General features: G+C 36.8%; 4 protein-coding genes across 9 annotated transcripts in view; 1 reads left to right on the forward strand and 3 right to left on the reverse strand.

The window, feature by feature from the left end:
• Positions 1 to 10,277: 10,277 nt before the first annotated feature.
• On the reverse strand, positions 10,278 to 27,739 carry apip (APAF1 interacting protein). Of its 3 annotated transcripts, none has more exons than XM_017458299.3 (8): positions 27,576 to 27,722; positions 25,765 to 25,867; positions 25,345 to 25,445; positions 25,193 to 25,241; positions 24,146 to 24,263; positions 23,925 to 24,060; positions 18,980 to 19,147; positions 10,278 to 16,861 (listed from the first exon to the last, which is right to left on the reverse strand). In XM_017458299.3, exons 2-8 carry the CDS (start codon positions 25,819 to 25,821, stop codon positions 16,774 to 16,776), a joined length of 717 nt encoding a protein of 238 aa, XP_017313788.1. In that variant the 5' UTR covers positions 25,822 to 25,867; positions 27,576 to 27,722; the 3' UTR covers positions 10,278 to 16,773.
• Positions 27,740 to 32,185: 4,446 nt separating this feature from the next.
• cd44a (CD44 molecule (Indian blood group) a) lies at positions 32,186 to 37,379 on the forward strand. Its single transcript, XM_017458726.3, has 5 exons — positions 32,186 to 32,335; positions 34,870 to 35,553; positions 35,728 to 35,787; positions 35,887 to 35,965; positions 36,310 to 37,379. Exons 1-5 carry the CDS (start codon positions 32,275 to 32,277, stop codon positions 36,503 to 36,505), a joined length of 1,080 nt encoding a protein of 359 aa, XP_017314215.1. The 5' UTR covers positions 32,186 to 32,274; the 3' UTR covers positions 36,506 to 37,379.
• A 181-nt stretch (positions 37,380 to 37,560) lies between these two features.
• On the reverse strand, positions 37,561 to 46,803 carry slc1a2a (solute carrier family 1 member 2a). Of its 2 annotated transcripts, XM_053676675.1 has the most exons (11): positions 46,644 to 46,777; positions 44,667 to 44,819; positions 43,583 to 43,833; positions 42,977 to 43,028; positions 42,863 to 42,916; positions 42,477 to 42,603; positions 42,050 to 42,283; positions 41,752 to 41,946; positions 41,353 to 41,487; positions 40,169 to 40,388; positions 37,561 to 39,585 (listed from the first exon to the last, which is right to left on the reverse strand). In XM_053676675.1, exons 1-11 carry the CDS (start codon positions 46,771 to 46,773, stop codon positions 39,514 to 39,516), a joined length of 1,623 nt encoding a protein of 540 aa, XP_053532650.1. In that variant the 5' UTR covers positions 46,774 to 46,777; the 3' UTR covers positions 37,561 to 39,513. The 2 variants fall into 2 exon arrangements, with proteins under 2 accessions (XP_053532650.1, XP_047007619.2); XM_047151663.2 differs by having other exon boundaries at positions 42,863 to 43,028; positions 46,644 to 46,803.
• An 8,638-nt stretch (positions 46,804 to 55,441) lies between these two features.
• Positions 55,442 to 72,089, reverse strand: part of pamr1a (peptidase domain containing associated with muscle regeneration 1a) — an 18,010-nt gene continuing 1,362 nt past the window's right edge. For 2 of the 3 annotated variants that reach the window (XM_017458717.3, XM_017458714.3), the window contains exons 2-10: positions 70,211 to 70,387; positions 65,635 to 66,309; positions 65,421 to 65,528; positions 63,059 to 63,241; positions 61,464 to 61,661; positions 61,312 to 61,378; positions 60,923 to 61,146; positions 60,334 to 60,665; positions 55,442 to 58,225 (exon numbers count right to left, since the gene is read on the reverse strand). In XM_017458717.3, the coding sequence (XP_017314206.2) occupies positions 57,683 to 58,225; positions 60,334 to 60,665; positions 60,923 to 61,146; positions 61,312 to 61,378; positions 61,464 to 61,661; positions 63,059 to 63,241; positions 65,421 to 65,528; positions 65,635 to 66,309; positions 70,211 to 70,340 (2,460 nt within the window). In that variant the 5' untranslated portion in view covers positions 70,341 to 70,387 and the 3' untranslated portion in view covers positions 55,442 to 57,682. The remainder of the gene's footprint in view (positions 58,226 to 60,333; positions 60,666 to 60,922; positions 61,147 to 61,311; positions 61,379 to 61,463; positions 61,662 to 63,058; positions 63,242 to 65,420; positions 65,529 to 65,634; positions 66,310 to 70,210; positions 70,388 to 72,089) is intronic. The other variant, XM_017458716.3, reaches the window with a different exon arrangement.

A 72,089-nucleotide genomic window follows, 5' to 3' on the forward strand; every position in this document is an offset into this window, starting at 1 on the left:
CATTATCCACGTTTGATACACATTATGCTTAAAAGCACATCGACTTATTACATGTGCAACATACATATACATGAAATATACAGTCCCCTCAAAAAGTATTGGAAATACAAGGGCAATTCTTTTGGGGTTTTTTTGGGTTTGAGATCAAAAGATGAATATGAGAAGACAGATCAGAATTTCAGATGTGTTAAACAACTTAAAACATGGTGCCTTTGTTGGCAGACCACCCAATTTTTAGGTGAGTGACAGTATTGGAAAGTATAGTCTTTTAGAAATTTTAGAAATTAAAGTAAATAACACATAATAATTTGGTTGCATATCCCTTGCTTGCAATAACTGCATCAGGCCAGAAACCCACTAGCATCACTAAACTCTTGCATTCTTCTTTTGTGATGCTTTTCCAGGCTTGTACAGTACCACAGCTTTCAATTATTTGTTTCGGTGGTTTCTCTCTTCAGTTTCCTCTTCAGTAGGTGAAATGCACGCTCAATTGCGTTAAGGTCTGGTGAGTCACTTGGTCAGTCTAAAACCTTCCACTTTGTTCCCCTGATGCAGTCCTTTGTTTTGTTGGCAGTGTGTTTTGGGTTCTTGTCTTGCTGCATGATGACGTTCCTCCAAATTAGATTGGATGCATTTCTCTGTAAATTGGCAGACAAAATGTTTCTGTAGACTGAATTAATTCTGTGACTACCATCAGTACCATCAGTAAAGAGTAGTGAGCCCATTCCAGAAGCAGCCATGCATGCCAATGCCATAACACTACCTCCACCATGCATGAATGATGAGCTTGTATTTTTTTGGATCATGAACAGATCTTTTCTTTCTCCACAGTTTGGCCCTTCGATCACTTTGGTAGAGGTTAATCTTAGTTCCAGAACTTTTAAGGCTCATTTCTGTATTTCTTCATTCAAATCTGATTTTCCCATTCTTACTGCTGATGAGTGATTTGTATCTTGTGGTATGGTTTCTATATGTCTGCACTTCAAACAATGTATGAATGTATGGGTTCAAACAAAAGGTGCCATGATATCTAGATATCATGAAAGCTGAAGTTCTGATCTATTGTCTCATATTCATCTTTTGATCTCAAAACCAAATGTTTTCAGTATATAACAAAAACAAAAGAAATGGCCTTGCTGTTCCAGTACTTTCAAATGGTAATATACATACATTTTAATACATTTCAACTGACCAAATGAACACATAATCTTATCACAATACTATATAAAGTGGTTTTCAAAGATGCTGAACCCTCTGTATCTTAGTACACTGTGCTGTGGAAAAACAACCATAGTGCACACACTGGCCGGCAAAATAAAAGCTCATAGTGGCTTTTAAGTTAATGTGCAGCAACATGGTCAAAGGCTAATCACAGTCAGAGTACATCAATGCCCATGCGACAACTGCTCTGTGGACTGGTTAATTTATAGAGCTGAATAGAAGAGCTCCCTGCAGGAGCGCCCATGTAGCCATTTTGTTATGACCTTTCAAACAATAGAAGGGTAATGACTTCCCTAGGCCTTTCTATTTAGTCTGATTAAGTGGCACACACATAAGACAAACTTGGCGATGTGCAACATCTAGGACAATCCATTGTCTTGCTCTGTGTGGAGACTGGCCAAGAGAGAGAGAAGTCATAGAGAATCAGAGGCAGGTCTGTGTCCGTCGATGCTTTCTTGGCGAGAAGAATCAATTTATCTTTGGTTAGTCTTGCCAGACACTGTGTTGCAAAAAAAAGAAAGAACAACAAGATATAGGAGTCTAATGTTTAGCCATTTTAAATCTCAATGAGTGGAATCCACAAACCAATGGTGCTCACGGAGTACTAAACAAAGTTACTCTATCCCTTGTGCCTTGTCTGTCACTAAAATAAACCACCTTATGTTAACACTTAAACATGGTCTTAGGCTGCTTTTAAATATTTTAATAGTAAGTTGTTTTCTTTTCTTAAAAAACAAAAACAAATATACAGTAGTAACATGCAACTGTATTTTATGCATGTTTTGCACTTTGTTTTCTCCTATGTCCCCAGATAGTAGTGGTACTTTTTTTTTTATTGGAACTCTGCTTACAATAATGAATAAATAAATAGATAAATAAAAATTAGCACTTCTACTCCTTCCTAGGACATCTTCAATGAATTCACTTTATGAATATTGAATTATATTCAGCTGTATTTAAATTATGATATTCAGTTATGTAAAATATAAACTGTTATGTTCCACCTAGCCAACCTAGCCCTTCTTAGCAAGATGGAGGAAACACACACACACACATATATATATATATATATATATATATATATATATATATATATATATATATATATATATATATATATATATACACATACATACATATTTTATACATTTTATCTGCTCTCGTGGATATGAAATAATTGCAAACAGAACACGGGTTTATCAAAAAAATATCTTTGTTAAATATAGGTGTGCAACAATTATTGTCAGCCTTTTAGTCAATACTTTGTGCTACCTCCCTCTGTCAAGATGACAGCTCTGAGTCTTTTCCTGTAATTCCTGATGAGGTTGGAGAATACATGGCATAGGATCTGAGACCATTCCTCCATACTGAATCTCTCCATATTATTCAAATTTCAAGGTCCATGCTGGTGGACTCTCCTCTTCAGTTCACCCCACAGGCTTTCTATGGGTTTCAAGTCAGGGGACTGGGATGGCCATGGGAGGACCCTGACTTTGTGGTCAGTAAACCATGTTTGTGTTGATTTTGATGTATGTTTTGGATCATTGTCCTGCTGGAAGATCCAACCACGGCCCATTTTAAGCTTTCTGGCAGAGACAGTCAGGTTTTCATTTAATATCTGTTGATATTTGATAGTCCATGGTGCCATGTATCCTAACAAAATGTCCAGGTCCTCTGGCAGAAAAACAGCCCCAAAACATTAAAGAGCCACCACGACATTTAACCGTGGGCATAAGGTACTTTGCCAGATGGCTACCTCTGTGTGTGTGCCAAAACCACCTCTGGTGTTTACTGCCAAAAAGCTCTATTTTGGTTTCACCTGACCGTAGAACCTGATCTTAAGTTCCAGTAGTATCTTGCAAACTGAAGATGCTTGAGTTTGTTTTTGGATGAGAGTAGAGGCTTTTTTCTTGAAACCCTTCCAAACAACTTGTGGTGATGTAGGTGACTTTGGATTGTAGTTTTGGAGACTTTCTGACCCCAAGATGCAACTAACTTCTGTAATTCTCCTGCTGTGATCCTAGGAGTTTTTTTGGCCAATCGGACCATCCTTTTCACAGTTCATCCAATTCCAGGTTGATTCATAACATTTCCAGTTGACTGGAACTTCTTAAATATTTCCCTGATGGTGAAAGGGGCATTTTCAGTGCTTGTGCTATTTTCTTATAGACACTTCCCATTTGGAGCACTTAGATATTGGTACATATACATATAGTGGCATTATGTTACCATGTTTCCCTCTTAATATTTAGGTTATTATATATATATATATATATATATATATATATATATATATATATATATATATATATATATATATATATATATATATGTGTGTGTATATATATATATATATATATAGGTATCTAAAAAGTCATGAACAGTTCCCAGTGGGATCAGACATTGACGTCACTCTCCCAGCTCTGAATGAACTCCCCAGCTCCACATCCTGCTGCCACAGTATGCCTCAGGCATCGTCTATACTTGGCAAACACTGCCACTACCTGCAATGTCAGAACACTTTCATCTCATTCATTACAGACTTCCACTTCTGGGGTGATTTGTCTGAATATGGAAACCTTTTTTTCAGACTTTTCTTTTGGTTGCACAGTTAGTCGATGAAGAGCTCCTGAAGTTTATGGAATTCAAAGCAACAGGAGTCGCTCTCCAGATCAATAATGACTTATTACCAGACCTCTAAAGTCTCTTGAGTGCACAGTGAAAAAAATAAACTTTTTGAAATTTATATAGTGAGCTCAAATATGATATTTCCTATGTAGAATCCCAAGAATGGCGCCATGAATTCTCCCCGTTGCTCGCACACTGCATGCATAAATCCTTCTTTTCTGGTCTCGTGAACCATACAGACAACTCCAGCAGAAAGTCCTGGAGGAAAAGAATATCTTTTTCCTTTTATTTGTGCTGCTGTGTACAATACAATGCCAAGACTGACACATCTTAATGGATTGTACAACATTAGCTCAATAAAAAAGGTCCCCCTTATAGCATTAATTTTATATTTAATCCTTTTGTCTGTGTGTTGTTGAGGGATTCTATTCATCAGTGGCATACAATTGAATTGTGGTAAAGGCACCTGCATCCTTGTTAAGAAATGAAAAGATAAACTCACAGTACATCATGAACAACAAATTGGGAGTGTGAGGCAGGAAGCAAGGAGAGGGAGAGAGAAAACCGCAGGAGTTATTTGTGTGATGTTATGCAACACAGGGTTTATTGCAATCCCGGTTTATTTTTTGCATCTGGGGGAAAAAAATGAGAGTGGCGTATCTGAAGAGCCCGGGCGCCTTTTGTTACACACCGGAAAATGTTAACAAGTTATGACTCCCTGTGGCTTTGCATGGCAGCTTTTTAGCTCTGACTTTTAAACTACCTTGGTTCCTCATTTTTTTTTTTACTTTATATGACATTTGGAAATGAAAAAAAAAATTGGCTGCGAACTTATTCATCCATTAAATCATCTTTTTTTTTAATCCATCAGTGCAAATCAGCAGGGCTACTAATTAATCATATAAGTTGAATTTAAAAGGAAACAATTACTACAAGAAAGGTAATATGAAAGAAAGATAGATAGAAAGAAAGAAAGAAAGAAAGAAAAAGGAGGTAAGGATTCTCCTTGTGTAATCACACATCAAATAAAGGCATTTTATGCACGTTAAAATGTTAATCAGCATGTATACATCAGAGCTTCTTGAGCTCCATTCCTTTCTCTCTCTCTGATCGAGTAACCTTTCTAGATGGCCTTTAATAAGAGCTGCACCATCAAAAGAACAATAGCAGCGCTGACACGCTGAAGAAAGCATGGCAAGACAATTTCTGAGGAGTCTTTCAATAAGTTAATATTAGAGTCGGATCCAAGGCCTCATTGTCATTCCAGACACACCCTGAGTCTCTACTCTGCTCAAAACCTGTTCTGAAAGGAATCTCCCACCAATAGACAGCAATTTCAGAGAAATACAAAGAGAGGGGATGCATGACGAGTTGACAAGAAACACACAGAGGGGACAGAGAGAGAGAGAGAGAGAGAGAGAGAGAGAGAGAGAGAGAGAGAGAGAGAGAGAGAGAGAGAGTACTCCTACTTTTGACTGACACAATTGAAGTGAGAGCCACAGCACTGAACCTTATAGCAATCTAGCACAAAGGCTCTGAAATCTCAATCTACACATACCCCTTTAGAGTGACTGTGTTTGAGTGCACCGGGCTGACGGTGTAACAAAATGTTAGTCTACCATGCTGAACGAATAGTGAATGTCATGCTAGAGACAAAGCCAGAATTTTTGGCATCCTTTAAAATAACTGTCAAAAAAGATTTTATATAATTACATATAGTGATTTAAATTTTCCCCTCAAAGAATTGAATAAATGACATGCATTTACACTAACAAAACATACAAAAAACATTTTTAAAGTAGTAATTTCCCTCAAATACATATGTGCCAAAAATTTACACCATTTAAAGAAAATTTTACTAAAAGAAAGCTGCCACTTAAAAAAATAAATAAATAAATAAATAAATAAAAAGAAATTGTCCTTAGTTTCCATGTAAAATTTATTTGGCATCCATCTGTAGAGATCTCCTGGTGCTATTGAAAATCTGCTAGGAATCTGATCCATACTTCACCAGTTAATTAACTGTGAAAAATTCGGTTCATCTCTATTTTCTCCCACCTTTTACTTACCTATTTTTATGTACTACATTTAAAAATATTTGTATTTTCTACTCATTAAGGTTCCAAATATTACTACATTTTTCTGTAACCGTATTTGAAAAGTCTTCAAGCAACAGCCAACTTCAAGGAGTTGATCAAAATTCTTAATAAATCAAAAAATTTGACAAATGTAACCACAGGAATGAGAGTTAACATCCATCACTGTAATCTTACGTAAAGTACTTGTTCCCATTGAAGTATAAACTATAAATGTCTAACTCTGCATGTTATATAGCACTCATACATTTCAAGTGACTAGGTTTCAAAATACTTCATCCTCTTATGTTCAAAATGATATAGCACAAGTATGTGTATTACACAGCTGTATTTGGTCGCAGAAAATTGGGATAGGCTCCAGGCTCCAGTGGTACTGAAGATGGATGGATGGATGGATGGATGGATTTAGGCATATGTTCTGACTTTTGTGAAACTTTTATACTTTAAGTAGATTTCAGAGTTTATACTTCTCTGCTTTAATGTGAGTGAAAGATCTGAAGCTTTACCATTGGATTCATTTAGAAGCATAATTGCACTTTACTTGAGTAAAGAATTATTTTTTACCTCCTCTGCACAAGTAATATGTCCCTTCAATGTTAAAATTGATATGTATTACTTACATTACGGGGACTTTTGGCCCATTAACAAACACACACACACACACACACACACACACACACACACACACACACACACACACACACACACACACACACAAGCCTATTAAACAACTCTTTTTGCAAGACTACTTTTCTCTACTCTGAAAATACAGTTTGCACTCGAGAGACCGGCTGCTATTTGCAAAGCATAAAATAATAATAAGATCATTCAGTTGTCACTATTTGTTGTTGTGTGTCTCTTCAACCTGCAAGAATGTTATTTTCTCCCTACAGCACACACTCCATTAGACAGGTTCCCCAACACAAAGCGGTCTGATTGGACTATTATAAAACTATTTTTGTGGGTCCACAGAGGCGAGTCTACTTCATATCGCCCCTTTTGTATGGTTACAGGGTTGAACATCAATCCCTGATTATGTTCCAAGTCTTTGTCATTATGTTTGTCTCTGATGGAGAGCAGTCAAAACACAATTCTATTGTATTATAAAGTAAGGTCTGACATGATCGGGCATACCAGATATTCATTATGGCTTGTATTTGAAATTCACTGATTCCTTTTTTCGCATAGTTTAACATCATAAGCATAGTTATATATTCTAGCCTTTTAGACATTTCTTACATCTTGCATTATTGCTTTGCTGTTTCCAGAAGTTAACATCTATAAAACAAAGGATAATACTCTGACTCCTTTGAAGCAATAGGGAACGAATAGATTTTTCTATTATTAAAGACACACAGAGATCCCAGTGTGCTTTGGATCTTTTCTACACCCAGATTAGTAATTTTAGTTTAACCCTTTGCTAGAAGGGAAATTTTTTTCTCAGGCTGTACTATAAAAATAGATAGTTACAATGCCTTACATAAGTATTCACCTCCTTGAAGTTCTTCACATTTTGTAGTGTTTCAACCTGGTACTGAAATGGACTTAATTGAGATTATATATCATGAATCTTAATTAGTTCTGTTTTATTTATAGTTCTGGTTATAAAAAATATCTCAAATTCCTGTGGAGCATCATTAAATATAATCCCAATTAAATCCATTTTAGTTCCAGGTTGTACAAAATGTTCAAGTTCAAGGGGGTGGATGTTTATGCAACACACTGTAAATATTCTTTTTGATAAAAATTCAGACTTCACATTTTGAAATTAATCCAAATTAAGACACCATACCCGATGACTACTGATCAGTGTTTTTGCATGTCAGGGACATCACTAGAGATTTCGCTGACCAACAGAACGGCTTGATTAAAGTGTATACATGCTGGACGAAGTCGAGCAACAAGTTTTTATGCCATTGTGTGCGTAGTGCACATAGCAGCCTCCCCCAGGTCCTTGTGCTCACCCAGGAACAGGTTTAAAATGCAATCGAGTCGAACCGTTGAGGAAAAAAAGGAAATCAAAAAGAAAATATATTGACTGATATATTTATTTCCTTGGGGGCGGGGGGACGAGGGGGTAATGAATTTTTTCATATAATAGGCCTAGCGACGTCCAAGCATACAAGATGTCACACTTGTAATTGCATGGACATAGCTGGTTGGTTCAAGGCTTTAAATTGATGGAGCACAAATCAATCTGCAAATGAGCATGTGTGCAAAACAAGAAAACTATGCACAAGCCGACAGATGATTGATGTCTCTGGAGACACAGAGCCAGGCGAGGCCAGAATACTCTGATTTTCCAGTGCTCAGTATTGATGAAGTAGTGGCGGAAAAGTACCTTGATTACCTCCCTCTCTCTCCCATTGCAATGTGTCGTGCTTCATTCCACCAAATCAAATAGTCCAGCAAGATATTAACTTAATTACCTTTATTTAAAAAATAAAGAACATTCAAAGTTAATTTAATTTCTGTTTCTATACAGCCTCCCTTCTGACCTGCTCTTTGACTCAGATATCCGATTAATTTTTTTTCATTTTGGCCAGTCTGAACGTGTTGAGCATTTTAACACAATTTTAAACAAGATTTTGATCAAAATCCAAATTAGGAATTAATTATGAACTCATCATCTCTATCACTGATTGATTAATGTTACGCTCTGTGCTTGCAGAACATGGATAATCTCTCCTTTATCACTCTACTATCAGTGCCATTAATATCTCTGCTTTCAAGCAGCTGTCTCCATCCAACCATAACTTGTCTTAGCATATGACAGGGCAGGGCACATGATGCATCATTGCAAAGTGTTATTTGCAAGCCTGGAGCATCCCATTCCAAAGCTCTTCCAGCTGTCAGGGCCATTAATGTTCCTGGGATCGATGTTGTTGAAACACTGCACCTGCACACACTTCCTGAATAAGCAAATGCAGAGATGCAAGGTGTGGCCTCAGGTCATCTCCTCCCCATCCACAGAGATCTCAATGCTGAATTCTAGGCTTTCACGGAGAGTGCAGGTGATAATGAATACATATCCAGCATTTTGATGAACGGGTTAGGTGGTCTCTAACCTCCCTGCAAGCATATTCAGGCCATTAGCCACATTCCTCTTGCTGAGATCCATTCAGCACTGCAATTTTCCCCAGCAGACAAGCGACGGAGCAAGGAAGGGAGGCAGGCAGATGTGAATTACTCCTCCACCCCAATGTGTGATGCAAGGACAAAAGCACAAACATGACCTTGGCCCAAATTTCCTTCAACACAACCCTGGTGTGTTCAACAAGTGCCTACATTATCAGTGGCGACAACACTTAGCCCCCATGCAGCCTTCAGATCATGCTGCACAAAGTATACACATACCGTGGCTTGCATAAGTATCTCCCCCCTTCCCCCCCTGAACTTTTTGACATTTTGTAATGTTACAACTGAAACATTACTGAAATTTACTTAATTATACAGTCCCCTCTGAAAGTATTGGAGCAGCAAGGGAAATTCTATTATTTTCACAAAAAAGATATTTGGATTTGAGATCAAAATATGAATATGAGATGATAGAAGACAGATTGTTTTTGTAGACTTCTGAATTCATTCTGCTGATGATGATTCATAAGTTACATCATCAATAAAGATTAATGAGCTTGTTCCAGAAGCAGCCATGCAAGCCCAAACCATGACAATACCTCCGCCATTCTTGACTGATGAGATTCCTTGTTTTGGATCATGAGCAGATCCTTTCTTTCTCCACACTTTGGCCTTTCCATCACTTTGGTAGAGGTTAATCTTAGTTCCAGAACTTTTGTGGCTCATCTCTCTATTTTGTTGTGAATTCCAATCTGGCTTTCTGATTCTTACTGCTGATGAGTGGTTTGCATCTTGTGGTATGGCCTCTGCATTTCTGCCCTTGAAATCTTCTTGGAATGGTGGATTGTGATACCTTCACCCCTGCCCTGGGAAGGTTTGTATTGATGTCACTAACTGTTGTTTTGGGTTTTTTTCTTCATAGCTCTCACAATGATTCTCTCACCAACAGCTACTGTTTTCCTTGGCTGACCTGTTCCTTGTCTGGTTGTTAGTGCACCACTGGTTTCTTTCTTTTTCAGCACATTCCAAATTATTTTATTGGCTATGTACAATGCTTGTACAGTGGTTCTGATTTTTCTCAGCTTCAAAATGTTTTACTTTTCTCCCATATACAGCTCTCTGGTTTTCATGTTGGTCCATCCTTTTTAACAACAAATGCAGTCTTCACAGGTGAAACCTACTGCTCAAACCAATGGCAGACATTCTGAGCTATTAATTAATTAAACAATCAATTTAACAGGGCACACCTGGGCAGCAAGGAACACATTTACATTTATTAATTTAGCAGATGTTTTTATCCAAAGCTACTTACAAATGAGGAAATACAAGCAAAGTGATATATCAAGTGAAGAACAATACAAGTAGTGCTACCATGAAAGATTTATAATTGAGTTCTAGAGAAGCAAAGTGCGCAGAGTAGAGGTGTAAGAGCCAGGGAAACTTTTTATTATTTTTTATTTTTAAATAATGTGGGGTTCGCATTTTAGCAGTTAGTTAAATGCTCACGGAAGAGGTGGGTCTTTAGCTGTTTTTTGAAAATAGTGACAGATTCTGTGGTCTGGATTGAGGTTGGAAGTTCATTCCACCACTGAGGAACAGTTAGTTTGAAGGCTCTGGAAAGGGACCTTGAGCCACGCTGAGTAGGTACTACTAAGCGTTGGTCATTAACCGATCGCAGATTGCGTGAGGGAATGTAAGCCTCAAGGAGAATGTTGAGGTACGGGGTACTGTAAAGACATGGTCTTGTACGTGAGCATGAAGGCCTTGAATTTGATACGGCCAGCTACAGGAAGCCAGTGGACGGAGATGTTCCAACACCTGTCAGTCATGTCAGTCAGTCATGTTCCAATATTTTTTTATCACTTGAAAAATAGGGTGGTTTCAAACAAAAGGTGCCATGTTTAACACAACTAGATAAATATGAGGTAAATATGAGGAAATGAAAGCTGAAAATCTGATCTGTCATCTCATCTCAGTTAAACAAACATCATCATGAAGAATAAAATAAGTTATGTTATGTTAATATCTGCAGTAGCAATCTACCTAGCTATCACTCAATAGGTGCAGGAATCATCATAGTGGAACAGACTTCTAGAACCAGGACCACTAGATATAGCAGTTAAAGGCCCTGGAGTAACACATTTTAAGAGGTGGGAAGGTCTGCATCAAAACTACATTTAAATGTAATATTTGGGAAAGGGAGGGGAGGAGAGAAGAAAAAAGGTGATGTTCAGCAGACATGTTTGGTAGACGTGTTCAGCAGAAATGTTCAGCAGAAATGTTTAGTTCAGCAGAAATGTCCAACAGAAATGTCCAGCAGAAATGTCCAGCAGAAATGTTTAGCATAAATGTTTAGTTCAGCAGAAATATTCCGCAGAAATGTTCCGTAGAAATGTTTAGTTCAGCAGAAATATTCAGCAGAAATGTTTAGTTCATCAGAAATATTCAGCAGAAATGTTTAGTTCATCAGAAATGTCCAACAGAAATGTCCAGCAGAAATGTTCAGCAGAAATGTCCAGCAGAAATGTCCAACAGAAATGTCCAGCAGAAATGTTCAGCAGAAATGTCCAACAGAAATGTCCAGCAGAAATGTCCAGCAGAAATGTTCAGCAGAAATGTTCAGCAGAAATGTCCAGCAGAAATGTCCAGCAGAAATGTCCAACAGAAATGTCCAGCAGAAATGTTCAGCAGAAATGTTCAGCAGAAATGTCCAGCAGAAATGTCCAGCAGAAATGTCCAACAGAAATGTCCAGCAGAAATGTTCAGCAGAAATGTCCAGCAGAAATGTCCAGCAGAAATGTCCAGCAGAAATGCCCAACAGAAATGTCCAGCAGAAATGTCCAGCAGAAATGCCCAACAGAAATGTCCAGCAGAAATGTCCAGCAGAAATGCCCAACAGAAATGTCCAGCAGAAATGTCCAGCAGAAATGTTCAGCAGAAATGTCCAGCAGAAATGTCCAACAGAAATGTCCAGCAGAAATGTTTAGCATAAATGTTTAGTTCAGCAGAAATGTCCAACAGAAATGTCCAGCAGAAATGTCCAGCAGAAATGTCCAGCAGAAATGCCCAACAGAAATGTCCAGCAGAAATGTCCAGCAGAAATGCCCAACAGAAATGTCCAGCAGAAATGTCCAGCAGAAATGTCCAGCAGAAATGTCCAGCAGAAATGTCCAGCAGAAATGTTTAGCATAAATGTTTAGTTCAGCAGAAATATTCAGCAGAAATGTTCCGTAGAAATGTTTAGTTCAGCAGAAATATTCAGCAGAAATGTTTAATTCAGCAGAAATGTTCAACAGAAATGTTCAGAAGAAATGTCCAGCAGAAATGTTCAGCAGAAATGTACAGCAGAAATGTTCAGCAGAAATGTACAGCAGAAATGTTCAATAAAAATGAAACTGGGGGGAAAAAACTACATTTACATAAGGCCCATAAAAGCTACAGATTACATGACATTCTTTCTAACATATAGAATTGTTAGACTATACAACAAACACTCTTAAGCTAAATAAAACACCCACTGCTTAGTGTGTTGCTTCAGATGGTGATGATGCTTTAGAGCAGGGGCTATCAAGGTTTTTGCAACCAGGGACCACTTTATCGGTAAAATAATTTCCATCAGTACATATTTATGAACATACTCTAACTATACAAATATTAGTGTTACTATTTAAATGTGAACAACAATAATTCATCTGTTTATTGGAGCCAGAGAGTATTTTATTCCTGAACTTTCCACCAACTGAACATATTTTGGAGTTATTTTTGTACAGCTGCAATCAGAATTGTTCAACCCCCATTGCAAATCAGGTTTGTTGTCAAAATTTAAAGACTTTCAGCTGTTTGCAATGAACAAATCAAACAAAAGTAATTGAAATAGTTCAACACAACGGATGCTTCAAGTGGTTTCCCCAAATTCCCCAAATGGCAACATACACTGAGGTTTCAGTGAGCACAGTAAGGCGCGTACTAAACGCAAAAGGAAACAAGAAAAGTCAGCTCAAAATCATATAAATAAGCCACAGAAGTTTTGGGATTCTGTTCTGTGGTGCAATGAAACAAAACTGGAACATTTTGTCACGATTGATCAGCAGTATGTCTGGGGGAAAAATAATGAAGAAAGAACACTCTGTCCACAGTCAAGCAAGGTGGTGGCGGCTTGGTGATGCTCTGAGGCTGCTTTGCATCCTCCGGCACTTGAAAGCGTGTAGAAGTCAAGAGGGATTCATTGAAGTATCAGGAAATGCTAGGAGAAAACTTCATGCCATCTGTGGGGAAGCTGAAGCTTGGACATCATTGGAGCTTCCAACAGGACAATGATCCCAAGCACATCTCAAATTCCACCAAGGCTTAGTTGCAGAAGTCCTGGAAGATTCTACAGGGCCATCACCGTCACCTGACTTGAACCCCATAGAAAATCTCTGGTGGGATTTGAAGAAGGCGGTTGCAGCACACAAACCCAAGAATATTACTGAACTGGAGGCCTTTGCTCATGAGGAATGGGCTAAGATTCCTCAGGAACGCTGCCAGAAGCTCTGCATCTCGTTTGCAGCAGGTCATAACAGCAAAAGGGTGCTCTACTAAGTACTAAAGATGCTTACCATGAAGGGGTTGAATAATTTTGAGACTGGAGAAATCATTATAAACGCATTTTCAGTTGAATTTGGGGAAACCACTTGAAGCATTCGTTGTATTTCAATTGCAATGGGGGTTGAATAATTTTGACTGCAACTCTATAATTCAAGTGACCAGTCAGATAGGCCAATAACTATAAAAACTCAATGAACAAATATTTTGGGTTGTGATGTCCTCCACTGTAACAAAATAAAATATATGTATTTTTTAAAATCATAAAACTCTGACTATGCTTTATGGACCCTACGTTGAGAGTCACTGCTTAAGACTACTGAAGAGAAAAAAATAATATTATCTAATAACCCTAGATTAGACAGGCTTCTCTTCTCTTAGATAATAAATCTTACAGCTATTTTGGTAATCACATCTTTGTTCCTCCATTTTTCTCTGTTTCCTTGTGATCGTCAGGTTGATGTTACATCAGTGGTGATGCTGCAGCTGTCAACTTGCTGCAGCAACAAAGCAGTGAAGCCACTGATTTGATTTTTTAACTGTCCTTGATTGCATGAACATTCTACTATATGGCTAATGTAATCCTGTATACTGTGTTGTTAAAAATAGTGGACTGGCTATTTTTACCTTATCCATTTGGTTTAGCATTGTCTACTGCTCACTCAACCATTTACTCAACGATTTTCTGCATTATTATTATTATTTTTTTTTACAAATGTATAGGGGTGAGGACTTTGCATGTTCTCCCTGTGCTTCGGAGGTTTCCTCTAGGTACTCTGGTTTCCTCTCAAAATCCAAAGGCATACGCTGTATGCTGACTGGCATTTGCAAACTGTCAGTAGTGTTTGAATGTATGTGCAATTATGCAATGCTTTTGGTTGGCATGAGACGCGTGCCCCGAGTTCCCTTGGATAGGCGCCAGGTTCCCCCATGACCCTGTGTATGATAAGTGGTATGGACAAATGTATAGTTTTTCCCCTGCCCATGCTCCCTTCTATTTTACTGTGCCACAAGACTCTGCATCTCTGATACACAGGGCTCGTTGGATGCAAGTGAGTGAAAGTATACAGGTCTGTGAGGTGCTCTGCATCTAAAATTGTAATCAGGAGTGAAGCACCTGAAATGCTCACACTGGGTCCTAGAACCTTGATTTCAAATGTGCCATGCACAAAGTGGAAGGAAATTGCCCTCGACGACATCACAGCTTCCTGCTGTGAGTCACACATTAACATAGCAACTTCCTTCAGTGCGAAAAGCACACATGAATTAGCTGGGTTAATTAGTGGAACTGAAAGCCTATAATTACAGCCTGTTCGGACATCTGATCTGCTGATTTAAGGTACTGTCCACTGAAAGTATGCACTGGATGCGTATGTACATATTTATAGTGCAGACCAAGTAATTGGTTGGTTTGTGTTTATCTTTATGCTCCATCTCATTCCACTTAGGTCTGAGGGTATTTGAATATATATTGGGTGAAACTAATAACTTGAAGTAATTGCACAACTGTCTGTTTGGTTTATTCTTAGTCAGCATTTTGTTGATGCTTTTTTATACAACAGAAGACCATTAAAACCTACAATGCTGATTTTATATGTGGCATTTGCATCTGTAGTCAGTTGCTGTCGTTTTTCACCATGAGGAGCAATAAAGATTGATGGATAGTAAAGTCATAGGTTTGTGCGATATAACAATTTAATCGTCTCTACGCGATTTTACACTGCCACAATATCCAGTGATATTCACTCCGATTATATTACCAGATCTGCCAGCCTTTACACATTTTCTGTAGAAGCTCCACAATTTAACCTCGACGTATGCTAGTATGAGTCATCACTGAAAAATATCCCAGAAGAGCTGTCTTTTTCTCCCGATAAAATAGGAGATGAGCCAATCAGCATATGAATCTGGAATGATTTGTGCAGATAGTTAGAACTCTCTGATATTAAATGACATCACCTGGAAGCCCTGCCCCCCTTAACCCATCTCACAATCTTTACTGGCATTGCTTTCTGGCAAGATAATTGGACAATGTTTTGAGATTATTAATACAAAATAAATCATCATTGTTCAGTATCAGTATAGGATGTTTGACTTAGCTAACATTAGACAAGTACTGTGCATAGTTTAACATCAGTTAACTATGTTTATTAGATATTTCGCCATTAATGGTCAAAAGAGGAAAAAGGATGAAAATTTGGGTTTATAGAGATTTAACAGGCCTAAAAGACGGTACTGTATTTAACATTTTATGAATAACAATAATGGTGATGATCATTAGAAAGTGATTAAATATGCTGGGTTTTTTTTCTTCACTCTCCTATGTTGGTCAGATTTCAAATGTGTTGAGCAACAAACTTCTAATGAAAACATACTGTTATGTTTTTTGTCTGTTCACTTTGAATTACTGCAGAATCAGCATCCAACTGAGATTTCACTATTGCCACTGCCAGCAAGCAGTTCCTAACTGCACTGCTAGTAATATTACTACACCCTTTCTGTACTCTCCTTGAACCTGAAATGGTTGAAATGCTTGTTTTCTGGCCTGGATAATTAAATCGTTTATTTACCATTTAAAAAAAAAAAAAAAAAAAAAAAAAAAAAAAAATCACCAGCAAGGAAAAATCAATATTGCACAAGCCTGTAAAGCCAAAGCTACCATGAAGCTTCAGTAAATCGGAGACATAGCCAAACCAGATCCATCACTGTTCAGTACATTGTTAAGAAACAACAATATTTGTTGTGAACTTATTGAATTGTGAATTACCCATACTTGTATGCGCCTTTAAACTGACTAGCAAGTCATCAGTCACTACATTTACAAATACATGGATGGCAGCACATTATTACGGGTCAGAGCTCTCTCAGTGATGCTCTCAGACTGCTTCGAACAGCTGGTCAACACTGGCCTTATCCTTAAATGCCAAGGTGCCAGCTTTCATCACGTGTTTGCACACCAGAATTTGAGTTTTCCGGAATGAACAAGACTAGAATAAACAACTCCAGAAGGAATTGGCTGTGATTTGTCTTGCCGTTGCTCAGCAGGTATGCCCACACTCAGGAAGGATAGGATGAGAGTAGTCACAGTGGGGTTGAATCAGCTGAGCCTAGCAGTCTCCAGCCAGCGTGGGCAGCCTGCGAGTTATGGCACCTCCGGGAATAATGTTCATTCAAATGGATGGGGGAACGGTAGCAGTGGAAACCGGAAGGCAATAGAACAAAGACTGGCTCCACAGAGCAACTTGTCGCTGAATCTATCAAGAAAAAGAAGTCGTCGTTTAGTCCCTCACCACCTCACGCTTCATTTATCATGAGTTCGACAGCATCTTCAATATACAGAGCAGACTTATTAAACCTGGATAATGCGAATATGAATGTTCCCTAGCACTGTGCATTTTCTAATCTCATAGGCACTCCTATATGGGTTTTAGGACTACACTGACACCTTGTGGATGAAAAAAAATTCATTTGTATTGTGTGACACTGCGTCAAGTCCAAATCACCAACCGACCACATTCGAAAAAATCAATTGCCGACAGAATCCTATGCAGAGGAACATGTCGTACACGGCATATCAATGCCAAGGGAGCCAATGAGGATCAACTGGGTCACTCCAGGTTTATATAAAGCCTAAGAAAAAGACTGACTTTTTAAAGAAAGAAGAAAATCTGCAACAAGCAGTCTAGCAATGAGTCAGCATTAAAAGCTTATTTCAAGAAACCAGCCATTGTCAGTATGAAATGCTTTAATAGGATAAAGGGTTTGGTGTGTAGCAGAAAACCCTTCATACTCCCTTCATTCTTAGAAATTCACACATCATTTTCTTTAACGAAGACAGGAATTTCCTTTAATGACGTGGTGAATTCATATATCAGGTACATGACATAATGGAACAAGCCATTATTTTAGCTTTTGAACCAATAGTAAAAACATAAACAAAAATTCAAAAGGATGCCCTTCTATCGTTTGTTTCTTTACAGGCTGCTGTGAACACACAGTAAATCAGATATTGTTTTATTATCCTTAATTATGAAATATTCATAATTACATTTGTGACAAAGTATCATGCATCACGCCAGCTGATATCTGATTGGTGAAAACTGAATCTTTTCTGATTAACAGTATTCACTGTGTTCCTCATTGTCTGCTTCTCCAAAGAAAAAGCAAGCGTCATCCAGACGTCATCAATGAGTCAGATTAAATAATGCCTTTAGCTTCAGTGGGAAGTGCAGATGGGTCTAAACCACACTGCTTCATCTGCACAGCAATGTCAAACAGGTAGTCATAACATTCACACCTGGGAAAAAAGGGAGAGATTATTATACAGGGTGAGTGAGGCAGCGTGAAAAAGACGCCAAATTATTATCTATAATGCTGTCATATCCATCAACATACACTACTGAAAACAGCACTACTGAACACATAGCACAACTCAATAATGTTCATTATTTTACAAATGTTATGGAAAAGGAAACTATTGTGTAAAAAGGTAATTGCGCCTCTTGCTCAATATCTAATTACGTCCATGCTGGCAGCAGTGATTACAGCCAAATACGCCCCATTTGGTGGTTGGATCAGCCATGTGCAGCTCATACTCACACACTCTGATGCAGATCTAATGATGAGAATGTTTTGGAACTCTACAGAAGTAAAAGTAACCTAACCACTGACATTTTATGAAAATACATTTAAACTGTCAACTATGTTAATCCCTCAAACCATAGCTGAGAGAAAATGGTAAGTAAACGAGACCCTAACATTTCTTTAAAAAGCATTTCTATAATGATATGCGAGTTTATTAAAAACTCACTGCTGTTGTAATAAATTCAAAAGACATCCAGAATTCTTTTGGCACCTGGATGTTTAATAGAAGGAAAAAACTTATATATTTTTTCATCCAGAATACTGAAAGTTTTGTTTGTTTGTTTCATGGTGTAGCAAAGCATCACATTTATAACCCTTTCTGACTTTTGTAGTACAACTTCTGAACACTTTTACTGCTCTCTATGTTTTGGAAACTACTCTGTAACTATTTATCTAGGAATCTCAGCAGTTAACTTGGAATTGTGCCTTTAGTAGCTGTGCACTGTCAGGTTCACTTTCTACTGGGAAGAGCTGATTCTAATCAAACCTGATAGATTTCCGATGTATTCCAACAGTAGCGCCTTAATTATTCCTATAACTATACAGAACTGGATAAAGGAATTATTATTTTTTCCACCCCCGCTGCTTGCGTAATTACCTCGAAACCCAAATAAATGACAACAGCACAACTCTTTAGCAACATTTCCCTTCAGGCTCTTAGTCAACAAATTCAGTGTGAAAACCTGCAGAAATTAGTAATATATTCAGTGTATGGTCTGGTATCTCACATAGTCTTGGCTTTTTCCCAGCTCTCTCCCCACACGTACACTCCATGCCGTCTGACGAGCACAGCACAGGAATCTGGGTACTCCTCCATAGCTCTGGCCATGCGTTCCTTCAGGTCCTTCTCCTCTGGTGTGTTCTCTATGATAGGCACCACCAATGTCTCGTCGTACCTTGAAGCACAAACGAACAAATCGTGAAAGCCAATATGCAGCTGTGGTTGTTTTGAGCCTGTGAAAGTATATTCAGTGCAGTGCTCTGTGCAGTCTGCTGAGAGGTTTTTATTTCCTTTGTTAATAGCATGACTCCACAGGATCTAAGCTCCCCTTTGTACTTGAATTTACTATTAGACTGCACGGATGAGCATTGTCTGATATTTCAACATGGTGATTCCTCTTAAATGAGTGAACGAGTGGCTATGCTGCTGGTTACGTTCTTTATTCTTATAGTCTTGTATGATGAGTAAAGTCATAAAAAGCACAATAATGGACTATTTTAGTAACTTATTTAATTGTTTCAAAGTTTAGACAATTTTAGAGTTGCAAAATTCAGATTTACTATTATTAAAGAGTAATAGAAGTTGAAAACTACTGTAAGGGTACAATAGACAGGAGTAGAACACAATCAAGGGTTTGGAATGAATGTTCACCAAGTCACTGGCTGACTCAACTCAGATTAAAAATCTGCAATAAAAACACATTTCTTCAATCAATGCTGTTCCTATTCTTTTGCATCTGAATTCCCCATGTGTAAGGTGTCAATTTATTCTGGTTTATCCTGGTCAGAGTCATGGTGGTTCCGGAGCCTATCCCAGGCACACTGGGTGCAAGCCATGAATAAACTGTGAATGGGACACCAGTCTACTGCAGGGAACCATGCACACATACAATCATGTGAAAAAATAAGTACATCCCATGGAATTTTATTTATTATTATTATTATATTTTATTTTATTTATTTTACATATTTGGACAAGCAAACATCGGATCCTCTTTGAAACAGTGCATATAAATAAAGTCGATACACCTTTATCAAATGACCTCTAAAATTGACATTTTGTAGTAATTTTTACAATTTAAATGAACAAAAAACAGGTCAGACCATGGGCGTAGGAGCCATTATATACGGCCCCCCTACATTTCAAAATCTGTTTTATCCCAACACCCCCCACCCCCCACACACACTTTTCCTAATCTCAAATTTTATTTTGCATTGCCTGCCTGTCTCAGAGGATTTCTGAGTTGGACAGTCTCCAAATGAATCCATTCAGCAGCTTTTAGAAACATAATTAATTTTTTGTTTTTTTTAAAAACCAAGTAGTTGGGCTTGCTGAACCATTTGCCAATCTTGACCAGCGCAAGTGTCTGTCACTGCAAGGTAACATTCAAAACCTGGTATGGATTCTCAGAGAGATGGCTACTTTTACACAAGTAAAACGGAATCGATTCATTTGGAGATGATTCGAATATTCTGCGACTATGCGTGGAAAAATGTATTTTGTTGAATAAATGTTTGAAAAAGCTAATTTTCCTTGTGGTTTTGTTCAAATATATCAACTTCATTAATAGGCTCTGTTTCAAAGATGACCAAATGTTTGTTTGTCCAAATATGTCAAAAAAGCCAATAATTTCCATGCTTATAATTTTCACATGAATGTACACTCACACCTTGGGGCAATTGAGTAGCCAGTCCACCCACTGGCATGTTTTTGGTAAGTGGTAGGAAACTGGAGAACCAAAATAATAATCACACAGACATGGGGTGAACATGAGAAACTCCACATGAATAGCAACCCAAGCTCAGGTTTGAAGCAGGGACCCTGGAGCTACGAGGCGGCAACGCTACACACTGCCCTTACAGACATACAGATCTAACAAAATAAGGAATATCAAAAAACTATTTGAGCTGCATTAAAATTGCAAATCCGGTGCCTGATTGATTTCCACAGCTTTGAAAGATAAAAACAGAACGCAGCCTCAGCAATTCTTTTGTTCTTTACCCATGCGACATTTAACAGTCTTATAGAAGATGATCAAACAACAATGTGGTGCAAAAGATCAATCCATAGACCCTAAATTTGCACATTTAAGCCCAGAATTTCAAGACGTGCTACCAACTGAACTTCTGTTTGAAAAGGGCTACTTCTGCCTGTGAGTCAACACTTACCCAATGGAGATATTCAACTGAAGGCAGAATGTAATGGGTAAGAATGCTGATTTACTGGTCTTTGTGTCATGTCTTATAATGAGACATTTAGGAATGGTTTGAAACTTGGAAGAAGAGATTGTGACCGCAATATTGTTGCTCAGAATTTCATACTTACCCAAGATTCAGGAACAAGGTCTCTGGTTGTTGAAAATACACAAATCATCTACTGATAAAACAGATACACAGTACAACGCCTTTACCTGCCTTCTAATGCCACCGGTATTAAAGGCCATTAGGAATAGCACCAAAAAAATTAATAAGAAATTAATCCAAAATACTATTTAATCAAAACATTTTTACCCCTTTTTTGTACCACATGCAAGTTCTGCATCCTGACTGAACTTCTGCCAAATATTAAATGCTGACCTTTACCGAGGTCAATTCCCCTCTTGCATTTGCCTCAAAGTGTTAGTTTGGTACCAATCCAACCTCACAATTATTTATATAATATATTTATTTATATAATTGTTTATTATTTACTGCGCTTTAAAGGTGCACATCGTGACTTAAAACGTACATGAAGATTCTGATAATGAAAATAATCCGACAAAGTTTTACATGACTATTATTCTTATATATAATGGATAATTAGAATGATTACCCTAGTCCAATCGGGTACAAATTTTATTCGGTTTGGTCTCAATCAGTTTACTCCATTCTGATTCCGACTGAGGTCTGTCTATATACACAGAGTATAGTACAGTATTTGGACAGTGACATAATTTTCGTTATTTCACCTCGGTACACCACCGCAATGGATTTGAAATTAAGCAATCAAGGTGTGATTGAAGTGTAGACTTTCAGCTTTAATTCAAGGGGGATTTACAAAAAAATTGCATTAACCATTTAGGAATTACAGCCATTTTTTCCAAGTCCCTCCATTTTCACAGGCTCAAAATAAATGATAGACGGATAAGCAGTTTCATGGCCAGGTTTGGCCTGTTTCTGAATTAATTTGCATTTGGTAGCTGTCATTGTCATTGGAACTCTCAATATCCAAGGAGGGCATCATTAAGCTCACAAAACAAAACAGACCTATCAGCAGATACTTTAGGAGTGGCCAAATCAACAATTTGGGACATTCTTAAAAAGAAGGAATGCACTCATATGCTCAACAACAGCAAAAGGCCTGGAAGATCACAGAAGACAACTAAAGTGGATGGTCGCAGAATTCTTTCCTTGTTGAAGAAAAACCCCTTCACAAAATCTAGCCAAGTCAAGAACACTCTCGAGGAGGTAGGCGTATCATTGTAAAAGTCTACAATCAAGAGGCGCTTTCATGAATGTAAATACAGTTGGTTTACCTCAGGATGCAAACCACTGGTAACACTCAAGAACAGAAATTCTAGATTAGACTTTGGTTTAAAAAATATAAATAAATAAAATAAAATAAGCATGACCAGTTCTTGAACCAGAATGATGGGAAGAGAAAAGTATGGAGAAGGAAAGTGAGGGCTCTTGTTAAAAAAAAAAAAGGCATACCACAAAGCATACCACCTCATCTATCAAACATCTGGAGGCAGTGTTATGGCATGGGCATGTACGGCTGCCATTGGAGCTAGGACACTGGCATTTATTGATGATGTGATACGATAGAAATAGTATGTTGAAACTACAAAAATTGTTCAGAAATGGTTTGAGGAACATGACAGAGTTCAAGGTGTTGACTTGGCCTACAAATTCTCGAGATCTCAATTCCATCGTGCATCAATGGGATGTGCTGGGCAAACAAATCTGATCCATGGAGGCCCCACATTGCAACTTACAGGTAAGCAGATGTTTTTAATGTTATGGCTGATTGGTATGATTTTTTTTTTTTCAATCAACTTATTAAAAGATTATAAGCACATCTGGCCACTGTTGATATGTAAAAGCTATCATTTAGTACTTACCACCATTGCTACTCTAATAAACAGGTTTTTCACTGTTTTCTCAGTGGCAAATTTATTTTAGTGATTGTCAGAGATGTGATTGACTGAGTAAGCCAAAAGGGTGATAAATTTTTGCTTTTTTGCACGAGGGTGAGTCAAACGAATACATTAAAAGTGTGATAAATTAGAGAAACAGCACATTAGAGTTGTAGTCGCAAAAGCAAAAATGTACTACTCGCACCTCCTATGGCAATCTTAAACTTGTTACACTTTTGTAACACCTGCTTGAAATAAACAATTAAAAGAAAAAAAATATATATATATATATATATATATATATATATATATATATATATATATATATATATATATATATATATATATATATATATTCATATATTCATTTGACTCAACCCCATCACCTCATACATCTTTTAAAAATAACATACAAATCAAACTGGTGCTACATTAACATCTGTATCTCCTCTAACATATAATTCTGCCTCAGGCAGCATCTCTAGGCAACAGCTGTACAGGATGGCTGTTTTACTGTCTTAAGCTCTGTGATCTCTGTTTTGTTGTTGTATTTTTAAAATAGATAACAGTTTCTCATAAAATCTAGGGATGAAATGCCTTTTGTGTCATGTCTTATAATAAGCTGTTTAGGAACAGTGTAAAACTTTGCAAGTTGTCAGTGTCTTTAATATAAAATCTTGCTTTAAATGTATAATGCCCATCTTTCACTGTTCTCACATTCCTGTGAGTTTCATCTTTGTGACATTTTATACTTTTACACATTAACTAGGTCAATGGAACATTCACAAAATTTACATTATTACAAAACATACTATACCACAGAGAGTATTCCAACCTGAAATTTGAACCCGAGTTTCCTTTGCAAATCCCCTTGATCATCTCTTGGTGTGTGATGCGAAACTCCTTGCCAGGAAACAGCAAAGTGGCCATGACAGCAGACTTTGAGTGTGTATGAATGACGGCTTGGGCTCCTGCACATAGTGAAGATCAAAGAGCTTTCAACATACCAAAAAAGTAAGCAATCTAAGGATCGTGTGTGTCTGTGTATACTCTCACCCCTCATGGTATACGCATTCATGAACAGCGGTGTGCACTGGCTCTTCTTTAGTTTCTTGCATGCAGGAGGGGTGCTGATGTCCTGCTCCTCAATGTCACACACAAACATGTCCTCTGGCTGCAGACAAACAGCAATGATGTTGTATAATACTGCTATGTAGTTATGTATAATGTAGTTATGCCACAGCGCTGTTAAATTTCCAATTCTAATTGGTCAGCAGATGTTGATTAATATTCTATAACAGCACAGCTCTGACAGAGGTGTCAGCTGCAAGGTATATGTTAATGTGCTTGTTCCAATACATTACGTTTCTATAGCAACAGTTAACACAGGGGTTTGTATGTCAGACATGTTGCATAAACGGATTAAAAAAAAAAAAAAAAAAAAGCTGTAACTTTTCCACCACTGGAAAGTCGTCAGGATGATGGAGTTTGCACTTTGTGGTTTCTAGGTAACACTATATATAAGTTGTGTGTGTTTTTTTGTTTTTGTCTAATTAACTTCAAGGGTGTGAGGAAAAAAATCTTAATAACATAAGCGGTGAGAGAAACTAACTTTTTTGAGATATTCCACATCATTAAAAATAACTATAAATGTATTTTTTTTTAATGTATTACAAATCAAATGTTTAGACATACTAAAAAAAGGTTAGCTTTGGCAAATTGTGTTGTAAAGGAGGAAAAAAGCTTGTGCTGTTATTGAAAAATAATCAACTTCATAAATAATCCCCCTCTCATTAATTATTGCTCTATAACGTCTCGGTTCACACAGCTTTGTGCAATAATAAAGCTGAACCAGGCCCAAGTGAAAATCTCAGGAACATTAGAACTGCATCTGAGATTTAATACAATTTTCAGGGAAATAATCTTGTGGAATCCTTTACTAAAAGAAGCGTATCAGTAACATACCACATGAAAGACTGAATGAAAGAAACCTTGAGCAGTCACCAGTAAAGGTATTACGATTATGTTCCAGGTTTTTAGAGGAACATAATGAGAATATAAGGTATGAATATTTAAAAACTGACAAAGAAAGAAATCACTTACCTGTATTCTTTCCTTCTGAACTCCAGACGGGGCGATATAAATGTGGTCCCTGTTACAAACACATATTTCCACAGATATATTTACTTCAAAAGTGTGTAAAAATGTATAACTATACTCCAAACTGTTATTTGAGTAAGAATGGTATGACCAACCCATGTCTAAGGCTTATTCCACCCCCTGTTCCTGTCACCCATCCGAGCTGATAGAAAAGTCTGCAGAGCTCAGGGATGAGGACACGTGGATGCTCCTTATCCTGTAAATAATAAATTACATTTTAGTAGTTGTAAAAAATAGCTGCCTATTCCTATCCATACATAAACCCCAGTTAAATCATGTCAGAACCTTTTCCTATCTTTATTGTGAAATTGCAACATATAAAATTAAGTGACAATTAAAATGTTTTATGGGGAAAAAGAAAAACAACAAAAAACAGTCCAATACACAGGTTGCATTAGTGTGACCACCTTTTTATAATTGGGAATGTGGCAGTGTTCAGAATCAACCAATCACATTCAAATTCATGTTAAATACTAACTAGTATACACCTGCCATCAATTAAAGTGACTGATTACCCCCGAATAAAGTACAGCTGTTCCTATAGGATTTTCCTGACATCTTCTTGGTAACATCAAACCAGAAAAGCCAAACAGCTTACAAAGCTGGTACTGGATCCCACTGTTGAAAAAGATCAGTCAGGAGAGGGTTAAAAAAAATTCCAAGGCATTGGATATACCATGGAACACTATAAAGACAATATTCCACAAGTGGAGAGAAGATGGCACAATAGTGACACTACTAAGTACAGGACTTCCCTCTAAAATTGATTAGAATATCAGGAGAAGCTGCCAAGAAGCCAACAGAAACATTAAAAGTATTGCAGCAATTTCTGGAAAGTACTGGTTGCTCCCTACATGTGACAACAATCTCCCAAATTCTTCATATCTCTGGGCTATGGGGTAGGGTGACAAGACAGAAGCCATTTTTAACAAAAACAAACAAACAAAAAACATCTAAGCCTGATGAAAGTTTGCAAAAGTATAAATAAATACTACATACATGCATACATATATCTCAAACCATGTGGAATAATGTGTTATGGTCTTATGAGACCAGAGTTTAATATTTTTGGCCAAAAATGTATAATTGGTGCAAAACAAACAAACAGCACATCACCAAAAGAACACCATCTCCATGGTGAAGCATGGTGGTGGCAGCATCATACTCTGGGGCTGCTTTTCTTCAGCTGGAACTGGGGCCTTAATCAAGGTGGAGGGAATAACAAATTTTTCCAAATACCAATCAATTTTGGGACAAAACCTTAAGCAAGGGCAGTGGTGGTTTAGCGGTTAAGGCTCTGGGTTACTGATCAGAAGGTCGGGGGTTTACGCCCCAGCACTGCCAAGCTGCCACTGTGGGGCCCCTGAGCAAGGCCCTTAACCCTCTCTGCTCCAGGGGCGCTGTATCATGGCTGACCTTGCACTCTGTCCCAGTTTCCTGACATGCTGGGTTATGCGAAGAAAAGAATTTCATTGTGCATAGGTGACCAATAAAGATTCATTATAAAGAAGAATTTCACCTTTCAGCATGACAACGACCCAAAGCAATCCTCTAGATCAACAAAGGAATGGCTTCACCAAAACAATATCAAGGTTTTGGAATGGCCCAGCCAGAGCCTATTGTAGATCTAAATCCAATCAAAAATCTGTGGGGTGACCTGAAGAGGGCTGTGGACAGGAAATGCCCAGTCAATCTGACAAAGTTAGACGTGCCAAATTGATTCAATGATTCTTACTAAAAAAGACTGAATACCGTGATCAAATCTAAAGGTTAAAATTAATTTAGGGGTGTGCACATTTATATTTATATATTGTACATTTTTATTTTCCCCCCTAAAATGATCTGATTGTTTTTCACTTCAATTTATAGGTTGTACGTTCACAGTAAAAGGTGGGAAAGGTTCCAACATTATGTATATTTATTGATTTTTTTTTTTTTTTTTTACATCAGAAAACCTGCCAAGAGTGTGGAGACTTTTTATATCCACTGTATATAGATGCACTATACAGGATCCTGTTTATGATTTAGCCATATTTATTTATATATCATTTTATATTTCGTTTTAATAATAATAATAATAATAATAATAATAATAATAATAATAATAATAATAAAGAATACAGCAATAATGTTACAAAATTCTGACTTTCACGTGAATAACTTATTTATACTTTTAAATAACCTGATCTCCATAATAATAATAATAATTATTATTATTATTATTATTATTATTGCGTGACTGATCAAACTAAAACAATAATGAAACATTAGTTAGTCAGAGATACAGATGTTAGCAGTAGAGATCTGAATGTGTTTATTCGCTTACCAATGGTACAGTTATATCGTTACAATCTCCGTCAGCTGTGACAGATGACATAATTTTAAATTACAAAGCAGTAGCTTAAAACCAAAATAGCTCATACAGGGAGAAAAAGCACATGCCAAATGAGAGCTTCATGGAGTTTTTCTTCCTAGTCTTTTTCTTCTTGACGTCCTACGCTATGCGTATTACTGCCACCTACTGCACTGGAGTGTAAATACACATCACGGCTTGTACTTTTTCCCTTTTCTGAAAGGAAACGTCCACATTCTAAAACCTTAAATACAGGTGCATCTCAAAAAATTAGAATATCGTGGAAAAATCCATTACCTCCCGCGTAATTTAATTCAAAAAGTGGACCTTTCATATTTTGTATATTCATTACACATAAAGTGAAATATAATTCAAGCCTTTTTTTTGTTTGTTTGTTTTAATCTTGATGATTATAGTTTAAAGCTCATGGAAATAAACATCCTGTATCTCAAAATATTAGAATAAAGAATTTATAATACAGAAATGTCGACCTTCTGAAAAGTGTGTTAATTTATGCACTCAATACTTGGTCGGAGTTTTAATCCTTTTGCAGGAATTACTGCATCAATGTGGCGTGGCATGGAGGCGATCAGCCTGTGGCACTGCTGAGGTGTTCTGGAAGTCCAGGTTGCTTTGATAGCGGCCTTCAGCTCGTCTGTATTGTTGGGTCTGGTGTCTCTCATAGATTCTCGATGGGGTTCGGGTCAGGAGAGTTGGCTGGCCAATCAAGCACAGTAACACCATGGTCAGTAAACAGTTACTAATAGTTTTGGCACTGTGGAAGGGGCCAAGTCCTGCTGGAAAAGGAAATCAGCATCTCCATAAATCTCGTCAGCAGATGGAAGCATGAAGTGCTCTAAAATCTCCTGGCAAACGCTACATTGACTCTTGATTTGAAAACTCAGTGGACCAACACCAGCAGATGACATGGCACCCCAAATCATCACTGACTGTGGAAACTTCACACTGGACTTCAAGCAACTTGGATTCTGTCCCTCTCCACTCTTCCTCCAGACTCTGGGACCTTGATTTCCAAATGAAATGCAACATTTACCTTCATCTTCCCCATGATTGTGGTTGTGTGTACTGAACCAGACTGAGAGATTAAAGGCTCAGGAAACCTTTGCAGATGTTTTGAGTTAATTAGCTTATTAGAGCTCTTCTCAGGTCTACATTTCCGTATTATAAATTCTTTATTCTAATATTTTGAGATACTGGATTTTTAATTCCCATGAGCTGTAAGCTGTAATCATCAAGATTAAAACAAAAATGGCTTGAAATATTTCACTTTGTGTAATGAATCTAAAATATAGGAAAGTTCCACTTTTTGAATTACATTACAGAAAAAAATTAACTTTTCCATGATATTCCAATTTTTTGAGATGCACCTGTATGTTTATGTTGAAATATTGTGATGTACTTAGTGGTGTTTTTGCTAATTTGTTGGTTGGTGCTGTAGTTTCATTATTCCTGTGAGAAGTTTGAGGTTGTGTGCAGCACTGACATCACATGGGGATCTTGCTAGTGCAGTTACAATGGCATTGAATATGAGGGGGGGAAATATAATGATGACAGACATAAGGTTTAGCAGAGAGGTTTCATTGTTGGCGCCTAATAAAAGAAGAACAAAAAGCTACTTTTGTCATCCACTATTTTCCAACAACATTCAATGTCATATTTATGCCAAAATCCAATGCAGAAGTAGTGAGGATAGAAAACATCGGACGTTCCAGAATGAAATGCAACTTTAGTTCTTCAGTTAGTCTCAGTCCACTAGTTTCATTGGACAAGTACTGTTCTAAGATTGCTGATATTTACTATAACAGCACTGGTACATTTCACTGTTTGTATCACTCTTTGTTTGCTCTTCCAATTCTAGCAACAGTTTTACATTGAAACTGTTACTAAAGCTACTATGGGCTGTCGGGCTATTTGTGCATCTGTACTTTTGTTTATAGAACTGTTGTATAAAAGCAAGATCACACTTGTAATTGTGCTCTTATTCTGAACGTCAGAACTCTAGCTTGTGCAATGTGCAATATGATGCTGGCGTGAGTCATGGCAAAGGTTTGGCTCGGGTAGTTAGTCATCCACAAGATTGATGTTATTGATAGTATTTCCATGTAATTTGAAGGAAGAGAGAGTGTTATAGAAAGGACTAAAGCACTGCTGTATCAGTCACTTTAGTAGGGATAGAGTCTTTCAGTTTTCAAGGTTGTATTTTTACTTTAGTATATATTCTTTTCACCAACTCTGTATCCTTTAATAATCTAAGTGTTGTGCTTATAATGTAAGCCTTTGTTATTCATCCTGTAGTAGAATTTTTAGATTTAATTCGTCATTACACATTTCTCTCAAACCACATTCATTACTAGTGAATATAACTTCTTCTCTTCTGTTCCTATCTCTTACATTTCCTGGCCCAACCTTCTTCTGAATGTTAAAACGTCTTTCATTTATTTCTCTTGCTTTCCCAACTGTTGGCATTTTCTCACCACCACTTTCCATGTGAAATTTAATTTCTGCTTTACTTATTGGTATTTCAATGTCAACTCTATCATGGCTAACCACTTACTTAGCTGCTTTATCAGCATTCTCATTTCCCTCTGGTCTCAAATATGCTCAAACCCCCATAAACTGAACTTGATTTGCTGATTCTAATTGTGTGTATAATTCCAGGTTGGATTTGAAAATTTCGCTACTCTTGGGCTAAGTTGTATTTATGCCACTCCCATTCATACACACACACAAAAAAGAATATGTATGGTTTACATAAAAAAAATCTGTTGAGTGCGTTTGATCCAATGACTGCTATTAACATGATCATAGTGGCATTAAAAAATTGTGTGAGAAAACGACAAGATGACAAGACGACACTAGGGTGTTAGTGCTGACAGGAAGAGATTAAATTAACTCGATCGACTCATGCATGGTATAGTTGTGCAGTGGATAGCATTGCCAACTCACAGCTTCTTAGAACCTGAGTTTGAATGTTATTTAATTTCTCAAGCAATGTCTCTGATCCATATTGTGTTGACACAAATCTATAATTAATCTAATCAATGCAATATTAATGGTCTTTTTGGCTTCCCATTTAATACCAGACATCTCATTATATTTAACAGTATGAAATTTTTGGTTATTTTTCCAATATGTGCTGCTCATGTAAAAAAAATAAAAATAATAAATTAATCAAATCAAAATGAACCCTAAAGAATTTAAAAGTCTTTCTCTTTCTAGTTGTTGTCCACCTCAGCCCCTCCCCTATCTTATTTCTTGTAAAGATTACTAACCTCCCCTTGTAATGCGTATCCCCATATTGAATTAATGACTTTCCTTATTGTGTATAGCAAATTTCTTAATTTCCATCATGTCCTACATGTGCCCTCTTTTAGCTGGTGCTGTACCACAAGGATCTGTGCTCTGACCTATTTTACCTTCTTTTACACCCGGCCTTTGGAACAGTGAAAATTTAGTAATTTGACATGATTATACTATATATTAACAGATATTTAGAAAATTATCATGATGAAGATAATTTTGAATTGAGGATAATAGTTGAACAGGGCCCCAGTCAAGCAGCAACAAAACACTAACCACAGAAATATAATCTTTATGAACATTCTGTAGTCAGCAAACAGGGCAAATCCTGAATCTGTATGTCTTAAGAATAGGATCAGGTGTCCTATTACATAAATGTATTATTGCATGAGTAAGAATCTCATGGATTCATTAGAACTCATTGATAAAATTTCATCTTCTTAACTAACCTCATTGCTTCTGGAGAACTAGATGAGATTTGCTGGGTGATCTCACTTTATACCAGCGTACATTTTTGCAATTTAAATGAATTCAGATCAAAATCATACAACACGTTTTTTTTTTTTTTTAAATGAGACAATGCCATACGAGGCACAGGAAGTAAAGGCGTATTTGCCGTATTTGCACAAATGGGGAAGAAAGGGTGTATTTACCTGAGTCATCCAAACACTTTCATCACCACGCTGATTCAACATGCCTGAAGGCTGCCTTCCAGACCAATAAAATCTACACCTGCATCTGATGTGTGTTAACTTGACTTTTATTTAATTTTCATTTCCTCATCAATCACATATGGGCATGTGAACACACACACACACACACACACACACACACACACACACACACACACACACACACATATATATATATATATATATATATATACATATACATATATATATATATTTATTTATAATGTCACCAGACACCAGAAACAAAATACAAGAAACAACTTTCCTAAAGAGCTGCATTAGTTCCTGAGTAAATCTCACCCAAGCTCTCACTAAATATACTTTAGCACTGTAATTAAGCATGTGTATGGAAGATTTGATTTAAGCAGAGCAAGAGGAGTTGTGACGTCTATGAAGATCCACATAAGCTGCTGTAAGTGTTCAGCACAGACTCTTAGGTGTGCTAATGATGGTGATCAGCCAGGTGAGACAGGAAGAAAGTGATGCACTAAACAGGGTGTGTTGGCGCTTGCACCACCCATCTTGCCTCACAGTGTGTCGTCAAAATCATGACTCAAGTTTATAAAAGAGGTGAGGCACATTTCCACATCTCACATTCTGAAAAGTTTGGCTCTGGAACTGACTATAGACTTTATCATACACAATCAGCAGCATTAATTATGCATACTCTTCTGCTTGTCATGGTCACATCTGGACTGGTGTTACTTCAGACATCTCAAGGTGAGTGATGTTTTTGAATGTTGAATTTATTAAAAATTCAATTTTGCACATAATTGTTTGGTAGATGATTATATCCAAAATAATATACAATCCAGTCCAAGCGTAGAGCTGTTAATGGTCCTGACACTGTGATAAAAGTGCTGCAAAAGTCTTTCCACCACATATTTTGATGAATTAGTAAGTCCTGAATCAGGTTAAAGGTCAGCAGTACCACATAAGATGTGTGAAATCTTAATGTCCAATAAAGTTATGTTTTTTATGTTTTACAGAGGAAAAAACTCAAATTGTTTCTTTTAATCAGCTACATAGAATACAGGGAAAAGTGAGTCCAAAAGTATCTCAGAATGTGCTAGAACAAAGTAGAAACCTGGGTCTTCATTAATCATGATGTGTACACAGTAGTCTGTGTTGTATCTGACTATTTCACTGAAACATGGCAGATTTATTAAGATTAATAAGCTTTTACAGTATCTATGTAGATGTACAGTCATAGGTCTGAATTACCCACAGAAGCCATTACTGCTTTCGGTTAAATGGAATTTTTGGCCCTTAACCCTCAACTGCTCATTTGTATAAATGAGATCATTGTAATGCACTAAAACCAAATTGTTACTGTACAGCCAAATCACACAAAAAGCGTTGGAATGTGAATGCAACATGGCTTATCATGCTTTTTTCTTTTTGAGCATGTCGTGCCATTGTTAGAAACCGGAGAGATTTCTTTACTGAAATATGAGTGACTTATCAGTAGATACCAATTAACAAAGCAGTATTGAAAAAGTAACAGTGAATACCAAAGTTGAAGTGAAAAATGAGACACACAAATTCTATACTTGTGCATGGCTGAGTCCTTTCAAATGAGGATTATTTATTTATTTATTTATTTGTTACAGACATATTGCACTGAGAAATGTGCTAAAAAGCAGTGAGTATTATACATACTGTACAGTGTTGGCCTGGACTGCATGCACTCCCCCTACATCAATGTGCAATCGGTACACGTGAAAGAGGACTTGCTAACAACTGTAAGCTTTTATGGGAACAATATTTACATCGATTCAGTTCATATTTCATGTTTTATCTCCACGCAAATGAATCGAGAGCAGCCAGAGGCCTCATTCTGCTGAAATGACTGCTCAAGTTACACAGGGTCAGATTTACATCTGGGAATAAGCAGTGGCTATGGTGGTGGCAGTGACGATGCTGAGCTCAATACATTTGATGGAAATAAACAGAATTTATATATATATATATATATATATATATATATATATATATATATATATATATATATAGATAGATAGATAGATAGATAGATAGATAGATAGATAGATAGGTAGATAGATAGATATAGATACAATATGTGGATAGATATTTATTTATCTACAATAGGTAGATAGATATTTGACATGTCAAGGCCAGCAGTCCTCTGCTTCCAATGAGTTTCCTCTAAGTTCATCCTTCTCAGCCATTTTTAACCTTACTGTGACAGCAACTGAATGGTGATATGGAGTCATTTAATGATGTGAGGTTGTGATGGGTAGTGGAAAGCCAAATAAATTAAAAAATGTCTAGTAACAAAATGAGCAGAACATTCATCAAATTACAAAACAAGAAATGTAAAAGGAAAACAACTTTGTCTTTATAACTTTACATAAGTAATAGGGAAATGTGCCCCCTGTTAAAATACTATGTGTTCAAAGAGTTGTCCAAGTGATATGGATGTACACTTTTTTTTTTTTTAAGTTTAGATACGAGAAGTCTGGGTATTGACTACTCTATATTTGTCTAGTAAGTTTCCATTGCCAAGCTATGAATGAAAGCAGCAGGGTTTAAGGCAGCTTGTGTCCAGTTGTAGTCTAGTTAGTGGCAAAGCACAATACCAAACATTACAATTTCATTAATCCACCCACACATGTGAAACATTTGGATTCACTGAATACACAAGTCTAAACCAACTAACAACACACCCTGAAACTCAGTTTACTGAGAAATGCATGTTTGAACAGGAACTCCTGGTTGCTTTAGGAATTCTCTAGAATAAAATCCAGATCAAACAAATGATATAACATCATAAATCAGCTGCTTGATCAATGCTGCCTGAGTCTTAATTGAAAATTACGCTATAGGGCTCCAGATTGTCTTAAAGATTCCCAATATATCTAGTATATCACCCAAGAGAGCATAACTGGTCCTGCTGTCTATATGAGAAAGACATCATTCCTTTCTCCTCTGTCAGTCAGAAAGACATTAGCAATTATAAGCTTCTATTAGCTCAGAATATAGAATACACATTTGTGAAAGTGGGTTACTCCATGGAATGAGCAGCAGTTTGAAAAGATCAAGTCATTTTATTCACCTGTCTTCGAAAGAAGCATGTATCATTCTTGGTAATTGTACAAGAACCCTAGCTAGTGGGTGGGAATAGGCTATGACTTATTTGGATTATGAGAAATTATTAATCTATTAAATTGTCTCTTCTGTAACCATATGTTATATGATCTACACCCCCCCCCCCCCCCCCCCCCGCATAGGCCTGACTGCAAATCTCGAACAAGATGACTTCCTTGAAGAGGCAATGGCTGAAGGTTTTATAGTTGGCACTAAAGGACCTACCAAAACTGAGAAACCACAGGATAATTACAATGTCATTACTACCCATGACTCACTAAACCCAGAAGCAAATCTATCCCTGTTTCAGAAAGATAGTCTGCCAACAGTAACTATCGCCAAACCCCCAAAGGCTAGTACAGAGTTCACCAATGAAATTGCTAAGGAACTTCCAAAGAATGAGAGTGCTGCTGTTTTGAACACAGTTGGCTCAAGCCAAACCACCACACTGTCCCCCGAGGAGAATGCTGAAGGCTCGGGTATGTTCCCTGAACAAGTTATTGAGATGCACACTGCCATAGAAACTGTGGCTGAAGTGGACATTAGCAGCGAGGGTTCCGGCATGTTTTCAGAGACTCTCAATGAGAAGCAGGAAGAGGATCTCCAGTTCACCACCACTGTCCGTACTTCTGGAGAGCTCGACAACTCTACACTTGTATTTGATTCAGCAGAAAAGAATGGTGAATCTAGGATGGGGCCTGAAGTTCCCACCTCAGATTGGCTGACAACTACGTCAACCATTATTGTAGAAGCTGAAATTATAGCACACAAAAACAAAGAAGTAGCAGTGGAAAAACCCTTAGATGAAAGTAATCAAGATCTAACAGGTAAAGGTATTCCATCATTTAATCACTATGATGTGACACAAAATAGTATATTCTTGGAAAATTACTTGTACAACTTTAGTTAAATCTTTCAAAAATATATAAGCTATTCCACTGAATGGTGGTGCAATGCAAAATCATAATGTTTAACTCTCAGATTATATTTTCTCTATGCAGTGTTTTCTGTGCCGGATCCAGAACCCACTATATCTGCACGGGTTAAAGACGGCACACCTGGTGAGTTAATGTAATGACATTGCATGCCATTGTTGATCATTTTCTTCTTTTATCAAACCCTGTATAATCTTGTCAATATTCTGTTTTTCTTCTGTCTAGGTTGGCTTCTCATTTTAGCATTATGCCTTACACTTGGAGCTGTTATCTGCGTGTTTGCTGGGATTGCCACCAAAGACATGTACAGTACTTGTTTTAAACTACATAACATATGCTAGATACTTATGATTATATGATAGATATTTTCTGGGGTGCTTTCATTTTAAGACTATTTCCTTATTTTGTAATGAAAGTATGTACTTATCAAGATTTCAGATAAATAATATCACTGGCTATCTGTAGTCATTTACAGTAAATAACATCATGTAGCTAATTAAAAACTAACAATTATAAACTACTACTACTACTACTACTACTACTACTACTACTAATAATAATAATAATAATAATAATAATAATAATAGTGATAATAATAATAATAATAGTAATAATAACAACTTGTTTCATTTTTTTTTTCTTGTTTAGGTGGTACGGGCCTAGTAGGAAATGCCTCAATATCAACTCCACAGAGTCGAAGAAACATGAGGAATATGACAAAGCAGCAACTCTCCCCATATCAGAGAAGGAAATAGTGGCACTCATGAGCTCACAAAATGAAGAGAGGAAAAACCATACCATTATCAGCCTTGATGAAGTTCCAGAAAAAGAATATCTGATGTAGTACTAGTGGGAAGTAAAGGAAGTGAGCTCTAAGCCCTGACCATTAACCATCATCAGCTAATGAACAAAGAGATTAAGTTGATTTTTTTCCTAGCTAATGCTAGTGTTCGGCCTGATTTGTTACCGTTAATGTGCTTCATGGATAAATGCTAATCACCTTACAGACAAACCACACTTTAATGAAATGCACTTCTCACTGTAAATCCTTTCCATTATCACTTATCGCTTACAGCTTAGTTTCTAATTTTCTTCTTTCTTTTTAATCACAAGCATGAAGTTGCACCTTTTTAATATTAACTCTACTGGTTTCAATTTTGAAAGAAAAGTGCTTGTTAATTAATTGCAGTGAATAACTAGAGAATTGCTAGTTAAAATGTTATTAAACTATTATGAAATGTTATTACACTATTTCACTATTGTTATTTGTAAATACCCACCTGTAAGTACTGTGTACTAAAATATAATGCTTTCAGATAATCAAGCATAGAACAATGAAATGCTACTTTTATTTGACATGCATAAGATATACCTGTTTATGTTTGGAATTACAAATGTGCTTAATTAGCAATAAAATGTGTGACTTTTGTGAGGACCACATACTCTTATAAGCACTGTAACATGAGAAAATAATTTGTGAGCTCCTTTTGCCGGTCCTCATGTTTACATGCACAAAGCTCCTAATTATAGTCTGTCTAATTCTTTTAATACATTTCTCATTATGAGGACAAGAACGTTTGTCCCCAATTCATATTTTATTCCTGTGGGGTTGGTGAGGTTGATTGCACATTGTCTTGATGAAGAGAATTAAACATTTTATGGAACAATGTGTATTTTAGTTTATTTGAGCTCAAAATAAAAGACACATAAAATAATAATGTTTCCATTATTTACAATTTAACATCTGCATCCATAGAAAATAGAGGAAAATCACATTCAAAAAGTAAATCTTGTTTTGAAAATTTATCTTGGAGTAAATCTGGAATAACACAGAACACAAAACAAAACAAAAAACATCACTTTAAAAACATTTGCACACACATTCATTAGCATATGAATAAAAATCTCAGCTGACAAAAAACCTGGGTGTTGTGTCAGGCCCTGCCTGAGCATGTACACCTTAATAATATACACATTTACACAGTTCTACTTAAAATACTCCTGAACTTAAACACTGTCTGTACTCCACCAGTTTTCATGGTATTAAAAGTACTGCATATGTAATACTGTATATGTAATGGTATCCTTAACTAAAGGTATCCTCTAGGTTTTCTGCATTAATTAATAGTCACTAATATTATAATCAGAAATTAATTCTGAAATAAAAGAATTCGCTGGATAAAACCATGTTACATGCTACACCAGAAAATCTGATCCAAACAGGCTGTGGAAAAATCTTTTCAGTTAAGATTTGAATGCTATTTGTTTATGTTGTAGTAAACCATTAACAAAATGCTGAGTACAAGGCTTCAAAACTATATACTGTAAATTATTATTATATTTCGATATAGAATTAATAATACTTTCACAGGTCACATAAGAAAACCTAAATAATGGTAAATACACAAAGTGCAAAGAGGCACTTTAAGATGAATAGCAAGATTAGTAAATGATTGGACAATTAAAAGTAATGATAGATCACTATAGTACAAGTAAAGGGTGTATTTTCACGGTGAATCAGGATGGATTCTATTTTTTCCATGATCATTTTTTTTTTCTTTTTTCCCTCCCTCTATTTAAATACATCATTGGCAGTGTATGTGATGTGTGATGAGAGCCTTATATAACACCACTGCGGCAATGCGGCAAAATCCATTCAGTTTTACAGTTTACTTTCTGTAGGATTAAAGAAAGTGGTTTGGGAGTTAATATTACTTATCTTTGCATTCTGTACAGTTTACATTTGCTGCATGCAAGACATGGTTTTTAATCAAATCAAATTAAATTAAATGTGTGCATACATGCATGGGCTGAATACATAGTTCATAAACTTTAGAATTATGTCAGCATACCAACTCATTTGACAATCACTAAATCATGAACACTGTAACTCAGGAATCTGTGAATGTCAAAGGTGGTACCAAATAAGCTGTCCTCATATATATAACCATTTGCCAGTGTTTGACACCAGCCTTTGTGTCTGTTCTGGTTGTTTAATTACTTGGGTGGCATTTTCGTTGGTGGTTAAAATTAGCATTGAATGCAAAATCCAGCCCCGCGTTGAATGCCTGTCATGGTAAGAGGCTGATCTCGAGTGCCACCACCAAGGCTTAATCCGTCTAAGTCAAGTCAGTGAGGGCAAGTTGCACTTCCATCATCTGGCCACTAACAGTGCGCCCAAACATTTGTGGCTTTACATATATTTCTGATTAACAAGTAATAAAGTATTGGGAGGGTAGTTGATGGGGTCCTCAGATTGCTCTTTCAGAGTATAGGTTGGGAATTCTTGTCTCCCAATTACATGGAAACCCCTACGTTAGACACACCATATGTGGAATTTTGGACAAAAACTTGTATTTGGCCCCTAAACCTGATCTGGAACTCTTCACAGACTGCAATAAATATACAAAATGATGAAATTCAGAGAAATTCTGCCAGTTAAAGGTTTTAACTTTGCTCACTGGCTCAGCCATCAGCAATTAGGAGTCATGGGGTCTTACTCAAGTTCGCAGCAATGAGCAGGTAGAGGGTTTGGCCCTCACTCAAAGGTACAGCCATCATGGGAGAGGACAGTTGCACTGGAACCTTACTTATGTCAACCACTGATTTCAACCTTAAGATCACAGGCATAAATCCCTAACAACAGAATGGAGAACAAACTTTAACCTAAGTCACCAAGATCATGAGGAGTTCATTATACAATTGTTTGTGCTGGTATAATGCATGCAAATAGTTGTTTGATGCTTGTGGTTGTCATCATAAATGTAAAGTCTGCATTCATTAAATTGTTTTCACCCAGAATAGCAAGCTTGTAGCACTCGGCATAAGGCGAAGCTGGATCTTTGTGCTGTTTTACTCTTGAGTCCAAGGTTCCTCCTCAATAATGGAAAAGACAGCAGGAGAGCCATTTGGGGTCAAGTTGATCTGAAAGCAATTGTCATGGACAGCTAACTGTTGGACCAGGCACATTCAATGAATATAAAATGAAAAGTGGACCTAAAGGGATTAGCATTACATTGTGTTTTTCTCAAGGAATCTTTGTCCAAAGCAAGTGGTACAAAAGATGCGAAGAAAAGTATCATATTAACTATTGTAATGGACAGAATAACTTTGGCCTACAGTTTTAAAGAAAAAGATTCAGGGATATCTTTTCAACTACAAAAGATAATAGTGCAGGAAAAAAGTATGGGAAAATACCAGAGCTTTCAAACACAATGAAATGAAAAACACTTTGGATAGTTGAAATGGCCAAAAAAATTAATCACAGTATCATTGCAACATTTTCAAAAACATTTTTGATTTTGAGGAAATAGCAGTCTTTGTTATCAGCTACACAGTACACATAGGTTTAAAAGAAAACAACCCAAAGCCAGCTTGGGTTTACAGTCTACTACCAGACTAAAAGGAAATCTTACTCTGTCATTTGTGTCACTAATGACCATTTATACACAAAACCAAAATGTATCTTCTACATGCAAGTTTCTATATCTGTGAGAGTGTTATGTACCTTGCAGTCATCTATTAGCACTTGTGGAGAGGAGTTGTACGATGCATATACACCATGGTTTGTGTTATTCTCATATAAGGATTGTGATTTGGTCATCTCGAAGTCATCTGTTCTCATCTGCTGGGCATCAAGCATGTTGAGCTCATCTTTGGTGAGGTGGTACACGATGCCCGCTCCATAAGAGTCTCCAATAACGTTGACCGATGTTCGGAAGCGATCCCTATTGAGTTGGAATGAGACACAGAGCCATGTGCCACAGCTTAATTTATTGACAGGCCATTTATCATTCCTAGCTGGATTATGTTTTTCTGTTAGCTCTTAAATGCGCGCGCACACACACACACACACACACACACATCTGACATTTAGTGCATGTACTTCCACAAATATTGCTTTCTGTTGCTAATAATTAGTTAGTCAGTTAGTCATTATATTATATTATATTATATTATATTATATTATATTATATTATATTATATTATTAAGTACTAGTGGAAACTCCAGTGCGCTGCCCAATCCCATATTTTGGTTGCCTAGAAACCTCAGTGACTGGACTATAAATGGTAGCTAATGCAAAGCATATGGCCAGCCATTTAGCTAGTTAATAACATTAATACAGGTAAAGATAATGAATTCCTGTGGAGGGGATGACTGCCTAGCCATAGTCCATATCCTCTCCTGATGTTTCTAATATAGTTCTAATATAATAGTTTCTAATAAAGCATATAATGCTTGCGACCTTGATAAAAAGTCACAACATAATTTTTTTAGGTTTCAGCTATGAGCAGATTTTTTTTTTCTCTGGTCGTTGAACCTACCTGTCCACCAAGCAACTATGAATAAATATTATGGCCCTGAAATCTGTTTGTCTCAGGCCCCTGGGCTAGTAATATATTTACCTCTGAAAAGCAAAATCTCTGCCATTGTTTAAATTACTTAGTTGATAGTTACAACTGCAAAAAGTAAAACTGAAGACAGAGCACCCTATTGATAGTGACTGCATCCTACAGATCAAAATCACTACACTACAGTTCCTCCTGATGACAGTACATTTAGTTCTCCTTAATAATCACTTAACTATTATTATGTTGTTTATATATATATATATATATATATATATATATATATATATATATATATATATATATATATATATAAGAAGAGTCTTGCACATATTTACTCACAGAAGCCAGTCGACAGCGATCAGTAAGCTGATGTCTTGGGTGGGCAGTCCCACAGCGGTGAGAATGAGCAGCATGGTGACGAGGCCAGCGCTGGGAATACTGGCAGCTCCCACACTAGCAAGAGTAGCTGTCAGGCTTCAACAAAATCACAACATTATTTTCACCTTAACTTGGTGCAGTGTTGAAACTATTAATGGTGTGACCGCTATTATAACTTTGAGATCATTTGTAATGCTAATTATGATTATTTGCAGATGTTACATGTATAAAGTTGATACAGTACAATGCAAAATGTGAATCCAAAACCAGTCTTTATTTAACACCCACATTTTAGACCAAATGCGAAACTCATTTTTGAACTTCTGTCATCTGTCACAAAGCCGCAAATGCTTAACCTACCTGACTGTAACAATCTGACCAGGACCAAGTTTTATTCCATTCATCTGTGCGATGAAAATGGCTGCTACTGCCTCATAAAGTGCCGTGCCATCCATGTTGATTGTCGCACCAACAGGAAGCACAAATCGAGTAACCCTTTTATCAATGCCCAAGTTTTCCTCCAGGCAACGAAACGTAACAGGCAGCGTACCAGCACTAATACAGAGACACACATTATTAGTTACAGCCTCCAAGCCATATCTAGATGCTTTCTTTAATGTTGAATTAATAAAATAGGAAGTACAGGAAAATGACCTACCTAGATGCTGTTCCTAAAGCGGTCACCCAAGCTTGAAATACTCCCATAAAAAATGTAAAAGGGTTTTTACGAACAATGACAAAATATATCAGTGGGAGGAATATGCCACCATGGATGATGAGGCCCACAATGACTGTGAGCATGTACATGCCCAACTGCTTGGCCACCACCTCCAGGTCATTAATGGAAATAATCTTGCCACAGATCAGGCATGCAATGCCCACAGGGGAATACCTACGAGAAGGAAAAAGTAACATAAGAGTGTGTAGCACACAACCAGTACTACTTACTTAACTAACTAAGAAACTAATTTGAAATGTTGCTGTTAAATTGTTGTAGCACAGTTTGCTTGGCTGACTTTAATAATTATGACGAACAATATGACTTTTGATGTATACTACGACTTTAACAAGCACAATGTACTGACCACATAATCATGCCAACAAGTTTCATGACGATTTCATTGAGAACGTTGAAGAAGTCCATCATCAGCTTGGCTTTCTCCCCCATCTTTCCCATGCAGATTCCAAAAGCCACAAAGAAACCAATGAGCCCTAGCAAAAGAAAGCATGGTGTAAATCCTATATAAGGATCTGAAGACATACAGAACTATGATTACTGACAGACCTAAAATACAAATTTACCATAATCACCATAAACAAAGCTGTTCACACGACATAATCCTCTTAAACTTATATCCTAAACCCTGATCATAATGCCATTTGAACTTCTATGTGTATTACCCTTTTTGTTATAATCTTTAATATGTTTACTTATATTTTGTAATCTAGTGTAAACATGCTGTATATGCACCTAAAACATTCATGCCACTCTTGAATTGAAGAGATTTCTTCATAACATATTTTGCCGCCCATTTGGTGGTATTTCGTCCAAACCGATGATGAGGTGGATGATGAGATGGATGATGAGGTGGATGATGAGGTGTTGCTACCTCTACCTTATTTGTAACAGTCTGAATCTGCAAAGAAAGCAATTATTATTATTATTATTATTATTATTATTATTATTATTAGTAGTAGTAGTAGTAGTAGTAGTAGTAGTAGTAGTAGTAATAGTACTAGTAGTAGTATTGTTGTTATTCATTCATCATTCATCTCCATCCAGAGCCTACACCCTGGACAGGACATTGCAGTGCATCATGCACACACATTCACACCTATGAGCAAAAGTGTAACCAAACCAACTATCCACACGATTTTTTGAGGTGGGAAGACAGAAAGAAAAACCCATAGGAAATCCACATGGACACAGGGAGAACTTGTGAAACTTGACACAGATGATGGACCATGGAGCTGTGAAGCAGCAATGTTACCCAATCGGAGCCATCATCATCCTCATTTTACATTAAGCTTTTTTATTGTTAACAACCAACCACCAATTACATCATGGATGCAGCTTATACGCAAGTATCATCAGCAGTAAACTCAAATGCTCAAATGTATTTACCCAATGTTTGGGTGCTGATTGAACCCTCATGTTCCTTTGAAACATAAATAGATAATTGAAACCCACCTGCTGAAAGCAAGCTTGTACCAGATTCTCTGGAAAGAGATTTCTGATTAGGTCAAATAAGGCATCCAAAGTGGACACATCATCGTTCTTCTTGCCCTCTCCAAAATGTGATCTTAGTTTGGGGTGGCCCGGGTGGATAGCCAGAACCAGAAGCACCCCCAGCACTGCAGCAATGATGGTTGTGGACATGTAATACACCATGGCTCTGGTGCCGAGACGACTGCTAGATTTGGCATCTAAACCTGCCAGACCTGCAATAAATAAAATAATTGATTGGTACAAATTTATTTCAACTTAATATGTGATTATTTCTAATGGTTAATTTGTTATTTCAAGACAGTATGCTGTTATTTTGAGTTATCTTATTATTTCAGTCTCCTGTTATTTCAACTTAACAGTTAACATCTCACTTTTTACCTAATTGCCAATTAGACATGATGACCATTATTGGTCCAATTTAACACACAAACAAATAAATAAATTATATTTTTAGAACTTTTAACATATGCACATATGTCAGCAGTGAAGATGGATGCAAGTGCAATCTTTTTTTGTATAACAGGCAAAAGAAAACTAACAAAAGTCCAGAGAAGATTCATAAAATGAGCAAAACAAGAACTTGGAGAACAAGGGGTTGAAACACATAACAGACAACATAAGCTTAACAATGAACCAAAGAACTCTCGAGACTTACATAGAGGCACTAATGAAAGGGAAACATAAAATCAGTAGGGAAACTGTAATCAGTAGGGAAACAGCATGTGACATGGTTATGTGACCGGGCTGTGGTCTGTGATCTGAAATGACACTCAACTGGTGCTGATGAACTGGTGATGAACTGGTGCTTATGAGACAATGAAATTCATGGTGTGTTTGTTGTAAGCCTACCTGACATGCAGCAAGTGAGGAAAATAATTATTTGAAGGCAGGTGCAGACAAGCACAACTTGCTGTAATTAGGCGAGCTACATGATTACTGAATATTGTGTTTAATGGATGCAGCTTTCCACTAGCCAACGAAATTGGATAGCCCTGTCCGAGATCAACAGAAGTATGTATGTGGGAGGTGATATTGTGCACAATACCTGTGATTAAACTGGAGATGATCAGGGGCAAAATCACCATCTTCAACATTCTCATGAGAATATCACCAGGGAAAGCGATGATCATGATAACATCTGGGTGAAGAGGAGATGCATAACGCAGAAGGGCACCAGCCACTGAGCCTACAATCACACCTGGAGAAAACACAGCATCAGATAGAATCGGACAGATATGTAAAGACAGACATGTAGTATTTAATAAAAATGTCCTCTATTTTCAAATGCAATATTCTACAGTATATAAAATCGTATCTCCATAATTTGCGTGACTTTTCATCAGCAGCTGTAGTACCTTAAATCTAATCAATTTATGTATTTTAAATGTTACAAAAATATTCAATTTAAATAATTTACCTTCTACTTACTGAACATTACTCAATTTATTGATTTTTTGATACTGCTTTAGTGTTTACTACAACCCCAATTCCAAAAAAGTTGGGACGCTGTGTAAAATGTAAATAAAAACAGAATGCAATGATTTGAAAATCTCATAAACCCATATGTTATTCACAATAGAACACAGAAAACATATCAAATGTTTAATCTGAGGAAATGTACCATTTTATGGAAAAAGAATAAGTTAATTTTGAATTCTATGGCCGCAACACGTCTCAAAAAGTTGGGATGGGGGCAAGAAAAGGCTGGAAAAGTAAGTGTTACTAAAAAGAAACAGCTGGAGGATATTTTTGCAACTAATTAGGTTAATTTGCAACAGGTCAGTAACATGGTTGGATATAAAAAGAGTCTTTCACAGGACCATTAGGACACCAGTCCATTGCAGGGTACAATACGCGCATACACACGTGCACATTCACACACATTCACACACATTCACATTTTCGGCCAATTTATCTTAACCAATCTGCCTAATGGCATGTTTTTGGAAGGTGAAAGGAAACCGGAGAACCTAGAGGGCACCTGCAGAGACATGGGAAGAATATGTGAAACTCCACACCGGCAGAATTTTATATTACTGGACCTTTACCAATTTTAATTTTAATACCTCTGGCCTATATTGGTCATATTGGTGTATTTGTTAACTAACTGAATTGAAGTTAAGTAAAAGAACACACCAAGAAAGATTATTTTGTAATCTGTAAGGTGTTCAGGAGAAGCTTGAAAGAAGGTTTGGTCTAGGTTTAAACTAATATTATTGGAGTAATTAAAACTTCAAACAATCACACAGTCACACAGAGTTACGCTTACTTGAAATTTTACACACGGTTGTAACCATCATATTGAATTCTTCAAGCAATGTTCAGTTACTGAGTTCTCACAACTGTGAAAACTTCCAAATGAGTAAATATGACATTTCAACACATCTGAATAGTGATTGTTCATTTTATTTAGTCATTTCCAATGTAAGGTTTTACTTTGTAGTGTATTCCACAATAGATGGGACATTCCCTGAACATGTACAGTCAGATGTTATAAGTCCATTCTCCACATACACTATAATAACAGGTTATTGGTTCCACCTTTCTATTACTCAGTGTGTATGGTTTTTCCCCACATAGAGATGGTTACCATTTCATGAGGTACAATTATATGCTTTTTTTTTTTTTTTTTTTTTAGATATTTTTCACAGTTTAACCATAAATTAAATGTTCCTGAAATATATACACTGACACCTTCATAAATATTTCTGCTAGTGCATGTGATTAGAGATGGTTAGTGTGTTATTCTGATGGTTTTATAATGCATAATAACCAGGAATGTATTTATTTAATTAAAAAATCATCATATTAATTAATTAAATAAATACACACATTTATTCATGTATCATATGCTTTTATCCAAAATGAAAAAGGCATAGGCCAAACAATGGTTCTGTTAATTCATATTCATAACCATCTGATCACTAACTCAGAGCTTAAACCAATGAGCCACCACTGTCCTGACTATTGTAGCTGTTATCAGTGTGTTAAATATGATTGTGTCTATATCAGGATGTCTTACCAAGCACTGTGAGTGCTAGAAGCAAGTTCTTCATGAATTTGTTACAGAGACCTCCACATGCTGGCCCTGGAGGGGGAGCTGGAGCTTCAAAGTGACACTCATGCATTCGAACCTCAACTTGCTTCTCCATGCTGTTGGCACTGACAGAAGAGATGGAAATACAGATGGATCTTATAAAAGTCTTTAACATTTTTTTTACTGACTTCATAAGCATACCCATGTCTAGTTTCTCCTCATTAATTGCCAAACCATTGCCTATTTGTTGCTGCCCTTCTACAATATATGTTTCTGGTACACTGCACTTGTTTATGTCTGTGGGAATAAAAAAGGACAGCTTGTGACTTTAAACTCCAGACTCTGCAAGGTAAAAAAAAAAAACACCATGTGACTGTTAAGTGGTATCTTCCACCAGTCCTGGCATGTTCCACCAGTCCTGCAACCTTGGTACTGTCTACTAGATTTATAGATTTTATGCACCGACAAGAAAAGGTACATTCTGTCCTCTCTTTCTTTCAAAGTCTCATTTGGACTCAATAGAATTTTACCCCTGGTGTCCCCTGAGCACCCTGCCCTGCATCAGGGAAGGTTTTCCCCTGAAGGTTTTCTTGTGCAGTGCTAACTGTGCTGTCAGCCTGATGAAAGATAGAAGTTCAGGTTTTTATTATCAAGGCTAATTGGTGATACCTGGAATGGGGTGAAAATTATGGCAAAGCCACCCTGGATCAAAGTCAGTTCAGGGGTATTCTGTCCTCAGAGGAGTTTACCAGTACTCAGAAGGATACTAAAGCCATTTTTTTTTCTTTTATGGGGAAATTTGGCTACATGGCTTTGGTTTCCCCACACTTTTTCTAGACTGAGACTTGGACACCACGCTGGCAGACTGTGACAAGGACGTCCTGCTTGCAGCCTGGGGGTCAACCTCCTATTCTAGTTACTCTGCTACAGACTTGGTTCTCTTTGGACCTGCTAGTGGTCAGGTTTCCTGAGTCACTGCTGTATCAGTTTCGTGACATGCCAGCAAGTTGGCCAACCAGCATCTCCCACCTGATGACTCACTTGTACTTATGATATTTCCACATTAAATACCACACAAAAACTGCATTTACAATCTCTCCATTAGCAAATCACTAATGGAGATCACATTGCCAAATCACGAGACCTTGGGAATGCTGCCTCTCTCGATTTTTTAATGTTCTGTTTGTTGATGAGGCATCAGGGGTTCTTATTACCTTATGACTCCAGTACAGCACTGGTTAACTTAATGCCATTCTGCTCTGAGACACAGGGCCAGAACAGGTTCTGTCATAACTTGCCCTGCTTTTGTTTTGGTTCTGTTGCCCTTTTCCTATTATTTGGTTGTTTCCTGATTACATCCACGTGTCCCTTATTTCAAGTAGTGCATTAATACCTGGTTTTGCTTGTCCTTGGTTGCAAAATCTTGCCATTTTCCTTGTGTGCAATATCAAATCTCTCAAATGTTAGTTAGTCATTATTGTGGCTGAACCATTTCCTGTTTTCCTGTTCCTTTCTATAATGGTAACTTTCTGGCATTTTACAGAATATGTTTGTGAAAATGCCTTTGCATTACAAAATGTGTAATTGTATCACAATTTATTTCAGACATCTTCTATAGTGCAAGAGTGTGAATACGTCTACCCAGCAAAAAAAAAAAACCTAAGCCACTTGTTATAAGCAAATTCTGAATAGAATTCAACATGTTCAACATATTAAATAGTGTCAAGAGTTCTCTTGCTTGCTAATCTCCCAGTGCTAACCTTGCTAAAGTCTCAGTGAGCAGAGTTCCTTGATAATGCAGCAGCTTTCAGTGTCCTTTACTTTCAGGTCATGTCTCTTCAATCTGCCTTGATGCTGTCCACTAAGGGTAATCACATCACGTGACAAAACAGTACAGTGTCACTTGGCTTTGATGTTGTCTGGGTTTAAGATTATTAAAGTCACTTCTCCTTCATAACCTTGCCTGGTTATATAATTTCAGAGTGCTTAGTAATCAGGTACCTGTGAGTAAGAGCATTGCAGAATAATTTATGGTGTCCTTATACCTTTGGTTCTCTTTTTCTCTAAAATGATTACAGTAATTTCATTACTCAGAGCTAGTGTAATTCCCAGTATCAAAATCAATCTGCAGGACAGAAGTGCAGACTAAGTATGTAACTTTACTGGCTATACATACCTCATATCTACTCATGTCAACCATTTATTAGGCACACATACCAAAAAGGACTATAGCCCATCTGCTTAAGTGCACAATTTGTCAGCCTTTGTCCATCAATTGACATGGATAAAAGGTACATGGATCTCCAACTGTACGCATATAGGGTGGAATAATGAGGCAGGTGTTTCTTAACCAGGGTTTAAAATCCCCAGAACACTGCTAGATTCTATACATTTGTACTGCTGCCACCTACTATGTTATTGTAGCTGCAAGTCCCTTCGACTGATAGATGCAGCAGTTCTGCATAGGAACATATGCACTGGCTACAGTGAATAATTGTAGGTAGGTATACCTGATATAATTGCTAAGTAGTGTAGCTACAGGGTAGGTGTACCTAATAAACTCAGTGTACTATCTGCCAATCATTTAAAGTAGCATCTAGCTTTGTGTGAATACATTATACAGCAGTTAGTACTGTAGTTAGCACCCAGGCTAAAAAGGATTTAGGAAAGCCATGGCTGTCTGATACACACTGCTCCAGCCCTAATAAGATGTAAGTCTGTTAAGAGGTTAATTTTAGCCATCAATAATTGTGTTGCACAACAGTATGGACTGCCCAAGAGAATCAAGGTGTACAAGCAGTACAAGGGATTAGGTACTGAAAGGCAGTTTTACTGACGCAGATACAAATTTGTTTGCACACAGGCACAAAGCTTTAAATCATTTTGAGCAGTCTGTGTTTATCCTGGAATAACCTTTGCCTTGCCATCATACAGTTAAACAGTAAAGATCTGCACAGTGCCCATCAGAAATCAATATGTTTAATCAATCTGAATGTCCCACTAAGAAAAATGCACACATTGCAGACAGCTCATGGTGGATCAGATTTGATTGTGTAGCTTGCAAACCCCCAGGTGTTTATATTCCTCAACAGTGTAGAGGACATTTATTAGGAATGCATCAAAGGATCACAGTTCAATCCAGTCTGCCAGCAACACAGAAAAATTCAATTTAGGTTTAAGCACATAAGCGTCAGTTATGGCACTGCATCAGTACTGTGGACTAAAAGTGGACCAGATGCAACCAATGCTAAAACACGATCTTATCAAGCTGAAGGACTACATTCTTGCATGAAGATCTGGATGAGTTAATTGCTGTCATTTCACAGTGGTGCATGGGCCAGATGATCTAGTACAAATTGTGGTCAGCCTTGGCCTGTAACTCAGTTTCTATCAAGATACTTCCATCAGCTTGAAATTGATTTTAAAAAAAAAATAAAAAAAAAATAAAAAAGTTTTAAAAACATGGTTGTTGTTTTTTTTTTTAACAAATGCTAAAATTTCCACTTTACCTGTTGTGATGTTGTAATCAAATGAAGTGTCTCTGAAGTAGATAATTATTCAACCATAGGCTGCAACAATGATTACGGAAGAAAGGATGACAAGATCACAGTTTGTCCATCAGGTGATCCATTCCAGTTTCTTGGGAATCTGACAATGATATCCTACACCTGCTGTGAATTGTATTTCAGCCCTGCAGTTGTCAAGTCAGAACTTCAATATACACAGTCATGCATGCACAAATTTGAATAACTGTCCACAACCACCAAAACAACCACCCAAACATCTGAATCAACTATAGATGGAGGTAAAATGGCCAAGCAGCTTCTGCATAGAGCGCAGAGGGAGGAGTCATGCACACAGATTAGGAATAAGTAACGAGCGAAATCCTTTAGACTGTATACTGGTCACACATCCCTATATCTTTCACTGTCTTTACAGTTGTGGTCATAAGTTTATATAGGCCTTGCAAAAGCTCCTAGCTTCTGAAGGGCAGTACTAATTAAAAACAAAATAAGACCTTTAAACAAAATAATAACGATTTATACCCATTATCTTAAAAAAAAAACAAAACATTTTTACACCTCCTTGCTCTCATTGTATTGTACTGCCGTCCTGAGAACCAGTATTCAGGGCAGTACTAATTAAAAGACTAAGTGCAAATTTTATGATCCTTCTCATTTAAAAAAGTTAAAAATTTGGAGATTCTCCAAGGCACATGTAAACTTATGAGCGCAACTGTATGCTTGGTCAGAACTCTTATAGTGAACAGCATTAAAGAGCAACACTTGATGCAGCTTTCACGTATTAAAGTTCTGCACTAAAGACTAGTATTCAAGTATGAACACTTTCAACTGGATTTAATTTGGCCAATATATTGTATAGAAATGTAAAAATGGTATGCAAAAAAGCTATGAACCCCAAATAGTTCAAACATTCACGGAGAACATAATGTCTTATGCTTTATTATACAGTGCAACCAACTCTCTGTGTGAGAGTTGGTAGTGTCTGGATTAAACTGTTATAATATTATAATGTAATAATATAGTATTTATAATGGTTTGCCGGATTTAACTCAAATACATTTGCTATCATCTTCCATTCATTGTTCATTTCTTGACATACAAATATCATCTCAGTATAATAATGCTACAAAAAGTCTCAGAAGTCCATTGACCGGACCAGAGTTCACTGTAAGTTTATATGTCAACATATTGTTTAGACTGACTAGTTTATATAAAAATGTAAAATTGTTTATCTCCTACTATAACTAGTTATCACTCAATTGTGTGTTGTTAGATTGGCAGAAGTTATTATGCAGTTAGTTATGCAGATTTAATTAACTGGCTAATGTAACATACTGTATCATCACAATTTATGATTACACAAACTAAGGGATGCATTTCTCATTTGAGTATTTGGGGAGGTTAAATATGGAATCATAAATATGATGACTCCAGTGACCTTTTATGAACATCACAATCATAACAAAACATGTAGCCAGATATATAGCTATAATGATAACCACAAAATGTGTTTAAAAAGCTGCACTGTAAGTATGTTATATTGCTTATCCACAAATAACCATTTGGAACTGGAAAATATTTCAGAGGGGGTTCAAACCACTGGTTCAGTACCAGAAACATAGCTAATATAAGTTCAGGATCCATTCTCAGGTAAGATTATAAACAAATATTTCATGTACAGCAAGATGCAAGTTGTAATAATATAACCATGATTTAGGACAGTGCCTGTCAAGTATAACAAATCCTACATACATGTAAGCAATAAAACATGATGGGACATGCTGTTATAGGAAAATAATGACGTGCTCTGATGCGAAGCGGAGTTAGTTACCACTCTGATGTTTATTATTTTTCCACAAAGCCAAAGGGTTTTATTCTTCTTATACCAGAGCATTCTTTATACCACAAGTTCCTGTGAATGACCTGATTCTATATAAACTATAACATATTATTATATAAAACTTGTGAACTGGAATGACTGGATTGTCCAAGCCATGCAGTTGTAGAATCAACACTTTCTGATAAATCAAAATCAAGGATCTAACAGTGCTGTGGTAGCAAAACAAATCTCAACCCATAGTTTTATTAAACTTCACATTAAACCTGGATAATCAGACATTAAGGCTAAAAATTTTATACTGTCCTTAATGTCTCTCCCTCATGCAACAGTAAGAACAGAGTGAGTATCGTATCTGCTGCCCACTTTCCCTATTCCTATTCTAACCAAAACTCTTCTCACACATACACCTGACTTCAGCCATGATTAGCAGATGGGTGTCTATAATTAACTAATCTGGCCTAAGATTTGCTAATCCAGCACACTCACACAGAGGTGAGAGTACACTGGAGGGAAAACACTACATGCATGGTGATATCAAAATATAAGTGACACTGTCAGTCTGCTGTGCAAGGCAATGGCACTTCCTATTCATCAATCGGGATTGGTCTATTGTAATTCCCAGTGAACTCATTTTATTTCGGTTCTTCAGGTTTTCAGCAGTACTCAAAGCATTTATGTGTGCAAATATTGAATTAGGACAGAAAAGCTTCTGAATACAAGTTGGTTATTGATGTATTTTTCTTTTTTTATACAGTATAGTATGCCCAGGAAACTACATCTAGTGGGTGTGTGCAAGGAACCTACATTTTTCTTGCATGCACAGATTAATGGTCAAATATTCCGAGAAGAGTGCCAATACAGTAAATTCTGTAAGTAATTAGACAAGTCAATTTGATTGTTTTAGCTTTATTCTCCAGAACAACAGAGCCAGAAGTAGTAAAAGAACATATTCTTACATAAAACTGTCATACTAGGTTTACTTGATGTGCACAGCCCTTGCAGTCAGTGACTATGCTTATGATGCAACAACACAGACTTCTAAGAAATAACTGAGCGATTGCTTGAAATGGGGATAGTAAAAATTTTTTTTTACTCATTGCTTCAGAACATACAGTAGTTAATGATTTTTGCACCCACAAAAGAAATAATATTTATTGTAAACATATATTACTATGCTAATTAACCACACGTGACCTTCTGTTAACCACATGTGACCTTCTGTTAACCACATGTGACCTTCTTAAGATGTGTTCAGTTTTTTTTTATCTCTCAATCAATTGCACTCCCATTCTTTTTATAGTGTGAAAGAGCCGATGCAAATGTTCAGAGATATTTCATCATGGGTCTGCAATACACTATATAGTAAAAGGTTTGTGGAAACCTGACTAATCACACCCATATGTGCTTTTTGAACATCCAGTTCCAGATTTAGTTCTCCCTTTGCTGTTATAATAACCTCCACTCTTCTGGGAAGACTTTTCACTAGGATTTGGGGCATGACTGTTGGGATTTGCTCATTCTGCCACAAGAGCGTTAGTGAGGTCAGGCACTGATGTTGGATGAGGAAACCTGGGGTGCAGTCAGTTCATCCCAAAGGTGTTCAGCAGGGCTGAAGTCAGGGGTCTGTGCAAGTTCTTCCACTCTAACCTTGGCAAATAAACATTGCTTTGTGTACAGTGACATTGTCATGCTGGAACAGATTTTTGTTAGGCTTCTTAGCTATAGTGAAGGGTAATCTTAATGCTACAGTATACAAAGACATTCTAGACAATACTGTGCTTCCAACGTTGTAGCAACAGGCCCATATACTGTATGGGTGTGATGGTCAGGTGTCTCTTGGCAGAGATCAATATCTACAGAGAGAGAGAGAGAGAGAAAAAACCCACTGAACTTCAAACCTTTGCAACTATCAATACTCCCTAGTATTTAACCTAATAGTTACCTAAAATCAGCTAAATTCATGGGATCTCAAAATACAACTGTTCAAAATATTGTGCAGATTTATTTTATGAACATACTGCATTCAAATATTAGGTAGTGTATTTAAATGTGTAAAAATTATATATTCTGGCTATTTATTTGAGCGAGAGAGCTTTTCATTTTTGAACTTTCCACTCAAAAGTAATTAAATTTTTTTTTTAAGAGTGTCCTTGTTTTTGAGTTGTTTAAGTTTTGAATTAGACCCATTCAATTAAAAAAAAGAAAACAGTCAAACTGACTAATGCCTATAATAATTCACTAATAAGTCCAATAACTTTGATATCAATGAGTTGTCATTTCCACCACTAAATGTAACTAAATGTAATCCCTGAATCCCTGGCCTAGTTTTACAAATCCCTGGGGGTCCCTGGACCCCACTTTGACAGTGTTACTCCTAAATCATTTATTGTTTTGAAGACTTTTCTTTACTGAATATTACATTTAGTTGTGTGGTAGTTCCACAAAAAGACTCAATAAACAACAAAAATGTCATTTTGCCAACATTCACATTTGAAGGTGATCCTGCATGCATGCAGCCTCATCTCCTGTTAATGTGGTGTGATAACAGAAAAAAATGCATGCTGAAAGATAATAGTCATTCTCATTTCATTTTCACACCCTTTAAGTCATCATGCAGAACAAATATTTTGAGAGCAATTTTAGTGTATGAGACACCTGTTATTATTCTATTCAGTAAAAATACAAGCAAAGGGAGTGGGTTAAAAAAAGTTTTATTGGAATATGTTTTGGTTTAAACTTATAATGACAGATAATGGCACAGAATACAATATTGAGCTCTTTTACCTAATTTGTTCTTGCAGATTTTAATGCATTAATCATTGGGGCTGATGTTAATTCTTAATGATCAGAACTAAAACAGTAAGCTTTGGCTTGTGAAAAGGCTGTGGGCCTGAGGACATGATAAAATTGCAGAGATATTGCACATGTGCTGTTTAAATTTTAAATAAAAGTCTGCATAGTGTTGGTTTTTATTTTTTATTATTAGTGTTTAAACCAGTAGGTAAGCCCTTTCAGTCAAATTGGCAGACTCAGGAGTGCAATCTGAATTAATTGTTTGCACAAATGATCTGGTGCTGTGGGAAAGAAAATGTTGTCTGGTCTTGCTTTAGAGCAGTGGTCACCAACCCTGTTTCTTGAGATATAACTTCCTGAAGACTTCAGCTCTGACTATAATTGTGCCCACCTAACCATATAATCATTGCCTTAAGAAGTTCTGGATCAATAAAACAGGTGTGTTAGATTTTCTTTGGAGATGAAACCTGCAGGAAGGTCGATCTCAAGGAAGAGAGTTGGTGACCACTGCTTTTGATTGATCATAGGTCTCCCCATAGTTTATATTTTTAAAAATTGATTTTCATTATTTAATATGAAAATGTGAGGTGGTCTGCATGTAATTACACTACTGATCCAGGCAACAGTTAAATAAAAGTAAGATGTTTATTGAGACATATAAGTATCATCAGTATCGATCATACACAGAGACCAAGCATGTGTTTATAGACCTCTGGCAAACACATATGCCTTTAAAATATATCAAGAACCTGAGATCTGATCCAATGGGCAGTGGATGCCAATGTAACACTACTGAAATGCTACTGAAACTATAGGGGTTTAAACCAGTTAAATATGAGTGTTATATATAAAAATGGCCTCAATCAGAGAAAAAAAAATCTGGTCTGTGCATGTAAAGGTACAAACAAGTTTTGCAAGACACAGTATCATATCTTGACAACAGGCTTTCACTGATGCCCTGAAGATTTATGATTGTGCTAAGGAATGTATTATGAGTGTCATACTTTGCCTAAAGACAACATGGAAATCTGTAAAAACAAATATATATACAGTGCCCTCCAATAATATTGGCACCCTTGGTAAATATGAGCAAAGAAGGCTGTGAAAAATTGTCTTTATTGTTTAACCTTTTTGGTTTTGTTTTTGTTTGATCTTTTGTTTAAAAAAAAAAATCACAAAAATGCTCTGATCTCATGGATAAACAATTGCAAAAAAGACACAAGTTTATCAAAAAAAATCTTTGTTAAACATAGGTGTGTGACAATTATTTGCCCCCTTTACGTCAATACTTTGTGCTACAGCTCTGATATAATAGCTGATGAGGTTGGAGAATACATGGCATAGGATCTGAGACCATTCCTCCATACAGAATCTCTCCAGGCCCTCCAAAAATTCGAGGTCCATGCTGGTGGACTCTCCTCTTCAGTTCAGCCCACAGGTTTCCTATGGATTTCAAATCAGGGGATTGGGGTGGTCATGGCACCCACCTTGATTTTGTGGTCAGTAAACCATTTTTGTGTTGATTTTGATGTATGTTTTGGATCAATGTCCTGCTGGAAGATTCAACCACAGCCCATTTTAAGCTTTCTGGCAGAGGCAGTCGGGTTTTCATTTAATATCTGTTGATATTTGATAGAGTCCATGATGCAATGTATCTCACAAAATGTCCAGGTCCTCTAGCAGAAAAACAGCCCCAAAACACTAAAGAGCCACCAACATATTTAACCATGGGCATGAGGTGCTTTCCCATATGACTACCTCTCTGTGTGTGCATCAAAACCACCTCTGGTGTTTATTGCCAAAAAGCTCTATTTTGGTTTCGACCATAGAACCTGATCTGAAGTTCCAGTAGGATCTGGCAAACTGAAGGCTTTTTTCTTGAAACCCTTCCAAACAACTTGTGGTGATGTAGGTGACTTTGGATTGTAGTTTTGGAGACTTTCTGACCCCAAGATGCAACTAACTTCTGCAATTCTCCAGCTGCAATTCTCCAGCTGTGATCCTTGGAGATTTTTTGGCCAATCGGACCATTCTTTTCACAGTTCACTGAGACAATATAGACACCTGTCCAATTCCAGGTTGATTCATAACATTTCCAGTTGGCTGGAACTTCTTAATTATTGTCCTGATGGTGGAAATGGGCATTCTCAATGCTTGTGCTATTTTCTTATAACCACTTATTTTGTGAAGCTCAACAACCTTTTGCTGCACATCACAGCTATATTCCTTGGTCTTACCCATTGTTATGAATGACTAAGAGAATTTGGCCTATGTCATACCTCATATTTATACCCTTGTGAAATAGGAAGTCATGGTTGAACAATTTCCTGTTCCAAGTCACCCAGGTGTACTAATAAATAATTATCAGTGATAACTATGAATTCATATTTGAGTAATTATGTAATTGCCAGTAATTGTTGTAATTGTTGCACACCTATATTTAACAAAGATTTTTTTAGATAAAAGTGTGTTGTGTTTGCAATTGTTTGATATCCTTGAGATTGGAGTATTAAGTGATTTTTTTTAACAAAAGATCAAAAGGTTAAACAATAAGGACAATTTTTTTCACAGCCTTCTTTGCTCATATTCACCAAGGGTGGCAATATTAGTGGAGGTCTATCTATCTATCTATCTATCTATCTATCTATCTATCTATCTATCTATCTATCTATCTATCTATCAAAAATATGATATTGTATAAAGACTTTAAAGACTTGCTTGGACAGCACCGTCTTTCCTCTGCTTCCACCGCCTTCTGGAAACCTCTCAATGTCAGCTAACCAAAGCAGTTCATAACTTGTCAATCATTCTATGTATACTCAGTCAATTTCATCACTGTTGTCCATAACTTGATTTGTCAAATAATATTACTTTATGTTATTCTCAATCCAGTTCTTAAAGTTGACCACTCGTGTGTATACAGTGTACAAGCGTGGATTACAGTTTTGAAGATTGTAGCCAAAGCTCACCAAGCCCAGCAATTCCCAGATAGACTCAGAGACACTTTCCTCTGCTCTCCTGTCCTGTGGCACAGTAGGTACAAGTATGATTCCCCCTGATCTTGCAGGACAGACTGTACTGGAACTGATAGGATGTTGCCTCCCACACAACATATTATCAGTAATGCTACTGGGAAGCCCTTGTTTAGCATGCTGTCTTTCACACTGCAACACATCGGTTAGTTCAATCATTCCAGTCTGAGCCATTTGAGAATGTGTTTCATGCTTTCTTGCTACAGACCAGCCAGTGATGTAGGCCTGGTTCACAGTTAGCTCCCCTCCCTGAAGACGTGGCAAGCACACAGGGGAAACAAACTCACTGATCCTTGCCTTCTCCACCAGCTTCAGTATAGCTAGGTCTGAGTCAAATCCAGCAGAATCATAGCTGGGATGAACCAGGATCTCTGAGACCTGTACAGAAGAAGGCAGAAGATGTCAAGGTTTCGGATCACAAGGAAATACTACTAAAGCTATAGGGGGTGAAACTAGTTGATTGTTTAAAGCAGAATATTTATTCATTGGGTCTCTAATGTGTCAAGAGTGTCATTGCTGCCATAGCAACAGCTTCCTTGTAACAGCTACCAAGAAATGATTTGCTGACCATTTTATCAAGCTTTTTTGTAAGGCTTTCTCATTGCCATTGACGGGACACTTCAACAGCAGTGGACATCACATTAATAGCATCTATGATGGCAATGCAAATCATCTCTCTGTTGCAATGCTAGCTGTTGCTATGGCAGCAATCACAAAAACAAACTTAAGGAGATGGCGCTTGGCTGGTTCATTCTCTCAATTGGTGTTTTGTTGAAGGTGATGGAGAGCGCTGTCTATCATGGTGGTCCAAAATCTCCCAAAAATGTTTAATTACATCATATCACATCAAAACCATTCAGTGTGTGCCCTTTTGCCCTGTCGATTGGGTATTGTCATCATGAAAGAGACCACTCCCATAAGGATATTAATGTTTAATCATAGGATAAAGGTGAACATTTTGTACCGATTTGCAGTACAGCATAACAGAGCCAGCATAAATGGAGTGCCTCTCCAGCATTCTCTTAACTCAAATGACCTTCATCAAATGACCTTTTTCCACATCTCTGTAGACCAGTGTGTGTGTGTGGTTTTTGCACTATTGAACTCTCTCTCTCGCTCTCTCTTTCTCTCGCATACATACATACATATACATATATACATATTATATATACACATATTTATATATATATATATATATATATATATATATATATATATATATATATATATATATATATATATGTGTGTATGTGTATGTATGTGTAGCATATTATACATAATATAATACATAATATTATACATAATATTTTATATATATATATATATATATATATATATATATATATATATATATATATATATATATATATATATATATATATATATATATATATGTATGTATGTGTAGCAACAATTTCCAACCCCATTTACTGAACTACAAATGCAGATGTCACTTAAGTCACTGTTGCAATTGGTTGAAGCTCCTGCCATCTGTGCCCCAATAAATAACCCTCTTTCAAAGGCATAAATCTTTTCCTCTTGCCATCTTGATGCAAAACTGGAGGCCTTCTAATCATGCCACAGAGCATGTTAATTTCATAATTATATCATGCAGTACACCTGTCTAGACGTATCTGCCTTTGTAACCTGCATGTTTTTGTACTAATCTATTCAGGTTTTTCTTTTGATTCATCACCTGACAATGCATTTTAAGGATGAAGAAGAAAAAAGCCTACAGTATATTACTATACTAACAAAAAAAAAGAAAAGTAATGTGCTATTATTAATGCAAATGAATATTTTTGTTTGCCTTATTTTTATGAATATTCTGTTTTCAGTTTAAAGGATCTGCATTTTCAACTTATGCTGTGTTTTTGAATAGGTATTGCTTCAGTAAACCTTTGTATTAGATTTTGCTAACTATGAAATGTAATACACTAAGATCTCTAAAATCTGAGATCACTAGTGAAAATGCAGTTATTTTGCATTCTTTTCTAATAAAAAAATTTTCATTGCAAATTATATTATTCACAACAACTTAAGTGAAAAGTAGAATATTTGGTACATTTCCTTTTTTTTTTTTGCTTTAATGACAGTGTGCACTCGAACTGGCATGGACTCCACAAGTTTGTGCAAACCCTAATGATCCATTTTAGATCAAATCCACTGGCATGTCACATGCTTCAACAGAAGAGATTAGGCATGAGGAAAATCTGACAGATTAACATGGTCAATATCACAAATTTGCTTCCATTTAAATAGGGACCTAGATATAGTGTAGACTGTTGAATATTAAATATTTAAGATATTGAACATTTACTTTCTTTGTTTTAAACATTTAAAATAGTTGAAAACCTTCTGTTTATTTTCAATTTTAAAAAATCCCAGATTTTCCATGAGGTCTCAGACTTTTGGACCCCACTGTAAGAAGTCCTGATGTTCCTGGAAGAGATTAGATCAAAGTGTTACTGTGTGAGCTTGCGTACCATCACGTGCTGAAGCCTCTTGTTCTTTCCCAGCACTACTTTTAGATCAGCCATGTTGTAAGGGAGTGACTTTCCAGGCTCAGTTACACAGTGTGCTGGCACCAGGACAGCATGCTGGCTCACCAAAGCACCACTGCACACCAGATGCCATGTCTCCTCTATGCTCTTCTCCTGCCAGTAGTCATAGTCATCTTCAGAAAACATGTCCCCTCGTCTGTTGGTCTTCTCTATAATGGGACTGGTGTGGTCAGGGAGATGGTGGTATATGGCTGCATGCCACGGCCAGTGGGTTTGTGCCAAGCTCTGAGGTTTGGATGAGAGCTTACCACAGACTGCAAATGAGAATGACAGTTTTAATTTCCATTACAGTGAGACTGAAAGGTCTGAGTCAACTACCAACTACCAATTTCGGTGATTATAAAAAGTGATTAAAATGGCTAGTAACAGTAATGTATAATGGTCCCTTTTCGAATGTACCACACATCAAAGCACCAAGCAACAGCCTATATATGGCTGTTTCTTTATACCTATGGTAAGCCGAACCAAAGTCCTTGGTCTATGTGGCTGAATATGTGTGTGCTGCCCCCACCTGGTAAACAGGTAACATGGCGTCCACTCCACTTCCCAGTTTTTAGACATGTACGGCGTGCACTTCCAGAATACTGGTACAGAGGAGAGATGCACTCATACTCAATGCTTGTGTAGAGGTGGTGGAAACCAGTGGGTAATTCACCCTGTGCTGTCTCTATATTGCTGCTGCTTTCTCCTTCATGAGGCTGGAGAGAGGAGTACAGCCTGTGTACTGGACTCTTTCTAAAAAAAAAAACAAAATGTGCATTTTCAGATTAAGATTAATCTTTAATTAAGTGGTAATTCATTTCCACTTAGTTAGACTAATGAAGTAGCAGTTAGTTTCACTGTCTTGTTGAACAAAAGAACAACAACAACAATAACAACAAAAAACATATATGTGTGTACCTTGAAGAAAGTTGGGGTTTCAAGACATTCTGACGCACTAGCTTTGAAATCTTTGGTTCCCGACAAGCTGCAACACAGCCATTGGAAAATGATTGTTCTTGTTTGGTAATATTGAATGACTCATAGTATTGTAATATATCAAAAAGACATACCTTTAATACACTGTGGCTGCCCGCCACTCCAGGTGCCATCGAGCTGGCATGTTCTTTTGGAGTTTCCACTGAGAACATAAGAATTATTGCAGAAAAATTCCATGCTCCTGACTGTACCATCTGAGCCAATAACTTTTAAGGAGTATCCATGATGTAATTGTGATAACAGGGGACATTGTTTCCTAATGGCATCTCTGTCTGCATTTCCAAAGAACAGTGGAAAAGAATGAAAACACGGGTTAGCACCCACTGATATGCTGAGCTTTGGTAAGACTACTGTACATGTGGAATAAAACACAACAGGGTGTTGTTATAATGGTGAGATGCTGGTGGGCGCTGTGAAACAAAGTTACAGATAACACATCAAAGTTGATTATTTCACAATAACACCATGTCCTAAATTGCACCACAGCAATTTATTTATTTATTAATTCAATTATGAATTAACTTCATCCATCCATCTTCTATACCACTTATCCTTTTCAGGGTCACAGGGAACCTAGAGCCTATCCCAGGTAGCATCAGGCACAAGGCAAGACATTTGCACACCCTGGACAGGGTGCAAATCCATCACAGGGCACAATCACATTCACACACTACAGACACTTTAGACATGCCAATCAGCCTACTGACTGGGAGCACGGGGAGAACATGCAAACTCCGCAAACACAGGGCCACAGTGGGAATCGAACCCCCGACCCTGGAGGTGTGAGGTGAACGTGCTAACCACTAAGCCACCAAGCACCTATCACATTTTTAATCTGGTTATAATTATCAATTATCAATTATCAATTTAATTTCCCCGCCAACCACTCTTTTGCTCTCCGTGTTAATAAGACAATAAAGTGCAGCTTGTGATGTTAATAAGAAATTCGATGTCCTCTGTCCTGAAACAGACCGCCGCAAAGCGGAGACCCTTCCATAAACGTTAAATAACACATTTTTTTAAATCCGTTTATTATTAACCTTAGATTATTATGGAACATCTTCCATAACAGTCCCTGTGAATGAGCTGTCACTACAGAAACAAGTGCATTTAGTATAAACTATTCAACACCTTCTGACCAATCAGATTTGAAAATTCAACAATTTTGTAGTATGAGAGTTTCTAAACAACTGTTATTAAACAATAGTTTTATCCCAATAGTTATAGTTTTATAGTTTTAAAACAATAGGTTTTTTTCATTTCATATGCAGTAACCAAAATAAGCCTTCACACTCAATGATGGTGATGACAATGTGAGATCATTATTGGTGTACTATTGCTCTTGGACACACATGAGTGAAAATTTACATACAGCATTCAAAATGTGCATATCTATTCAGAGCTAGCGGTCAGGTACTCAAACCTAGGTAAACCTGTGTAGGTATATTTGGGGGGTATGGTTTTGGAGGGAAAACTCGAAAGATTTTGAGCTTCAATCCAGTTAACATGCACCAAAATTACAGACTTAACGTTTTTTTTTATGTTTTTTCACAATAAACCTACAAAGTATTTTACTCAATCATCAAATTTAAGAAAAATGAGAAATAAATGTCAGTTACTGTCATCGACCAAGCATCCACAAGTTAAACTGGACTTATGTCTCTCATACCTTTGATGCATGTGGGAGCAGTCCCACTCCAGGTGCCGTTGGACAGGCACATCCTCCGTGAGACTCCTCTGAGCTTGTAAGGTTTATAGCACAGGTACTGAACTCCAGTGGCGATGGCTCCATTCTCATACAGCAGGAAGTGGTCTCCATGAGCAGGCTTTTGAGGGGTTACACAGCCAGATTCTGCTTGTTCAAAAACAAGGTGGATTTATTAGAATGACATGCTGTATGACAGGGTTTCTCAAACTTTGTGCAGTCAGGAACAGCTTTAACTGAAAAATAAATAACCCACACCCCCTCAGTAAAGATTAATTTTCTGAACATAATCCAGCTATTGCAATATTTGTCTCATTAGTCAAATCTGTAGAATAGTATTCTGCATATTAAATTGGAAGTATAAAGCTTTTTATTCCTGAACTTTCCACCAACATCACATTCTTATTCTACAAGTTGACATTATTTATAGGCCACTTTTTCTGGAGATACTTATGTTTCATTTAAACCTATATCATTCAAATGACAATCATAAACAGTTTGAAAGTTTGTAAACCTTTTAGAATTTTCTGTATATCTGCATAAATATGACCTAAAACATCATCAGATTTCCACACAAGTCCTAAACGTAGATGAAGAGAACTCAATTAAACAATGAGACAAAAATATTATACTTGATCATTTATTTATTGAGGAAAATGATCTAATATTAAATATCTGTGAGTGGCAAAAGTATGTGAACCTTTGCTTTCAGTATCTGGTGTGACCCTCTTGTGCAGCAATAACTGCAACAAAATGTTTCCGGTAACTGCTGATCAGTCCTGCACATCACTACACAGATGTCCTGACATTTCCTGTAGAATTTGCTGGTATAATTCTGAATTCATTGTTCCATCAATGATGGCAAGCCTTCCTGGCGCAGATGCAGCAAAACAGGTCCAAACCATGATACTACCACCACTGTGTTTCACAGATGGGATAAGGTTCTTATGCTGGAATGCAGTGTTTTCCTTTCCTAAACATAACTCTTCTCATTGAAACCAAAAATTCTATTTTCATCTCAGCTATCCACAAAATATTTTTCAAATCAGTCTTCTGGCTTGTCCATGTGATCTTCAGCAAACTTCAGATGGGCAGCAATGTTCTTTTTGGAGAGCAGTGGCTTCCTCCTTGCAACACTGCCACGTACACCACTGTTGTTCAGTGTTCCCTTGATAGTGGACTCATGAACATTAGTCAATGTGAAATAGGTCTTTACTTGCTTAGAATTTACCCTGGGTTCCTTTGTGACCTCGTGGACTTCTACACATCTTGCTCTTGGAGTAATCTCTGTTGGTTGATTACTCCAAGGGAGAGTAACAATGGTCTTGAATTTCTTCCATTTGTACACAATCTGTCTGACTGTGGATTGGTGGAGTCCAAACTCTTTAAAGATGGTTTTGTAACCTTTTTCCAGCCTGATGAGCATCAACGACCCTTTTTCTGAGGTCCTCAGAAATCTCCTTTGTTCATGCCATGGTACACTTCCACAAACATGTATTGTGAAGATCAGACTTTGATAGAGATCCCTGTTCCTTAATTAAAACAGAGTGCTCACTCACACCTGATTGTCATCCCATTGATTGAAAACACCTGACTCAAATTTTACCTTCAAAACAAACTGCTAATCCCAGAGGTTCACATACTTTTGCCCAGATTTGTAATATTGGATCATTGTCCTCAATAAATAAATGACCAAGTATAATATTTTTTGTCTCATTTGTTTAACTGGGTTCGTTTTATCATCTTTTAGGACTTTTGTGAAAATCTAAGGATGTTTTACCTTGTATTTATGCAGATATATAGAACATTCTAAAGGGTTCACAAACTTTTGAGCACCACAGTAGCTTTTAACTATAAGATTCAAGTTAACGTTATTTATAGACCAACACTTTAAATACTGTAAATAGGACCCTTAAGGGTTGTCCCTCAAAGATTTTGTAGATTCTTTATAGGAAGGTAAGAACGCTTAATTATTTAATGAACCCGTAAAGAACCATTGAAGATTCCTTTTTTCTAATAATTTTTTTTAGTTAATAGGGTTTAGATTAAACCTATTAAACTGGTAACCAGTCAAAAACTAATAACTTCAACAATAAATATGATAACACTGTAAGTTTAAGAATCACTGCCATATAGGATAATACGCACAGATACACACAAACACACACACACACACACACACACACACACACACACACACACACACACACACACACACACACATATATAAAGAGGATAATTCAAGTTGCACCATTTTGCAGCTTTACCTCATAAACATGATTACTATGTACAGTTTCATTTTTTCCATCTAATCAGCAACACTCACTGTTCTCACACTGTAGGCCTGTGAAACCTGCTTGGCAAGCACAGCGGAAAGTTTTAACTGTATCCAATGAACAAATACCACCATTCATACATGGATTGAGGCTGCACACTGCAAACACAAAAATCCAAGCTAGTGAGGACATATGCTGTGTGTTCTGTAATAAAAATACACTCTGTGGTTTTAACACATAGATACCTGTGTTTGTAAACTGCACCTGAGAGTTCCTGAAACGTAGCTGAGAAACCATCATAATTATTATAGCCATCTGACACAAAATGGATATGTAGCGAGTTTCCTGAGCTCCTGATTGGTGGCGGGATTTTGTCTCCACAGTATCGGCCAATCAGAGGTGAGTGAATGCTGTCACCATCTCTGAGCTCTACAAAGTCATAGCGACACCTGTAATCAAACTCCAGATTAAGCCGGGTAAACCTGCAAGAGATGAAAAACATTACATTCAGCAACAAATTTGTTCTGTAATAAGTGAGCTTTAGGTAAAAAGGGAATTGCCTGAATTCCATGGCCAACCCTCTGCCGACATGCAGCGTCCATTCACATTTGGCATTGATTGGATAACTCTCCAAGGTCACATGACCTTGAGGCCTCCGTATTACTTCCCCACAAGCTGAAGGAAAAACAGCAACATGAACACACATACGCAAAGACAAGAAAAATCTTATTTTAAAAAAAATCATAACTTGTTGACTGTAAGCAAAGCCCTTGAAATCTAGCATTGAAATCTGTGCTGGAACAGGACACTCACTGAGACAGTCCCCTCCAGACCATCCCTGACGACACTCCGTGCAGTACATTCCACTGATGTAGAAATCATCCTTTGCCTGCCACGTGCCATTATTACATTTCTTACAATTATCAAACACACTGCAGCCTGAGAGTAGGAAAAGAGACAAAAAAAATCCATTTCTGCTCCATGTCAAAAAGGACATTTGAGGCAGGGTGTCAAGATGTTTCTGTTAAGTGTCAAGAACTATGGACATTTTTTCAAAGGACTTGTAATTTGTACATCACTAACTTACATAACAGTCATTCTCAGCAAAAAATATGCGACAGATTGCCAGCGTTTGCATCCACATTGCTTTCTTGGTGAAAAATAAACGATATTCCTTAATCTAAGTCAGAGGTTACCTTTACAGTTGTGCCCAAAAGTTTACACACCCCTTGTAGAATCTGAAAAATTTTAATACTTTTAACAAAATAAGAGGGATCATAAAAATCCCATGTTGTTGTTTTTTAGCACTGTCCTTAATAAGCTTTTTCACAGATGTTTACATATACAGATGCGCCCATTAAATATGCGCGTTTTTCCACGCGGTATCACGCGATTCGTCACGTGTGATCACGCACGCAGGACTCTAAGGATTAAAAAATTATTTGTTGTGCTTCACACAATAACCACCAGGTGGCGCATGGAACAACATACTGTAGCTGAACACAGTACAATAAAAATGGGTTCAAGCCTCAGCTCAACTAACTGTTTCCTAAATTAGCAGTGTTTTATTTTTATTTATTTTTTTTTACAATAGAAAGTTCATCAAGGTAACACTGAATGAATTCCACGTGAACAACACTGACTGGAGGCCTATGCCAATTAGAAAGATTCAGGTGATGGACTTTTAGCAAGTTATTGTATATATTGTATATATAGTTATTCACTATATAGCTGTCTTTTTATTTTAAGCATTTAATAAATTGCACATATAAAATTATTTTATTTACAAGTGTCATGTTTGTGATTTTTAGGTTATTCATCATTTAGTACAGCTTCTGACCATCAAATCAAAATAGACTTGTGATTTGATGACAGTGCTTATTTATTCAGAAACAGAAGTAAGTACAGACAAAAATAATACTTTAAATTTTAACTAGTACTGCGTGCTTTCAGTTGACGGACGCCCTGTTTATATTTTTGATGAGCTGCAGAGATATTCAAGACGATTATAAAAACTATATTTTGAATTTAATGGATAACATTGTTTTATTCACAAGTGTTATGTTTGTGATTTTTATTCGTTATGTAGAATATTTAGATCAAGCATCGTCCAGAAATAGGTGCATTTTTATAGACTACCATTTAATTTTCCACTTTTTCCATCTTCAGAACATTGAATGAATATTGTTCATGCTAGGGGAAAAATTTGTACTATACTGTTTGCAACTTTATCATGAGTCTTATGGAGCAACTGATAATTTCTTACTGACCTATTACACTGTCTCATCAGTTACAATTGTGACCAAAATTTTTTTTTTAAAGTTAGTGAAAGTACCACTAACTTTTTCAAACCTTTTTAAAGAAAGGAATGCCATTTGTTTAATTGGGCAATCCAGGGGGTAACAGGCATTTTTACCTAATTTACTAATACATAGAAGTCTTTAAGCAAAGTAATCTGAAAGTACAAATCAGTAAAAATATGTACATATACTTAACAATAAGTATGCAAAATATGTATGGCTTTTTATTAAGTTGTACACAAATTAAGTATAGCCACCAGTTTATAAGCATACTTAAAATTCTAGTATGCATACTAGAATTTTAAGTATGCATACTTTAAAAAATAAGCGTGCATACTAGAATTTTAAGTATGCATGCCAAAATTTGAATGTACATACTTAAAAATCAGTTTACAAAATAAATACTGTAGTCCACAAGACAAGATAATAGCTGAATTTATAAAAAAAAAAAAAAAAAAAAAAAAAAAAATCCTCCAGGTCCTGCACATTTTTTGCTTTTCCAGCATCTTCTGCATATTTGACCCCTTTCCAACAGTGACTATATGTTGTTGAGATCCATCTTTTCACACTGAGGACAACTGAGGGACTCGTACACAACTTACATAAGGTGCAAACATTCAATGATGCTCAGGAAGGTAAAACGCTACATAAAGAGCCAGGGGGATGTAAACTTTTGAACAGGATGATCGGTGTAAATTGCTCTTATTTTGTCTTCTGGGAGACATGTAAATACCTAATTAATTAATTAATTAATTAACATATTAACAACACACACATTATTAAGAATCAAGGGTAGATAAACTTTAGAAGAGGGTAATTTATATAAATTCAGCTATTATCTTGTCTTGTGGACTATACGCAAACATCTGTTATATGAAATAGCTTCTTCAGGACAGTACTAAATAAAAAAATTATCATGGGCTTTTTATGATCCCTGTTATTTTGTTAAAATTATTCAGATGTTGCAGATTCTACAAGGGGTATGTAAATTTTTGGGCACAACTGTATATGCTGACATAGCAAGCTCACAAGTGTGTATCCTCATTGAGACAATCTACTTAATTTACTGGAATGTGCCAAACTAAGGTATTGAGTGATATAGAATATTCAACACATGGTTACTCTGTGAAGTCTTTGCAAGGAAAGAAATGTTTGTACAGGTTTACACTCTCAAGAAGTTTGCTGTGAGCTGTCAAGTTAATAAAATAATAGCAGCCACCTGTCTCACCTGTTCCACATCAAACCACCAGAGATCCCCACTGCCAGAATATTAGGACACTTCCAAGTCATCTGAAATTCCACCTTCACTTCCTCATTGATTCACTAGCTACACAGTAAAACCCCTAGTGTTGAATTAACAGCCAGAGTGTTTATATGAGTCCAAAGGACTCATATAAACACTGTAGGGTGTGAATTCAACACTGTGGGTGTTAAATCAACACTGATGATTTTGCTGTGTATGTTTTCAACACTGGGTGGAAACACCGGATGTGAATGAAATCTCCAAGTGCACTTGTGTGCTCAATTGAGGCGGATAATTCTTTTCATTTGATAAGAAGACATGCACATAAACTATGATGGAAACACTTTTACCAAATCAATTCCTTGATGTGCACCAAAAAATTCATATGACTTTGCCTCAACAAATCATGTGATTGGCTAATTGGCTCAGAAAAGTAAAAATGGCAGAGAGCAGGATGCCCCAGTTTCTTCTGAAGTGATGATTTTGTTCTCTTGGATGCATGAGATGGAAATTGTGCTTCATTCTCAAATGTTTTATGCAATATTTTTGCACAAGTTAATTTCGCAACTTGGATGGAAAGATTGCTATTGTTTATATAAGTCTGCTTCTCAATATCTCATTGTGAAGTCTTGCCTTCTTTTCAGATGCAGTTCTTTATATGCCAGGTTTTTTTTTTCTGGTTTCTGATACTACTGGATTGAATTTATCTATCTATTTATTTATTTATTTATTTCCTGATTTCCTGATTTATGCCTTTTGTTATGACTATACCTAAAACACAAAACACTGAGCTTTAATAGAGGTGTAAAAGGTTCATTCAGAATCCATTATTTAGAAAGACAAAAGTTATTAGACGCACATCACACATTGTATTTTTTTCACTGGTTAATTACTGACGTATGTCTTTGACCATTTATGAACCTTGATGAAGTAATAAAGTGTATTCTATCCTTGGCACACAGCTGTAAACTTAAAAAAGTACAAATATTTGTAACTAGTGGGGCCATTTGTAGGCATAAGCCGTAGCTTCATAGATAGATAGATAGATAGATAGATAGATAGATAGATAGATAGATAGATGGATAGATGGATAGATAGATAGATAGACTAACAAATTAACTAGGACGTTCACTAGGGTGATTATCACAGGAGAACTCATTTGTACTTAAGTGTACTGGTCTGAGTACCTACCTAACATGTACTTGTAAAGGAGCTTTTTCTAACAGTGTTTGGTCTGATTAAATCTGATTGGATCAGTTCCCACCCAGCCACAGTCTCTGCACAGTCTTAGTCATACCCTGGTGGATGATGCAGGGGTCACACTGATGGATGTCGTTACGGCAGCAGGGCACAGCATAGCCCACCCGTGTCCTCTGAGATGGACACGTACAGCGGATCAGCTCATACTCACAGCAGGAGCGACACATGGCGTTCCAGTCAGGGCCAGGACACTTATCCTCCTGGGCTCTGGACACTGAAAAGCACACACGGAATAAATAGTGGGTATAAAATGTATTCTGTTAAACTGAACTGGCCCCCTGGAACCAGCGTTTGTGCAGGAGCAAGAATTTGCACAGTCCTTGGAGCAACCCATATTGCCCACCCACTCATATTGGTGATGGACACTATACTTGTTAATGTCTTTCTAGTTTATTTTTATTAGCTTGTGTTCTTTTAGTTTCTAGTAGGTCCCAGACTACACATGGAATTAAAATATGGATTTACCTAGGATTAATCTATCTGTCCCTATCCATGCATTTAGATCCCTTTTCTCAGATAGTCAGAGAGTCTTCTAAGAGAGTCAGCACTCATGTCCTATTGGAGATGGATCACTTATTTGCTACATTCTATTAGGACCTCCTCTGGGAGAATATTCTAGATTATATTCATTCATTTAATTCATTCATCTCCAGTAACCGCTTTATCCTGGTCAGAGACACGAGGATCCGGAGCCTATTCCAGGGTCATTGGGAATACACTCTGGATGAGAGTCCATGAATGGGATGCAGTGAAAGACTATAATGATTGTTTGTTGTTTAAACATTCCAAATGTTCTTACGCACTGAGACTTTTGGTAAGCTCATTATGTTCAGATTCCTGAACACAGAACATTCAGGATATAATAACACTTATGTAAAATCCATAGCTCAGTGTGAAAAAACAATGATATAACAGCATGTACAGCACTGTGCAAAAGTCTTGCAAAGAAATGTCTTGCACAAGCAAAGAAATACAGTAGAGCAAAGATGCCTTCAAAAATAATGAAGTTAAATGTTTCTACATTAAAAAATCCCTCTATAAAGAGCAGTAAGCGGTAATAAATGAAATAAAGCCAATATTTGTTGTGACGACCCTTTGCTTAAAAAAAGATTAGTCTCAGATACAGTTAGTGCAGTTTTATAAGGAAATGAGCTGTAAGTTTTACTGAGCATGTTGCAGAACCAGCCACGGTTCTTCTGGAGAATTTGACTGTCTCACTTGCTTCTTATTTCTGCAGCAAAACCCAGCAGCCTTCTTTTTTTTTTTTTGTCTCAAAAAGTCATCTCTTACATAATGTCCTGCTTTCATTACTATGAATGGTCTACACTCATATAGTACTTTTATCCAAAGTGCTTTACACTGTGTCTCATTCACCCTGTCTCACACACACACACACACACACACACACACACACCAATGGTAGCAGAGCTGCAATGCAAGGTGCTATCTTGCCATTGGGAGCAACTTGGGGTTCAGTATCTTGCCCAAGGACACTTCAGCATGTGGAGTCATGTGGGCCGGGAATCGAACCACCAACCCTACGATTAGTGGACAACCCGCTCTATCACCTCAGCCTCAGCCGCCCGACGTACTTACATACAAACATTTTTCTTTAACATTTAATTTTGTGCTGGAAAACTAATGTTTTGAAATCTAACATGTTTTTGCAATGACTCGATAATGTAGAAGTCATAAAATAAAAATCCATAATAAATTTTGTACTAAAAGAAATAGGTTGCCTAAGATTTTCCACAGTACTGTATAACTTGGCTACAGTGTTGCTGCATAGAAATGAGACAGATCAGTAGACCTCCTGTCTACTTACTGTGATCAATCATTACTCACCTGCCATGAGTGTTGTTGTAAACATTATTGGAGCATACACATAAGAGGAACAGCATATAATGATTCTAAAA

The sequence above is a fragment of the Ictalurus punctatus genome, chromosome 27 (genome assembly GCF_001660625.3).
Source record: "Ictalurus punctatus breed USDA103 chromosome 27, Coco_2.0, whole genome shotgun sequence".
In the NCBI taxonomy this organism is placed as follows: Eukaryota; Metazoa; Chordata; class Actinopteri; order Siluriformes; family Ictaluridae; genus Ictalurus; species Ictalurus punctatus.

Excerpts from the sequence above, each read along its gene's own strand:
- apip (XM_017458298.3), bottom strand. The coding sequence starts at position 25,821 with ATGTTACCAAGAAGATGTCAGGAAAATCCTATAGGAACAGCTGTACTT. Across the intron at positions 25,242-25,344 it reads GGAATAAGCCTTAGACATGG|GGACCACATTTATATCGCCC; the intron begins GTTGGTCATACC and ends TGTTTGTAACAG. Across the intron at positions 24,264-25,192 it reads TTCAGAAGGAAAGAATACAG|CCAGAGGACATGTTTGTGTG; the intron begins GTAAGTGATTTC and ends GTTTGTCTGCAG.
- slc1a2a (XM_047151663.2), bottom strand. The coding sequence starts at position 46,773 with ATGGAGAAGCAAGTTGAGGTTCGAATGCATGAGTGTCACTTTGAAGCT. Across the intron at positions 42,604-42,862 it reads GAGTGGCATGAATGTTTTAG|GGCTCATTGGTTTCTTTGTG; the intron begins GTGCATATACAG and ends TTCTTTTGCTAG. Across the intron at positions 39,586-40,168 it reads TGCTAATAGATGACTGCAAG|ATCAACTTGACCCCAAATGG; the intron begins GTACATAACACT and ends AATTGCTTTCAG.
- cd44a (XM_017458726.3), top strand. The coding sequence starts at position 32,275 with ATGCATACTCTTCTGCTTGTCATGGTCACATCTGGACTGGTGTTACTT. Across the intron at positions 35,554-35,727 it reads AAGTAATCAAGATCTAACAG|TGTTTTCTGTGCCGGATCCA; the intron begins GTAAAGGTATTC and ends TTCTCTATGCAG. Across the intron at positions 35,966-36,309 it reads GGGATTGCCACCAAAGACAT|GTGGTACGGGCCTAGTAGGA; the intron begins GTACAGTACTTG and ends TTTCTTGTTTAG.